The 72,089-nt window shown below is 32.2% G+C and overlaps 3 protein-coding genes, 2 long non-coding RNA genes and 1 other non-coding gene across 8 annotated transcripts in view; all 6 read right to left on the bottom strand.

Moving 5' to 3' along the window:
- LOC149496741 (uncharacterized) overlaps nt 1-569 on the bottom strand; it is a 2,894-nt gene extending 2,325 nt beyond the window's left edge. The window contains exon 1 of the long non-coding RNA XR_016320429.1: nt 257-569. This is a non-coding gene — a long non-coding RNA (uncharacterized LOC149496741). The remainder of the gene's footprint in view (nt 1-256) is intronic.
- An 11,311-nt stretch (nt 570-11,880) lies between these two features.
- Nucleotides 11,881-11,954, bottom strand: TRNAI-UAU (transfer RNA isoleucine (anticodon UAU)). Its single transcript has one exon. It is a non-coding gene; the product is annotated as a tRNA-Ile (tRNA).
- A 5,355-nt stretch (nt 11,955-17,309) lies between these two features.
- LOC149496739 (uncharacterized) lies at nt 17,310-18,171 on the bottom strand. The gene is made up of 2 exons (XM_089719911.1): nt 17,758-18,171; nt 17,310-17,543 (listed from the first exon to the last, which is right to left on the bottom strand). The coding sequence occupies exons 1-2, from the start codon at nt 18,169-18,171 to the stop codon at nt 17,310-17,312; spliced, it is 648 nt and encodes a 215-aa protein (XP_089576037.1).
- Nucleotides 18,172-46,420: 28,249 nt separating this feature from the next.
- Nucleotides 46,421-48,073, bottom strand: LOC105650468 (AAA-ATPase At2g18193). The gene is made up of 2 exons (XM_012237380.4): nt 47,018-48,073; nt 46,421-46,927 (listed from the first exon to the last, which is right to left on the bottom strand). The coding sequence occupies exons 1-2, from the start codon at nt 47,984-47,986 to the stop codon at nt 46,532-46,534; spliced, it is 1,365 nt and encodes a 454-aa protein (XP_012092770.1). The 5' UTR covers nt 47,987-48,073; the 3' UTR covers nt 46,421-46,531.
- Nucleotides 48,074-53,542: 5,469 nt separating this feature from the next.
- Nucleotides 53,543-55,448, bottom strand: LOC105650322 (AAA-ATPase At2g18193). Its single transcript, XM_089720880.1, has 2 exons — nt 54,259-55,448; nt 53,543-54,142 (listed from the first exon to the last, which is right to left on the bottom strand). Exons 1-2 carry the CDS (start codon nt 55,246-55,248, stop codon nt 53,741-53,743), a joined length of 1,392 nt encoding a protein of 463 aa, XP_089577006.1. The 5' UTR covers nt 55,249-55,448; the 3' UTR covers nt 53,543-53,740.
- A 3,142-nt stretch (nt 55,449-58,590) lies between these two features.
- LOC149496738 (uncharacterized) lies at nt 58,591-67,538 on the bottom strand. Of its 3 annotated transcripts, XR_016320501.1 has the most exons (5): nt 67,055-67,538; nt 66,322-66,387; nt 65,548-65,606; nt 59,641-59,706; nt 58,591-58,925 (listed from the first exon to the last, which is right to left on the bottom strand). It is a non-coding gene; the product is annotated as an uncharacterized LOC149496738 (long non-coding RNA). The 3 variants fall into 3 exon arrangements; XR_016320502.1 differs by lacking the exons at nt 65,548-65,606; nt 66,322-66,387; nt 67,055-67,538 and adding an exon at nt 60,374-60,853; XR_016320500.1 differs by lacking the exons at nt 58,591-58,925; nt 59,641-59,706 and having other exon boundaries at nt 65,272-65,606; nt 67,055-67,533.
- Between the last annotated feature and the right edge of the window lie 4,551 nt (nt 67,539-72,089).

Below are 72,089 nucleotides of genomic sequence, written 5' to 3'. Positions count from 1 at the left end.
AAATCCTCAAAAAATAACAAGAAAACTTAAGGCCTTATTCATCAATAGGTTCTGCCACTCTTGGAGGATGAAGAAGAAAGTGTTTTCCTCATCAATTCAACATATAAGCATGCTTAGAAATCTCCCAAGAACACATGTATACCACCAAAATTCAATAATCAAATTATTTCATATAAAATTTCCAATTTTCACAAAATAGTATAAACTTCACAAAATCAAAAATTTAAACAAGGTAAGAGGATTTATGAACACTTACCTTAAACATAAGCTCTAACAAGCTTAAATCAAACTCTTGAAGCCTTGATTTTCCCTTGTCTTTGGTAGGAAGTGCTCCACCCTTTGTCCTCCAAATTACTTGAAATTATTCACCAAATATCATTTCTCAAGCTTTAAACTCTAGGATTGATTCCTTAAATCAAGTTAAATGGGTTGAATTTGATGGATTTGGCTAAGGATGAAGTTGAAGAAAAACAAAGAGAAGAAGAAGAAGAAGGAGATAGCCAACGCCAAAGAGAAGAAGAAGGAGAGAAAGTGGTTGCTCAAATTATTGAGCACAAGGGTATTTTAGTCTTTTCTCAACATTGGATGGCTAGGATTGAGTCATTGTAATCTAATGGCTACAAATATTCTCCAAATTAAATTCTTTCAAAATATTATTTAACACAATAAAATCCACAATAAAATCCTCAAATTTACTCCATAAAAATAATTCATCTAATTTCCTTAATTAATATAATACCATTTCAAATTTACTCCATACACATATTGCCTCTAATTTTCTTAATTAATATCACTCCTTAATTAACTATTCACTAATTTTCTAAATTCTCCAAAAATATTCATTACTTACTTTCTACCCATAAAAATAATGTATACATACTCCAGAAATATTAAAGAAAATATTAAACATACATAGTAATTTTTCCGGACAAAAATAATATTTATTCCCGGACCGATGATACTATTCACAGACCGATAACTTACTATTTCAGACACAGAAAAATGGGGCGTTACACCACTTGACTTGGGTAAAAGGATATCGTTGCCTTCATTTGCAAGTAGATTGTTTCGTCATGCATTTAGGGAGCCTAATGCAGTTGTCGATTGTTTGTCGAACCTAGCGTTGGCTACTCCAATTGGGTTACACATTCAATCATTTTGGACGATGCTAAGAGTATTTATATACATCGTTTTATCCTTGCTTTACCATCCTCCTAAGGTAAAAAATATATATATATTTTTATTATTTAATGGATTATTGTAAATGTTGTTTTTGAATTATTTTCAATGAGAAGCAAATTCCATTACACTAACTAAATCACATTAGGGAAAAAGTTACCTGAACAGGGTCTGTGGGTTTATTTATGGACCAAACCAATGAAATTAAGAATTATGGATCTCGTTATGTATGGCACAACCCCAAGAGCGGGGTGAATTGGGTTTTTAAAAAAAATTAACTTTTAGAACACAAGATCAGAATTTTGTAGCTGCGGAAATAAAAAGGGTTTGTGAGAGTAAGTTATCAAGTTTAGAACTTCCTCACAAGGATTTTGCAAGATTAGAAAGACTCTATGAAAAATAGTTATTATATTTAGAAATGCTTCACAAAGCTTATGCAAGATTAGACAACTGATTAAAACTCTAATTGTGATTTCTACTAAATATAAAAGGACAGATTAGAATTTGGTAAAATAGCAATACAGAAATCCAAAGTTCTAAGGTTACACAAAGATAAAGCTTATTCACGTTTAGAAACAGAAATTCATTAACAACATTGCATTTCTAAAATGGTTAACATAAGTGTAAGTAGAATATAATCAAGCAACACTTCAGAAAATAAAAGAAGATAAACATAGAGATTTATAGTGGTTCAGCAGTAACTCGCCTAAATCCACTTCCCAAGACTCATCTTGAGATTCTCCACTATGTTATCTCTTTTCAAGGGTAAGAGACAAACCAACTTTACAAGGAAATAGATCAACACCTATATCTAACATTTGTCCTACTAGATTTCTGAAGGTTCTAGTCAACCTTTACCCTTTTTATTTTTTGCAAAAAATAAAAAACTTAAATCAAGACATTAGAATCTCACATAAGGAGAATATCGTTTAATAACATTCTACACCATAACTTTTTACCTAAGCTATTACACAATGTTTTTCATTTAAACAACCTTTAGTCTACACTAAATATACAACAATTTATATAGACTAAGAGAAATGCAATTATAAGCATAGGAAGAATAGAAAATAGATTTAAAAACAGAAACTAAGTTCAAAATTGTTCTTCAAAATACTTGTTACAAGATTTTTTTTCTCTTAAAATATTTCTTGAAGAATAGAGATGAAAAGAATTAAAGGGGGTTGAAGAGAGAGCTTTAAGAGATCTAAAACTTTGAACAATGGACTCTTACTCTTACCAACACCATTTTTGAAAGATAAAAAAAATATTTTTATAAGGGGATGAAAATCTAGTTATAAAAGATATTGAGATTTGACTTTTAATGAGCAAAGAATCTTTCTGATATTTAAAAATAAAAGTCAATGCATAGGTAACTTTTACGAAAACTCATTTAATAGTTACCACAAATATTTTTTCAAAATCCTTTCCATTTAGATAAACATGAAAGAAAATGATTTGGGCTTTTCCTTCTAAGGCATTTATTGAGAATATCTAAAAAATGATTTAAGAGAGATAAAAGATATTTTGTGCATTATAAAGGAATTTTCTCTCTATCGTACAATATTTTCTAAAATTTAATAAAATACTAACCACTAAAAAATTTTCAATAATCTTCATGATCTTCAATAAAAAATCTTAGATTGTAGGACCTTGATTTCTTTAAAAACTTTAACGTTAAAATTCTTCATAAAATAACTTTAGTACATATAAGAATATTAAATTTATTTGGTTTTTTTAATCATCAAAATCTTAGGGTAAATTAAACCTTGGGCAAACAAGAATTCTTATTCAAACGAGAATATTTCTGATTATAAACTTAAAAAAAAAGGGTAAAAGGCAGAACCCTTTTTAGAAAAGCATTCGTTTCATTTGTTTGCCTAAAAGTGGGGCTATACATCCGCTCATGGCAAATTTTTTTCATCACATTAATAGGCAATCAATCATTTGCTTGCTGAAAATTATTGAAAAAATTAAAAAATAAATAAATAATTATATTTAATGATTTTAGTTGCAGCAGTTGCAGCCGTTAGCGTAAAACGGACAACAGTAAATCAGTTTTCAAACAAAATTGATCCGAAAGCAACTTAGGTATGCGAAGGGAAACTTTTTGTGCGAGCGTAGCCAATAGCGACCCAGCACCACCAGAAACGAGGCTTAGTTTCACTCGTCATACCTCAACTATATACCCTATTTCATTAGCACTTTAGAATTCAATTTGTTACACAAAAATATATAATTTTAATTTGTTTTACACAAAAGTACTCAGGCCAATTTTACATTGAAACTTGGCCGGAAGCATGACCTGGACAATATAAAAGTCATTTAATTGCAGTCAACTTGCCACATCAACTTGTCCAGTCAGCATTTGACTGACCATTTTTTCTCCCCTCTAATTTTCTCCCTCCTACCCATTATGCCCTAACTGAGCAATTTGAAAAGCTGAGTTTTTGTTTTTTTTAGGTGGTTGCGCTACTGAATCTAAAAGGAAGCAAAACCAGAGCTAATGACACATACTACGACGTCGATTTCGACTTCATCGCCAGACATTTGTACTTAGGTTGGCGTCCTCATCTTCCACTCCACTAGCTGAGACAATGCAAATCAACCAAATTGGAAGCCTCTGTCGGTTCTTCTCTTTCTTCAGTTAACCCAACCCATCCCCTTTGAGATTCGAAATTCGAAGTTCAAAATTTGAAATTACTTCTGGTCCCTTTAGGTCTGTTCTTGAGCCGCAGTAGTGAGTGGGTCCAGTAGTGGAACAGAGTTGTTTTGTTACAATTTGATTCCAACTACCACTCATGATACTGATATTTGGCAATGGATTTTGATTGATAAAAGATTATAGAACCAATGATAAAATTATATACAGAAGCAATTGATGGTTCCTATATAGAGACCAAGGAGAGTGCCTTGGTATGGCATCATCAAGATGCAGATCTAGATTTTGGAACTGTTGGATCATCTTGAAAATGTCCTTGCAAATGCAAATGAGCTAGTAGTTGGTAAGAGGCACATTGTGAAGTAAACCCATAGGTATTGCTACCGATACTCTCTAGTTTGGAAGAATATCAAATGCAGCTTCTAATTTGTCATTCCTTTAGCCCCAGAGACTTTTTTTGCAGTGTTGTCCTAAAGCCAAGCAAAGTTGTGTATTACCTAGATGATACTGTTGATTCAATCCAATGTTTCTTTTTGTTTTATGTGGTATTACTATTAATTTGGCAAAACAAAAAATTTAGGTTTGAAAAAGCTTTGTAATGACTTTGTTTGATAACCATATTAGTAGCAATAGCATAGCCCACCTAAGGCAGAGGTATTGGATATTTGTCTTAGGAGCTGATATGGCTGCGGCTAAGAGGCCGCTGAAGTTTGAAATTTTTGTTAAAACGTGGTTTTTTACTTTGTTGCTGATTTTTTAGGAATACTCAAATATGCTCAATATATGGAGTAATCATATATGCTTAATATGTGGAGTAATCATATATGCTTAATATGTACAGTGATTTGTTATTTTTCTGTTATATCTCTTCCTATAAATATCTGTAATATTTTTTAATAAATGCAAGCCTTCAGCAGTTCAAATATATCCTTGTCCTAGATATTTTTCTTTAATTTTCAGATTCAAAAATATTAACAGAATGGTATCAGAGCCCTCTATCTTGAGGGACCTGTGTGATTGAGTGAACCAAAAAACCACATCCAAACACCAAACTTGTGAGATGTTGGGAGAATTAAAATTTGTGATAAATAGTTAATTTAACATAACATACTCTTTATTGAATATTATCTATGGATGCTTTTTGGTTTAAAATGAGATTTTCATTTGGTTTTCATATTTTCTGTAGATTATGCTAAATTCATTTAGAAAGGAGCTTTGGAGGCCAATTCTCGAAATTTTGAAGAAGTATACCAAGTTGGAGCTGAATTTTAAGAATGCTACTGGAAGTTTACAAATTAAACTTGGACAAGGCTAATAGAGGAGCGTCCAGGGCTGTTGGGGATCAAGGTGTTTTGTCAGCTAAAGTTACTCCGGCTTACTCTAGAAAGTCATTTAAAGCAACAGGACCACTAATTAGGGAATTAGGAAAGATATTCAGATTTAAAATACTCTATTCTTTTAATTAATTGGAGATTGTAATTTCCTAGTTTAGGATTTCTTTCCCTCTGTTATAAATAGAACCTTAAGTCTATTGAGCGAGGGATCCCTTTTTATCTTTTGAAACGGCAACTATTCTAGGGTTTGTTTTTCTTTGTGTTTTCTCCATGGGCATGTAAGGCTAAACATTTATTTTCAGTCAAAGGTTGAATTCGAAGTAGAAGTTCTTATATGATTGTGAGATCTTAATTCATTTAATTTCTTCATTAATTCCATAAGTATTTGTCTATTTTTCTACATATATGAGAAACTCCATCTCCATTTTTATCTTTAAAAAATATTCAATGTGGCCAGTTGTTCAATTTAACAAGATAAATAGCATATAACTAATCAACAAGATTAAATATGTAATTATTTAGTTGAGCTGATTCAAATAGCAAATAGTTTAATCTGATTGTGAACAGGCTTTTGAATTATATTATAAAAGATTCACAATCTAACTTAAATGAACCTTGCTTGTAGAGTTTTTAATTAGGGTAGGGTCTTTCTAATTCTTATAGTTATTAGCAAATTAAATTATATCGCCTGTTTAGGCCGTTTACTAGTTAGAGATTATTCATACCCCTTATTTTGTTTAATCTAATAATACGGAAAGATTGATCGGCAATGCTTGTTTAAAGATTATAATTTGTCTATTACTTGAAATTATCTTAGAATCAATGAAATTTTTAAAATTTTCTATTTTGATGTTTGCATGGAAAACTTAAGTTTCTAAATTAGTCACTTTTGTACGGTTAAGTGCATTTAGCCAGAATTTCTCACTAGAAAATCAAAGTAGCTATTTTACCCGATTACTTTATTTTATTTATTTTTATAGTTTATTAACTATCTTTCTCTCTCTCTCTTTTTATATTGTTTTAGAATTGAAAGAAAATTAGAAAGAATTTTTTGAGATTTTTTTTTATAGAGAGATATAAAACAAAAATCATTTATTAAGTTGATTGCAAAATGGAAAAGGAGAGATGAATTGAATGGATTTCAATGTTTAATATCATTCATTAATTAAAATGGTCTATTTTAATTTTCCGATAAAATAATCCATCTAAATACATTTAATTGCAACTTTTTTAAGTTCAAACGCTCAATTGCAAATTGCAAATTTTTCCTTCAAACACCAAAGTAGAAAAAAAAAAAAAAAAAAAAAAAAAAAAAAAAAACCCTAAAGAGATTGGACACCATACATATAATTATCCTTTATTCTATTAGTTGAAACTCTGTGGCTGGTCTACAAAATGTCAAAGAATTTCTGGTGGTAATGTATAGATACTTATTGTTTAGTTTTGTACCAGCAGACATGCAGAAAGGAATATTTTTTTGTCATGCTTTCTACTTTTCACTTTTTTGGTCAACTTAGAATTTAATTCTGCTTTTGGTGTGAATCAGTGATGCTTTGGTTTGTGGACGGAGCTGGAAATAATATTGAGCTTCTAATTATAAAAAATAGTGGTGTACTAGAGTTTTCAGAAATTCTTTTGTTCTTTTGTTTTGTTCTACCAGCTTGGCCAATATACCAGTTTATTTTAATATCAGGAGAGATTCTTTACTACAGGAAAATGCAACTTGTAAGAAGGGAAAAACTAAGAAAGTAGAAATTCCTTATTCTGTTGCAACTGAATTCGGCTTTAATGGCAAAATAGGAATTTCCATCGAGGTAAGTTAAACTGAGTGCAACAATGTATGATCTGCATTTTTTGTGTTCATAAACTATGTGAATTGTGGCTGATGTATCATGTGGAATAGAAAGTGTGGATGATAATTTGGCTGAACGTCTATTTATAGACAATGAGTTTTAAAAATCTGTTTCCAATGCACTAGTTTTAAATTCTCTTCCATTCTCTTTTTTTCTCTTCTTTTTTGGGTCCACAATTCGATATGCAATCAATTACTAAAAAGTAATAAATTCTCACATTGTCTAAAAGATTCTCTAGAAATAAAAGTTGTAGTAAACAATGTCTATTTATTTTTTAACACCTCAGCTTGACATCTTAAATAGACATTAACATTTAAGAACATTTTTCAAAAGTCTTTTCATTTTTATGATATGGCAATTATATAGGAGCAATCCACATTTGCATTGGAGATGCTTTTACTTGTGAAGGTCTCTCCAACAATCCAACTTCTTTCCCAATGGATTTCTATTGCTTGATGTTGGTCCTCCCCCATGTGCTATTCATCCTTTCATCAACACAAAGATAAAGATGGGCAAAAGTGGGATTATCTGGTTTTATTGTTATGGAAGCGAGTTGCAAAATTTTACGAGTTTTATGAGAGAAAAATACAAGTTGGCATCTGATATTTCCCAACTGCCAATAGCTACTGATACAATTAAATTGAAAGATAAAAATAGTTAATCTAAATTATATTCTATGAATAATTTATATTCTCAAATTTATTTGGTCTTTCATAACCAATTTATTTAGGTCTAGTTTCACTTGTATCAACATTCTATATTTTATAATGTGTTTTAATTTGTTTAGATAATTTTATGAAGCATGTTTTTATCAATCTCATGCAAGCTGTTGTGGTTGGCAAATCAAACACAATAGGGTACAAGTAAAATATAGAAAAAAAGAAAAATGTTTCAACTCAAAACACTGCATCTAGGGAGTGTGCATTAAACGGTTAAATCATAACATCAAATTAAAGTGCATCAAACCATCGATTTTATATGATTTGTATTTATAAATAGTTTGGTTTGGTTTAATATTTAAAACAAACAGAATACTCTCTCTGTTTCAAAATATAAGTCGTTTTTGATTTGTTATTTTGTCTCAAAATATAAGTCTTGTTATGCTTTTTAAGAAGTAATAAATAATATTTCTCCAATGTTGCCAATTTTTATATTAAATACAATAAATACTTCACATCAATTATTAGTTTTGAGGTAAATGATAATTTGGTCAAATTACCCTTGAGTTTGTTATAATCTAGGAGAATTAATTATTTTTTCAATTTTTGTTTAAAAATCTTAAACTACTTATATTTTGGGATAGAGAGAGTAGTAGTTTGATTTTATTATATCTAATTAAACTATTTAAAACTAAATTAAATAGACACACCAAGACATAACCTAGTGTCGATCTGACCACAGTTCTGGTTCCAAAAAATGTAGAATCAGAACCGAACAGAAAATTAACAGTTTTAATTTTGGTTTAGAATCGACTAGTAACGGTTCCAATTTTTTAATGGTTCTAGTTCATATGGTTCTCTGGCAAGTTCTTCGGTCAGTTAGTATAATTTGAAAATCTAATTGCATAATTTCAAATTTTGAAAATTAGAGGATATTTTCGATATAAAATTTAAAATTTAAAATTTAAAAGTTTATGAAATAATTTTCAATTTGGATTTCCTTAAAATCGAATTGGTTGGGAGTGAAGTTAAATATGTTGTTCATATGCATGGATGAGACTGGATTTTGCTTTTCTCCAACCTTGTCCTTGCCTTTTGTTGAACTTGAATTTCCTCCACTTGTCATTATAGAATAATAATATGCAAGTTGAAAAAATTGAGTATAAAAAAATTAGAGAGAATAATTAGAGATTGAAGACATGATTTGGACATTATTAAAGAGAATAATGTAACATCCCTTCCCGGTCCACCCGTGAACCCGAATGAACCGAGCCGAGACGCTACAATCTAATTGAACCTATGTCCTTACAGGCTGATATCCTTATGTATGCTGAATAATATATCTTGCTGTTGCTTTCTACATTAATAAAATATAGATAGGTACTTAATATTTACAAGACATTATACTAGTTTCCAAAATAACATGGGCCCAACTGTGTGCCCTGTACATGCCATGATAAGTATAGACAGAACCAAAATATCAAAATGAGTAGCTACCCTGAAGACTGGGTCTTCCAAAGATGAACTGCAGCAGTTGTAAGATGACTATGTATGGTCCAGTCCCAAAACCTACGAGTTAAACAGGTAACTCGCTGAGTAAATAAAACTCAGTGGATATCTCATCGTATAAAGAAATAGATAAGCACACACCTATGTATAAATAAACATGTAAGCACACATATGTATACAGAAACTGTATGACTTCTGCAATTTGTAGTCAATAAAACTGTATGGCTCCATAAGGTTATAGTGAAACTGAAGTGATAAGAACAACTGTATGAAACTGGATGAATACTGTATGCCTGGGCTGCTATGACCCGTATATAAATCATATCTACTCAACGGCCTGTAGCCTGAGTACCAAACTGTATGGGACGCAGATCTGCTATCCTATGTCGCGACATAGCCTTATTTATGTGGTTTCTACCTAACATCAGTGGAGCATATTATCAGTATTATTCATAAAATGCATAAATCATACTATTACCTGTATGCTGTCTCATTCTATACGTCGCTAACCTATTTCATGCTTTAACAGGATTTCATAGATGACTACAAGTAATATCAAATGAATAATAATGCAAACAAAAGGAAATTTTTTATTTTAATTTAAGTACTAATTTTAACAGCATGGCAGCCTGTACATGTTTCACAAATTCTAGCATAACTCTTTCTTCTTAAGTCCAATTTAGGTCATTCTAAATTCTATGGTTAGCTAACACATTAGGGTACAAATATGTCTTCCACCAGTTCTTTAAAATATTTTGGTAAAGTAGTCAAATATTGAAGTAAAGTAGCAACTTCCAGTCTGCCCAGCTGTTGGTTTCCAGCCTGCACAGTTTGTACCATTTTGGTCTTATCTCTCAATTTATAAGGCCAATTTAGGTGATTCTAAATTCTATGGTTAGCTAACACATTAGGGTACAAATATTTCTTCTATGACACCTCTGAAATATGTTGGTAAAGTAGTCAACTATTGAGCTAAAGTAGCACCTTCCGGTCCGCCCAGATTTTGATTTTCAGCTTGCATAGTTTGTACTATTTTGGGCATATCTTTCAATTTATAAGTCCAATTTAGGTGATTCCAAAGCTCATAGACAGATAAAACATAAAGGAACAATTAACTCTTCTATACAACTTCCTAATTCCATCGGTAAATAGGTTCAAATTCAGGTTGAAGTTACTAGTCAGTTTTTCAACAAACCTGTTTCAGCATGAAATCAATATCCAATTCATTTATTCAATGCATCCCATGCTTAATCAACATTCTCAAACCTAATACTCGACATTCAACAACATATCTTATCACTATCATCACATTACACATATTCTCATGCAAGAAAATTTGTTAAACTAAAAGAGATATCAAACCTTCAACCAAAAAGCTTTACACCTTCTTTTTAGCTTCCTTTTTCTTCTCACTTTGAGCTCACCTCTCCTCTACATAATAACATCTTATGAATCATCTAAAATATCACTCAATGACTAAATTATGAAATTCAAGAAATTCTACTTACTTGGATAGAATAGAAGTTGAATTTAATGCTTGAATACCATTAAAATTGATGGAGATAAAAGATGAAGAAGATGGAGAAAAGAAGGTGAGTAAAGCAGATGAAGGAGATGGAGATAAAGATGAAGAAGGGAAAGTAAAATGGAAATCTCAGATAGGCTCCAAAATATCATTGATTTTATGTGTAAAATTTCCAAATGGTACCTCAATTGTCAATAGGTTACAACTTAATACCTAAGTTTTATATTTTAGTGCAAGTAAGTCCTAATCCTTATACTTTTATTTCAATTGAGTCTACATCTTTCAATTAAGTCCAAGTCTTTGATTTATTTAATTTTTATGGCTCGAACCGGGTTCTGGTTCGTTCCAACTAGACTCGACTCGATTCAATAGGATGTCACAAATAATTACATATTTGATAGATTATTTGAGAATTATTTGGATAATGATTATAAATTGAAGAACTTAGAAAGATTGAAGAGTATGATGTGATGATGATTGAAAATAACAGGGTATTGATAGTAAATTCAAAAAATCTAACTTCTATAAATATCCTTAACAATAGTCGTTTATAGTCATTGGGGGGTTAATTTGGAGTTTCAACAAAGTCTTTTTTAAAAAAATTTGTTGGAACCAGTGGAAACCCTCGATTCTAATTTTCATCAAAGTATTGTTAATAAATTTTAATCTTCCCATCAAATCGTCGGTTCTTTAAATTACCAGTTCATGATTTCAAAAATGTTGGAACTATAATCAGACTACGTCCTTTCAGTATCTTTTCCAGTTTAGATTTCATTGGTTCCAAGGACTAGAAAATAATCATGTCTAGCTTAGTGGTAAGTGCACGTACAATTTGACAATAAATCAAAATCCAAATCTCCTTTCCCAATATTAAAAAATAAACTAACATATTAACCTATAAACTTAACTGTTTTTTTTTTTTAATACCAAAAAATACTTTATGGGAAGATTAAAATTTATTAACAATTCTTTACAAATTACTCAACTACTATATCGATTACAAAAAGTTTCAGTCCTATACTTTACAAGTTACTAAATTATTATATCAATTTACAAAAAATACATCTAATAGTATTGCAGGTTTAGAAATTAATCCATCGAAGTATTTTTAATTGCGTTGTAAGTTTAATTGATTTTAGGTTTTGTTTTAAAAAAAAAATGGTCCCGGCGGGGCTCGAACCCGCGACCTTCGGCTCATAAGACCAACGCTCTAACCAACTGAGCTACGGGACCAGATATTTACTTCATGATTTATGATAATACAATATTAATTTACATGTGAAGTCATTGCTAGTACGAGATAAGTTGAGAAATCGATAGAATTAAAACCAAATTATAATTCAACATAATCACCTTGGTTTAATTTTTAACAATTTGAACGGATTTAAACTTGTTTGTTAGACTTGACTTAAACTGAACTCAATTAAAACATTCGACAAAAATTATTATAAAATCTTCAATTTTTACTTTGACTCATTAAATATTTTAACTTATAAAGTTGTATCTATTCAACACTTCAATTAAAAAAATTACTTATAAAACATTCCAGCTTATAAGATTAGATGGATTAAACGCTTATTAGACAACTGAAAGTATGAAAATTAAAAATTGTACTAACCAAACATCAAATTAAAGTTTTTATATAAAAGTTGAAAATCGTAAAACTGTTTTAGTGAAAAAGTATGTAATATTACTAAAATTCGTAAAACTGTTTTAGTCAAAAAAAAGTATGTAATATTACTCAAATTCGTAACTTTAGGTGTACAAAAAATTGCTTACAGAATTTAAAGTGGTTCTCAAGAGTTTTCATAGAAGAAAAAAAAGTTAAAGTGGAAATTTATGTATTTAATTAGCTGTTTTAAGACAGCAACTCAGTAAGTCTAATGTTGCCAACATACAAGACTAGGCAATTTAGGAAAAAAAATATAATTTTGAAATAATTCCTGAAAAATACATAACAAATATGATAGTTTGTTAATTTAAAAAATAAATATGATAATTTTTATGAGTAATGTTAAACGGCATGAATTGTACATAATGTTCTTAATATATTTAATTATTTTTTTAGTGGAGAGAAGTGAACTTTCTTTGATCAAATTAAATTATCAAATAAAAATGAACTGCTGCCTTGTCGCTATCACTGTCGTCGGACCGATGCTGGTCACCGTGCCTGGTGATCGAAAAATTGAATCAACCTAGAAGCTTGCAAACTATATATCAAAATGATGAGAATTTCATGAGCACCTCAATTGTACTGTCAATTTATATGAATTTTATCGATTTTATCAAAAGCCCCAACCTCAAAATCAAATTTTAACTCATATAATCCTTCACAAACTCCTTAAGTCAACACAAAATTAAGTTTACTTTATAGAGAATTATGAATTCAAGGTTATCTCAACAAGAATTATAACGAGTTTACAAAACCAACAGAAAATTCAAAAACAATAAAAATTGAATTTTGTATTCGGCAAAAATGAGAACTTGGTCAACCAAACGATGATAAAAAATATACTTATTGTAACCAGAGGAGTATTTTGCAAACTTATTCTCGTTATGCGATGGCCAAAGTTCGATTAGAGAATGAATGACGGTAAACCTCTTTCGCTTGACATAAATAAAAGAGGAGAGAAAGAAGAAAATGAGATTTTCTCTCTCCTCTTAAACTATTTATAGTCTAGTTTGGTCCGATTAGAGTTTGATTCGGTCTGAATCACAAAAATCTTGATTTCTTTAGTTGTCTAGCGGTTTAGCTTTTAGTATTGTAATTAGATTTTACATGCTTTCCTTTAATCACTAGAAGACTTTATATATCCACTAAAATGATGAGAATCTAAAAATAAGGCCATAAGTTTAGGAATTGAGATTCAATACCTTAATTTGAATATGTAATTAATCAATATCAAGATATTTCAAGTCACTGAAGTATAATTATAGCTTTTCTAATTACTAGCTACTATAATAATAATAATAATAATAATAATAATAATAATAATAACCATTTTACCATCAAAACAACGTAGTTTTGATTTAGTAAGTTTAAATCAATCCTTAACTAAAACTATGTAATGTTAACTATGCTAATTACACTACAAAAAAATTGGTAAATTACGAACAACAATCGGTCGCTAAATATAAGAAATCAGTCGCTAAATGGATGTAGCGACTGATTTGAGACAGAAATGAATGGTCGTAAAAGTGCTCGTCGCAAATAATTTTGCGACCGATTGTCTAAGTGGTCGCAAATTAACGACCGACTAATCGGTCACAAACTTATAAATATCGGTCGCTAATTAGCAATCGACTAATCAATCTCAAATTGGTCGCAAAAAGTGTCGGTTGCAATTATCAAACATGGTTGCAAATCGATCGCAAATGCTGAAATTGATTGATTGGTGATCTGTCGCAAATTTAAATTTAACGATTATAATTTCATTGCAGTTCGGTCGCTAGTTGGTCGCAAAATATAATTAGAGGCAAAAAAATATTTTAATGATATTAAAAACCATATTTTTTTCCGTTTGTCAAAAATCGACATATACATACATATCTCAAGCATCATCTGAAAAATTGACTGAATTCATCTTATAGAATAAGAAGATGGAGAGAACAACAAATACAAGAGAGGAACAAAAACAGAGGAATATTACAATACTGAAAAGAAGAGAAGAAGATTCTATAAAAAACTAACTACACCAGATGCTTTATACAGTTATTTTTGCACCTTTTACGGATACCAATGACACATCAATTTTAACTTTTAAAATCTATTACAACTCAACTTTCTCTCTCTTTATTTTCTGTAACAAATTTGGAACTCCTCAACTGTTTTTGTTATCAGCAAGAAGAAGGTATACTGCATGGGTTTTGTCACCTGCGTTCATTAACTGTGCGACACCGTTTTTCTTCTTTTGATCTCTTTCTTTCTTTTATAATGAAACGGTGTCGTTGGCTAATACTAGCCGTTACTAACAACGACTTCCTTCTTCAAACCATCAACATCTTCAAACCTCTGTTACCCCCCCCCCCCGTGAAGCTGGGCCATGGATGTCAGACATGCCCAGTTTGGACATGAGAAACTTAAAGTGAGAAGGGGAAAGGGATTTGGTATACAAGTCAGCAAGCTGCAGCTCTGTAGAAATAGGCATAAGATAAACAAGGCCAGAATTAACTTTTTCTCGAATAAAATGGCAATCTATCTCTATATGCTTCGATCGCTCATGAAAGGCAGGGTTAGCTGTGAGATAAATTGCTGATTGATTATCACAAAAGAGACTGATGGGTGCAGATAAATTATGACCAAGATCTGACAATATATAGCTCAACCATTGAAGCTCACAAGTTGTAACAGCAAGAGCTCGATACTCTACTTCTGAAGAGGATCTGGACACAGTCACCTGCTTCTTCGATCTCCAGTTGATCAAGGAATCTCCTAGGTAAATTGCATAACTTGTTATAGATCGCCTTGTATCAGGACAACCAGCCTAATCAGAGTCGCTAAAGGCAGTGAGTTTTGGTGTTGAACTAGCTTTATAGAATAAACCATTACCAGGACTAGATTTAACATATCTGAGAACCTTGAGCAAGGCCTGATAATGAGATGTTCTTGGTGCAGATAGAAATTGGCTTAAGGTATTGACAGCATAAGTGATGTTTGGCCTTGTGGTAGTGAGATATAAGAGCTGCCCCACTAGTTTTCTATAACCGGTTACATCACTCAACAAGTCACCATCATCTTTGGACAGTTTGACATTATAATCCATAGAAGAGGAGGAAGGCTTAACACCTAAAACTCCATACTCAGTCAGGAGCTCTAGTGCATACTTTCTCTGACATATATGCAATCCTGCTTTGACCTAGCAATTTCCAATCCAAGAAAGTACTGTAGCTTACCAAGATCTTTTATCTTGAATTTGGCATCCAGAGAAGCTTTGACAAAGTTAATCTCTGAAGAATCATTGCCTGCTAGAACAATATCATCAACATAAATCAATAAGGTAGTAAATTGTTCCCCTTTTGATTTAGTGAATAGAGAGTGATCTGATTGTGATTGTTGATAGCCAATAGCAACAAGAAAATCCGTTAACTTGTGAAACCATTGTCTACTAGCTTGTTTCAAGCCATATAAACTCTTCTGCAACTTACAAACTGAACCAACAGGAACCTGCAACCCTGAAGGAGCCTCCATATAAATTTCTTCATGTAAATCCCCATGAAGAAAAGCATTGTTTACATCAAGCTGCTCCAAAAACCACTCCTTCATTGTAGCTAAAGGTAAGAGAAGTCTGATAGTTGTAACTTTAGCTACAGGAGAAAAAGTATCAAAGAAGTCCTGGCCCTCACCCTATGTGTAACCCTTGGCAACAAGTCTTGCCTTGTGCCTCTCTACAAAACCATTTGACTTCAATTTTATTTTATACACCCATTTACAACCAATAGGCACCCTGTTTGGTGGAAGAGGAACCACAATCCATGTATTATTTAAAGCCAATATACGAAAGAACTATAAATGTAATTGACGCAGAACGGTTACGTGAATGGGATAAACTATTATACTCCGTCAAGAGTTTTGATCAATAACGTATGATCGGACGAAATAAATCGAGAAATAGATTCTCAAAGGAGTTTATTGACATGAATAATGATCAAAAGATAATGAATGAATTCATGATACAAAATAACCTATTTATAGGTTTAGGCTTAAGCAATTTAAAACCCTCAAAATAACACAAAGGAGTATAACTAGCAAAGCCCGAATAAGGGCGGTGACACGGGCGTGCTAGGGGTGGCACGGGCGTGCTGTGACTTCCAGAGGCTAGCACGGGGTGTGCTTGTCATGGCACGGGCGTGCCGCAAGTCGAATCGTAACTGGAACCATCAGCACATGCGTGCTTTTCATAGCACAGGCATGCTAGGATATTTCCAAAGGCTAGCACGGTCAGATCCTCTTGGCACGGGTGTGGGCGTGTTTTCAGCCTTGGGCGTGTTTTGAACTCCTAGAGTCTCGCACGGGCGTGCTAGGAGTGGCACGGCCGTGCATTTTTTTCTTTGATTTGCATCTATCCGAGTCTTCCAAATATTGAAATGCAAGTTGCTCTGCATCAATCCCCCCCCCCACTTTAAAAGAACTCAACCTCGAGTGATTATCGGGATAGAACGGAAATAAATCATCAACATTGAAAGTCCTAGAAATCTTCTTGTCTTTGGGCAAGTCAAGGACATAGGCATTATCATTAATCTTCTTAAGTATCTGAAATGGGCCAATCTTTTTTGAGTCAAGCTTCTTTTGTCCTCCGCCACGCTCCTTGTGAAGATATACCATGACCCAATCACCCACTGTAAAAGATTTATATCGCCGGTGTTTATCAGCTGCAGCCTTATATTTGTCATTGGCAGCAGTGATGAATTGCTGCACTTGTTTGAATACATCCACATGCTCAGAAGCTAAGTGATTAGCTGCAACGCTCTTTTCGATGCCTGCTGGAAGGGAAAGAAGATCAAGAGTATGTGTTGGTACCTTCCGATAGACAACTGCAAAAGGGGACATTTAGTGGAGCTATGGATGACACTGTTGTAAGCAAATTTTTCTTAGGCAAGAGCGAGATCCCACATCTTCTTCTTCTCGCTGCAAATACACCTCAGAAGATTTCCAAGAGTCCGATTCACTACCTCAGTTTGTCCGTCAGTTTGGGGATGAGCGGTGCTGCTGTAGTGAAGTTGAGTGTTGAACCTCTTCCACAAAGTTGTCCAGAAGTGAGCTAGAAACTTCGTGTCTCGATCAGATATGATTGTTTTGGAAATGCCCTGTAAACGCACAATCTCCTGGAAAAATAACTTCGCTATGTGTGATGCATCATTAGTTTGCTTTCAAGGAAAAAAGTGTGTCATCTTGGAGAATCTATCTACAACAACAAAGATAGAGTCAGCTCCGCATTGAGTTCGTGGGTTTAGGTTGTTCCGCTACAGTCAAAGGACTGAAAAGACCGGTGTTTTGAGAATAGCCCTTTTGTGTCTGGCAAACGGAACACCTTCGTACTAGCTTTCCTACTTCCTTCTTCAGCTGTGACCAATAGAATCGAGACTCCAAACCTGCAATATTTTTATCTCGTCCCAAGTGTCCACTCAATCCTCCACCATGGACTTCTCTGATTAACTTTTCTTGAAAGGAAGACCGAGGGATGCATAGTCTATTTTCTTTGAATAGGTACCCATCATGAATCAAGAAACCGTCAGTAGGCTGTTTAGCATCAATTTTTTCCCAAGTGTCAATAAAATCTTCATCCGAGGCATAAAGATCTTTAAGAAAGTCGAACCCAACAATCTCTTGCTTGATTGTGATCAATAAAGTTGCTCTCCTGCTTAAAGCATCTGCTACTGTGTTGCGTGCACCTGACTTGTGCTTGATGACATAATGGAAAGCACCAAAATAAGTTGCCCAACGTGCATGCATCTTGCTCACTTTCTTTTGAGTTTAAAAATGAGTCAGAGCATGATGATCAGTGTAAACAATGAACTCATGTCCCAACAAATAATGTTCCCATGTCTTGAAAGCTCGCAAAACTGAATACAATTCATGTTCATAAGTGGACCATTTCTGCCTAGTTTCATTCAACTTCTCGCTAAAAAATGCAATAGGCTTTCTAGATTGAGACAAAACACTACCAATTCCAACCCCACAAGCATCACAATCTACTTCAAACAGTTTGTCAAAGTCAGGTAGAGCAAGAATAGGGGCGGAAGTAAGCTTATCTTTGATTTCTTCGAAGCTCTTATTTGCAACTTCAGTCCATACAAACTGTCGAACGCTCTCCTTCTTCAAACAATCTGTAATGGGGGCTATGATGCTACTAAAGTTCCTGATAAACCGCCTATAAAAAGTGGCAAGACCATGAAAGCTGCGAACTTCATTGATGTTCTTAGGAATAGGCCAATTTCGAATGGTCTTAATTTTTCTGTCATCAACATGAATTCCTTCCGAGCTAACAACATACCCAAGAAATAGAATCCGCTCCGTCATAAAGCTACACTTCTTGAGATTGATATACAATTCGTTTTTCTGCAAAGCTTCCAACACCCTTCAAAGGTGTTGAATGTGTTCTTCCTTGTTGCGACTGAAAATCAGAATATCATCAAAATAAACAACCACAAATTCGCACAGGAAAGGGCGTAAAACCTGAGTCATAAGTCGCATGAATGTGCTTGGTTCATTAGTCAATCCAAATGGCATAACCAACGACTCATATAGCCCTTCCTTGGTCTTGAATGCAGTCTTCCATTCATCTCCCTCCTTGATTCTGATTTGATGGTACCCGCTGCGAAGATCTATTTCGGAGAATACTATAAATCCTGACTGCTGGTCTAGCATATCCTCCAGACGAGGAATAGGAAATCGATACTGCACTGTGATTTTGTTTACTGCTTGACTATCCACAGACATCCTCCAAGTCCCATCCTTTTTTGGTACTAATAAAGCAGGAACCCCACAAGGACTAATACTCTCCCGGATATGACCCTTCTTCAATAATTCTTCCACTTGTTCTTGAAGGATCTGAATTTCCTTTGGGTTCATCTTATGGTGGGGCAAGTTTGGTATCTTCGATCCAGGGATGAAATCTATTTGATGTTGAATGTCACGCAAAGGTGGGAGTGTCGAGGGTTCTTCTATGTCAATGTGAAATTCATCAAACAGCTCTTTGATTGGTGGTGGTATTAGTGCCTCTTCATTAAGGTCTGCCTCTGGTTTGATCAATAATGGCAATGCACCTCCAGACTTCTCAATTGCACCTGATAACTCATGTACACTAGAAGAAAAAGTTACCATGGATTTCCCCTCCACTTTAGAAGCTTTGGAAGAAGATCCGGAAGGTAAGACAATGATCTTCTTATTCTTCCAAGTAAAAAAGTATGAATTCTCTCTTCCCTTTTGCAATGCATCCACGTCAAACTGCCATGGACGTCCCAATAGTACTTCGCAGGCATCCATGTCCACAACATCACAATTGACACAGTCTGAGTAAGATTTTCCCATTGAGATGAGAACCTTGCAAACCCAGTTTACTTCCAATAATCTTTAATCCACCCTACCTTGTATGGTGAAGGGTGTGGTTCAGTCGGTAAACTGAGCTTTTCAACTAACGGCTTTGCTATCAAATTCTCACAACTGCAACTGTCAATGATAAGTCAACACACTGCTTCGTCGATTCTACATTTAGCTTGAAAGATTTTTCTCCGTTGAGTGTCACTTTCTTCTTTCGGAGAGTAAAAATTATTTTGATCACATATGTTACTTCACTGTCTTTTGAACCTTCCAATGACCCATCTTCTTCATCTTCCACTTCTTCAACCTCAGTTACCTCATCGACTACATTAACTTGTCGACGCCCATCAGTAGCACCCCTACGCTCTGGACAAACATTAGAGGTATGCCCTTGCTTTCTACATCGGTAACAATAGTCTCTGGTTGGTTTCTGGTACGGGTTAAGTTTGTTATTTCTGTCTACTATAGGAGCTTTATCCTGGGAGTCTTTCTTTTCCTCGGTTAAGGTTGGTTGTGAATTGTAGTTATTATAGGGGCTGTTGCTCTTGAATTCTGTACTCTGGGATTTTTATTAAACAGTTGATTTCCGGATGAGTATGGTTCTCTGAAATTCTGGGTACAACTAGACGGTTGTCTAGGCTGCTAATTAATTTGATCCTCTGCATGTTTGGCCATCTCAATTGCATCTACCAATGTGAAAATCACAGCTACACCCATCATACACATGATATCATGGTTCAATCCCCTCTGGTAATGAGCTACTTGCTGGGATTCGGTTTCACAATTGTCACACGAGCCTGTAGTCTCAAAAACTCTTCTGTATGCTCATCAACTTTTTGGTTTCCCTGAAAACAATCATGGTACCTGTTGTACAGAATTTGAGAGTGATCACTGGGGAGGAAACGTTGCTCAATCATCTGTTTCATTAAAATCTAATCCCGCACAGGTTCAATCCTTCGATGATGGCATTCATATTGAACGAAATGCCACCATGCTGCTCCACCTCCTTTTAATTTATAAGCTATGATGGAAACCTTGCATTCATCCTCAACGTTCATGACCTCAAAGAATCGTTCAACCTCCACTAGCCAATCAAGGGTGCTTTCAATATCTAACGATCCTTAGAAAGGTTGAAGATATACCATTATCTTGTATCCTTCATGAAAGTTGTCACCATTGCCTCAGTAATCTCGGCCTCCAGCATAACAATTTTGGCATCTTGTAAAGTCTGGTTGCTACTGATTCGGTCCTGCTGCTGCAGCTGCATGTTGATGGTTGCCCTATTGAATCAAGAGAGTCAACTGTCTAATCTGTTCAGTTAACTCGTCGAATTTTGCCTCTATGGCTGTGAGTCGTGCTTCATGATTTTCGACTATAGAGATACTTTGCCTTTCGGCTCTGATACCAACTGACGCAGAATGGTTACGTGAATGGGATAAACTATTATACTCCGTCAGGAGTTTTGATCAATAACGTATGATCGAAAGAAATAAATAGAGAAATAGATTCTCAAAGGAGTTTATGTGGGTCCCGTATATGTATGGCACAACCCAAGAAGAGGGGTGAATTGGGTTTTCTAAAATAATTTTAGATTTAAAAAAATAAAGAATTTTAAGTGCAGCGGAAAAATAGAAAACTTGTGAGAATAAATTATGGATTAGAACTTCCTCACAATGTTCTATAGACAGACTATGCAAAGAGCAGCTATTAATTACAACTGCTTCACAATGTCTTATTCAATATTAAAACTTCATTATGACGGAAAGCTATTGTATTTAGAACTTCCTCATAAAGTTTAGAAAATCATATAAAACTGTGTGAGAGACAGTTATTGAAATTAGAACTGCTTCACAGAGCTTTAATCAAGTTTAGAAAACTGATTAGAAACCCAAGTAGTGAAATATACTGAAATAGAAGAACAGTTTAGAACTTGGTACATTCACTTATCAGAATTCCAGAGTTTTAATATTCAGAGAAGATAAGACTTATTCCAGTTTTAGAACATCAGAACCATTAACAACTTTTAGCATTTCTAAAATATAAACAGAAGTGTAAGTAAAATAGTATCAAACAAAACTTCAGAAATTAAAAAGATCAACACAATGATTTATATTGGTTCGGCACTAACTTGCCTACATCCACTCCCCAAAACTCATCTTGAGATCCTCAACTATGTTATCTCTTTTTAAGGGTAAGAGACAAACCAACAGTACAAGGCAATAGATCAACACCTAGATCTACCCTTTATCCCACTAGATTTTCCAAAGGTTCTAGTTACCCTCAACCCTTTCTGTTTTTGGCAGAGTACAAAAACTCAATTCAAGACATTAGAATCTCTCTCACGGAGAAGGTTGCTTGATAACCTCTTTCACAATAGCTTCTAACCTAAGCTATTACACAATTGTCTATCAAATAAAAACCTATCTACTAAAGATTACAGAATCTAAATAGACAGACAGAAATGCAAGTATAAGCACAGGAAAAACAGTTTTTTAGATTAGAAAATCGTTTAGAACACAGAACTGTTTTTCAAAAGTAGTGATTATAGAAATTCTTTTCTCTTTTAAAGATAACAACGTAAAGTATAAAGATGAAGAGAAAAACGGGGGTAGAGAGTCAGTTTGAGAGATAAAAGATGTGATCAATAGGTGAATACTCTTAAAACGAAAACTCTTTCTTCCACTTAGTTCAAAGAGTGAAAAATCCTTTTTATAGAGAGATTTGTGACTCTCATTTTTAGAAAGTGGATATTTCATTTTGAAATCAGAATATTTTCTTTCCATATTTAGAAGATACGAGAATCTTAGTTACCAAAAATTTGTTTTATCCTTTTGGTAAGAAAATAAGAGACGATCTTCCTTTCCTTAAACATAAAGATTTTTCGAAAGCAATTTATTTGAGAAATATTTTTCTAAAAGATTCTACTTACTAAAACGAAAAGAATAAGATCTTCCTTCGTTTTAGGTAAGAGAATAAATTAAAATTCTTTAGATCTTCAAAGAGTATTTCCGAAAAAGAAAGCATACGATTTATTACCAAAATCGTTAGAGACATAATCTCTTTTAATTTTAGGTAATTAAATCATTTTGATTTCTTTTAAAGGAATTTCGAAAACAACTATGAAGAAAAGATTTATTTTGAAGAATCTAATTTTCAAAAAATATTTTTGATGAGAGAAAGATTAGTTTTTGTGCTTATAGATGATTTTTCTCTCTATCCTCCAATGTATCCTAGATGCCTAACCACTAGGGTCTTCAGATATCTTCACATACTATGGATTTTTGTAGGACTTGCCTTGTTCATTTTCTTTCCATAAGAATTCTGCATAGAATAATATTAGCACAAATAATATAATTTAAATTATTTGTTTTGTTTTAATCATCAAAATTCCGAGATTAGAATTTGACCCTTGAGCCAACAATCTCCCCCTTTTTTATGATGACAAAACCAATAAATTTAGCAAACATAAAAACATGTGCTCCCCCTAAATTTTATGCATATAAGTTCTAAGCATGCCAAAAGATCTTAATATGAAGCGAAATTAGAACATGTATTTTGCTCCCCTGAATAAATGCAATAAAACTATTTGTGAAACTTAAAACTAGGGAGACATTTTAGAAACTGATTTTAGAACTAGCAAAGATAGACAAGATACTCTAAGTTCTAATAATCACAGCATGTGATATTCTAAGTTCTAATAATCAGAGCATAAGATACTCTAAATTCTAATAATCAGAGCATATGATCAGAACAATAGAATAGAAACTAATATTAGGAATAGAACAAAATAGAACATATACCAAGATTAGAAAATAATAAACACTAAGATATAAGTACTCTGGTCACCACATAGGAGTACGTACCAAAATATCCAAAACATCCTGCATTCTCCCCCTTTTTGTCATCATACAAAAGGGTTAGAAAAGATCAGAGCATAATAAAAAGAAAATTAAATAGAGTTTAAACAATATATCCTATAGAAAATATTCATAACACAGAAATCAGAGAGGCTTAAGATCAGTTCTAAGTCTTTTAGAACTTCTTAGATTCTGAGCAGGAGCGGTTTCAGAAGAGCTTTCTAGCCGTTTAAAAGAAGGGTGCAATGGAGGCTTTCTTCCATGAGTCCTATGTTTACCCGTAGTATGCTTAACTTTCTTTGGTTTCTCTGAGGTGGGAGTGTAAGGTGTTCCTTTAACTTTCAAAGTAGCTAGCTTTCTTTCACTGACATCTTTCATTCTTTCCAATGACTCAATGAGAGACTGATTCTGTTCAATCACAGTCTTGCAATGTTTTATTGCCTCATCAAGTTCCTTATTATGCTCTTCTATAAGCTCTCTTTCCATCCTTCCTAGCATAGCTTCCTTACGCCTTTGAGCTGATAAGTACTTAGATTCTTTTTCTGTTTTGACCTCAGTTGACTTTTCTTCATCACTTAATTCCAGCTTTTCTATCTCAGCATCACTGACTTCTTCTACTTTCTTTCCTTTTTCAACCTTTCAGACTCCTTTTTCTCTTCTGTTTCCTCCTCTTTTTTTGATTCTTCTTCCTTCTCAACTGTTTTCTCTTCTTCTGTCTCTTCCTTCTTTTCTTCTCCTCTTGTTTCCTCTATCTTTTCTTCCTTCTCTATTTCTCCCACTTTAGCTTTTCCTTTCTCTTCTTTCTTCTTCTCAGCCTCTTCTTTTCCTTTCTTTTCTTTCTCAACTTCTTCTTTTTCTATCTTTTCTTTTCCAGCTTCTTCTTTTCCTTTTTCTTCTTTCTCAGTTCCTTCTTTTCTTTTCTATTCTTTCTCTTTTTCTTCTTCACCTTCTTCATCTTTCATTTTTAACGACCCACTGTCTAGCTTTGAGACATTATACCCATCACTCTCCTTTAAATTAACATTCAGAAATTCAAACACTGGTGTAAGTACCATTCCATAGGGCAGTTTCTTAGGGTTATTCAGCATTTTGTCAAAGATAGTATGACATAAGTTGAGAGGTTTATTCTCAACTATGTGCCACATAATGCATAACTCAACCTGATTCACATATGTAAGTGAAGTACTTTTGGGATAAATGTAATACACAATCAGTTTGTATAGCCATTTCATGCTATCTGTCAAGTTTGAGCATTCAATAGTGCCCAGTTTGTCTGCAAAACCCCTTTTGACAAATTTCTTCACAAATTCTTCCTTTTTGTACTCACTAACCCTAGAAATATCCTTAATCTTTGTCACCCTAGACCCAGTATTTGGCGAATCAAAAATCTTGCTCAATTCAGCGTAAGACAACGCTTTGATCGCACCCTTAAGCTTTACAGAAATCGACTCTGTTCCACTAACCTTAAGAGAACCGTAGAACTCTTTGACTAAACTTTCATAACACAGTCTATTTAACGATAGAAAACTCATCCAACCTTGAAACTCAAAGAGTTCCTTGAAATCAAACTCATTACTACCAAAAAATTTCAAATCAATGACATACGAACGCATGAGAGGATATGGTGAGAGGACAGATTTACCTTTGTCGCGTGCCCTAGCTACTTGTTTCTTTGAAGTAGCAGTTTCTGTTTTTCCTTCCTTTGGTTCCTAATCTGGCTTTTTCTGTTTTGACTCCTTTTGCTCATATTTCTTTGAAAGCCTTTTTAGGAGTTGAAGTTCTTGCTTAGTTAAGGAATCGGATAAGGAGGTGGAACTTGATTTGGCCATTGTTAAGAACAGCTTAGGGTTTTGTTAGCAAGAGAGCGACAGAAAAAATATGAAGTAGTTAATAGAGAGACAAGAACACTTAAGTGGAGGAAGAAATCGAAAATAAAGAACAGTTTTTAAAAAAATTGAAAACGATAAATAGAATAAAAGAAATAAAATAATAAAAATAATAAAATAATAAACTGCCAAAGCACTAAGGATACGAAACATAATAAAACAAACACACACAATAAATTAACTGTTTTTGGATTTGGTCTAAAGCAAGATTCTGATAGTGATATTAGAAAGTCATATCAGAGCAATATGTGTTTCTTCTTTAGACAAAAACGTATTTCATAAAAAAGTTAGAACATAGCAGGTCCTTTATTTTCGAATATAGAAAGCAGTTTAGAACATACTTACGGAGTTCTAAAGTTATGAGTTTAGAACTAACATACCAAGTTCTCTTCTATTTGAGCAGAATTGACTTTCATTCAAGGGTTTAGTAAAGATATCTGCCAATTGCTTTTCCGTAGGAATGAACTCAATTATTATGTCACCTTTTTGTACATGATCACATATGAAGTGATGTCTGAGTTCTATGTGCTTGGTTCTAGAATGCTGAACTAGATTTTTAGATAAATTGATGGTGCTCATGTTGTCACATTTGATTGGCACTGTTTCTAATTTTAGTCCATAGTCCGCCAACTATTGTTTGATCCATAGAACTTGTGCAACACAACTTCCAGCAGCAACATATTCCGTTTCTATAGTAGAAAGAGCAACGATGTCTGTTTCTTGCTAAACCATGATATAAAGGCACTACCTAGAAATTGAATAGTCCCAGACGTGCTTTTTCTATCTATTCTGCTTCCTGCAAAATCAAAATCACTATACCCAACAAGATCAAATGTATCACCTTTAGAATACCACAGACCCAGATTAGAAGTTTCACAAAGATATCTTAATATTCTTTTTACAGCAATTAAATGAGATTCTTTGGGACACGATTGAAATCTAGCACATAGACAAACACTAAAATGTATGTGTGGTCTGCTTGCCGTTAGATATAGTAAAGAACCAATCATACTTCTAAACAATTTGATATCCACATCCTTACCGTTTTCATCTTTTTCTAATTTTGAGGATGGACTTATTGGTGTACTACATACCTTGGCATTTTCCATTTTCAATCGTTTCAACAATTCTCTAGTATATTTTTCTTGATTAATGAAAATTCCATTCTCACATTGTTTGATTTGAAGTCCAAGGAAGAAGTTTAATTCTCCCATCATACTCATTTCGAACTCACCCTGCATAATCTTAGAAAATTCCTTACATAGAAGATCATTAGTAAACCCAAAGATTATGTCATCAACATAAATTTGTACAACTAGAATGTCATGTGCTTTATTTTTGATAAATAGTGTTGTATCAACCTTTCCTTTTGAAAAATCATTTTCTAATAGAAACTTACTCAATCTTTCATACCAAGCTCTAGGAGCTTGCTTCAAACCATAAAGAGCTTTAGTAAGTTTGTAAACATGATTAGGTTTATCAAAAATTTTAAAACTAGGAGGTTGTTCTACATACACTTCTTCATTTAGAAAACCATTTAGAAAAGCACTCTTCACATCCATTTGATATAACATGAAGTTTCTAAAACATGCAAATGCACAAAGCATTCTAATGACCTCAAGTCTAGCAACCGGGGCAAAGGTCTCATCAAAATCGATGCCTTCCTCTTGGTTGTACCCTTGAGCCACTAATCTTGTTTTATTTCTCACAACGTTACCTTATTCATCAAGCTTATTTCTAAACACCCATTTTGTTCCAATAACAGAATGGTTTTTAGGTCTAGAAACAAGTTTCCAAACTTGGTTTATCTCAAATTGATTTAGCTCTTCTTGCATGGCAAGAATCCAACCTTCATCATTTTGAGCATCTTTTAAATTTTTAGGTTCTAATTGAGAAACGAAAGCAACATTACCAAAATATCTTTTAAGTTGAGCTCTAGTCATCATCCTTTCTGAGGGATTATCCATAATGTCTTCTTGGGGATGATACTTATGAAATCGCCATTCTTTTGGTAATTGAGAATCTTCATTTTCTCTTTCTGGCGTTTGACTTTCAACTATATTCTGATCTTCATGTTCAACTTCTGGTTCAGCCTGATTATCAGTGTTCTACTCACTTTCTGGCTGTTCTAGTTGTTCTGATTGTTCATTCTACTTTTCATGATTAGAATCTACAACATCATCACTTTCTAATGTTCTAGATGCAGAGTCAGATTCATCAAACACAACATGAATAGATTCTTCTACAACTAGAGTCTTTTTATTAAATACTCTATATGCTTTACTATTACTAGAATATCCTAGAAAAATACATTCATAAGATTTAACATCAAATTTAGCAAGATAATTTTTCTTGTTATCTAGAATAAAGCATTTGCACCCAAAAATGTGAAAATAACCTATATTTGGTTTTCTACATTTGTATAGCTCATATGGAGTCTTTTTAAGTTTAGATCTTACCAAAGCCCTATTTAGAATGTAACAGGCAATGTTAACTGCTTCTGCCAAGAAATACTTTGGTAGTTTAGAATCACTTAGCATGGTTCTGGCCATTTCTTGAAGTGTTCTATTCTTGCGTTCCACTACTCCATTTTGTTGAGGTGTTCTAGGTGCTGAGAAGTTATGGAAGATTCCTGACTCATTGCAAAAAGCATTGAATTTCTAATTTGCAAATTCTCCTCCATGATCACTTCTAATTGCTGAGATGTTGTATCCTTTCTTATTTTGTATTCTCTTGCAAAGATGAAGAAACATGTCATATGACTCATCCTTATTTCTAAGGAAGAGTGTCTAGGTGAATCTAGAGTAATCATCTACAATAACAAGAGCATAGAATTTTCCTCCAAGACTAGAAGGAGTAATTGGACCGAATAGATCAAGGTGTAGCAATTCTAAAGGTCTAGAAGTAGCAACCATGCCCTTGGATTTAAAAGATGTTCTGGTTTGTTTGCCCATTTGACAAGCATCACAAATGTTATCTTTTTCGAATTTCAACTTTAGCAAACCTCGAACCAAATCTTTCTTAGACAGTTTAGAAATAAGATGCATGCATGCATGTCCAAGTCTTCTATGCCATAACCAACTAGAATTATCAACAGAAACTAAACTTATATCCTGGTTATGCATATCAGAGAGATCTACTAGGTATATATTTCCAAACCTTTCAGATTAGAAAATCGTTTATAACACAGAACTGTTTTTCAAAAGTAGTGATTATAGAAATTCTTTTCTCTTTTAAAGATAACAACGTACAGTATAAAGATGAATAGAAAAATGGGGGTAGAGAGTCAGTTTTGAGAGATAAAAGATGTGATCAATAGGTGAATACTCTTAAAATGAAAACTCTTTCTTCCACTTAGTTCAAAGAGTGAAAACTCCTTTTTATAGAGAGATTTGTGACTCTCGTTTTTAGAAAGTGGATATTTCATTTTGAAATCAGAATATTTGCTTTCCTTATTTAGAAGATATGAGAATCTTAGTTACCAAAAATTTGTTTTATCCTTTTGGTAAGAAAATAGGAGACGATCTTCCTTTCTTTAAACATAAAGATTTTCCAAAAGCAATTTATTTGAGAAACATTTTTCTAAAAGATTCTACTTACTAAAACGAAAAGAATAAGATCTTCCTTCGTTTTAGGTAAGAGAATAAATTAAAATTCTTTAGATCTTCAAAGAGGATTTCTGAAAAAGAAAGCATACGATTTATTACCAAAATCGTTAGAGACATAATCTCTTTTAATTTTAGGTAATTGAATCATTTTGATTTCTTTTAAAGGAATTTCGAAAAGAACTATGACGAAAAGATTTATTTTGAAGAATCTAATTTTCGAAAAATATTTTTGATGAGAGAAATGTTAGTTTTTGTGCTTATAGATGAATTTTCTCTCTATCCTACAATGTATCCTAGATACCTAACCACTAGAGTCTTTGGATATCTTCACATACTATGGATTTTGGTAGGACTTGGCTTGTTCGTTTTCTTTCCATAAGAATTCTGCATAAAATAATATTAGCACAAATAATATAATTTAAATTTATTTTTTTTTGTTTTAATCATCAAAATTCCGAGATTAGAATTTGACCCTTGAGCCAACAGTTTATTGATATGAATAATGATCAACAGATAATGAATGAATTCATGATACAAAATAACCTATTTATAGGTTTAGGCTTAAGCAATTTAAAACCCTAAAATAACACAAAGGAGTATAACTAGGCAAAGCCCGAATAAGGGCGGCGGCACGGGAATGCTAGGGGTGGCACGGGCGTGTTGGGACTTCCAGAGGCTAGCACGGGATGTGCTTGCCATGGCACGGGCTTGCCGCAAGTCAAATCGTAACTGGAACCATCAGCACGGGCGTGCTTTTCATGGCACGGGCGTGCTACGACATTTCTAGAGGCTAGCACGGTCAGATCCCCGGTGGCACGGGCATGGGCGTGTTTTGAGCCTTGGGCATGTTCTGAACTCCCAGAGTCTCACACGGGCATGCTAGGAATGGCACGGCCGTGCGTCTTTTTTCTTTGATTTGCATCTGTCCAAGTCTTTCAAATATTGAAGTGCAAGTTGCTCCGCATCAGTAATGTACTATACAAAATATGAAAAAAATCAACGACAATCTAAGAAGCATCATCCTCTTCCATGTGTACTGCGTCCTCGACTACGACCTCTACGCGAACCACTGCTGGACAAGTCTAAATCAACCGACCTGCCTCTAGCCATTTGTACTACAGATAACAGAACCTACATATGTATATATACAATTATATAAATTGTAGAACATGTGATAAATATGTATAGAGGTAACAATATATATATAAACTTACTAAGGTTATTTCTAACTAAGGTTAACTATATATATGCAAACTTACTACAATATCAATAAGTGTACGATTCCTCATTTTCAGTTTTCAAAAAAATTTCGGCAGCACTTTCGGCATAACATAATCAAATCTCAAGTCAAAACACACTCACATAAACATTTCTATATAATTCCAACATATTTCCAAAGTCAAAATGGCTATTACTAGGCCTCCAACTCAAATGCATCATTCATGTGATTTCCACTCAAATGACAAGAGCTTATCAATATAAAGTAATTTCAAAAATATAAATTTCAATACATCATCGCAAATTAGATTTTATAAAATATTTCAATTGACTATGTAGCTTGATTATCTTATTTTCTTTCATTTTCTTTTAGACTACAATTGATTCAATACAATAATCAAATTTTAATTTATATTCGATACTACTTAATTTGATTAGTATTTCATTAGTTTGATTAGTATAAAATATTTCAATGCTACTTAGTTTGATTAGTCAAAAATATTTCAATACTACTTAATTAGTTTGATTAGTATAAAATATTTCAATACTTAGTTTGATTAGTAAAAATTTTGATTAGTATTTAATTACACTCATTATTTTTTTTTTACAAATTATAATTATTTCAATACTATAACGTATTTCTTGCACCAAATACTATAACTTTTGTTATAAATTACACTCATTAATTTTTTTTCTTATAAAATACAACAAAATCAACATAAAATAAAATACATAAAGAACAAAACTTAAAAACTTAATCAAATTTTCCAACAAATCCTATTTACAATAAAAAATATATCATCCATTTAAAATTACAACAAAAAATCTACAATCCAAAATAAACAAATTTGAGGAAAAAAAAGTACCTCAGGTGAGTTTCAAATGAAATTGCCACAACAACCAGCTATAAAGCAATAGCATAGCCTGTAGGGAACTACAAAAAAAATATATTTCCTCAAGTTTATTAAACAACTAAAACTTACAAATTAATTCATATATTATTCTAATCTTGCTTAGTTAGCTTCCCTTGATAAAAGTAGCTTTAGGAATGAGTAAATAACATTTACACTTTAGTTTGGATATCCTTTGCTTCAAACAAGTAAATTACATGCAAAATGAAGTGTAATTTCAAAACTGACTCACTAGAGTAATAATAATATTGAAAGAAGAATCAGCAATCAAAGATCATCAGATACAAGGTTAAAAGGAGGAAAGAATCTGATAGAGATATAATTTTCAATCTATTTTATTCTCTCTTTATATAATTTCTTTTTTTTAAAATAAAAATCCAAATTATTAATGCACTTTCGGTCGCAAAATTCGGTTTCAAAACCACAAAATTCGATCGCAAATTCAGTTTTTTAAAAAATTTCAGCAGCATTTCGACATAAAATAATCAAAACTCAAGTCAAAACACACTCACATAAACACTTCTATATAATCCCAACATTTTCCAAAGTTAAAATGGCCACTATTAAGCCTCCAACTAAAAGTTATCATTCATGTGATTTTCACTCAAATAAAAACACAAATCAACATAAAGCAATTTCAAAAAAATAAATTTCAATACACCCATTAATTTGATTACTATAAAATTTTATTAGTATTAGATTACACTCATTAATTTTTTTTTTACAAATTACAATTATTTTTAATAATTGTGCATTATTTTTTACAATTTAGATTTAAGGTCATTTTTCTATTATCCATTCATTAATACAATTTTACAACAAAAAATATTATCCATTCATACAAAATTACAACCAACAAAAATTATATAAAAAAAGCAAATACATAAAGAACAAAACTTAAAAACTTCATCAAATTTTCCAACAAATCTTGTTTACAACAAAAAAAATATTATCCATTAATAATTACAACAAAAAAATCCACCAACATTCACACAAAATAAAAAATAATTTACAAAAACAAATAGCAAATAACAAAATCAACATAAATAAAATAAAATTTCAGTTACTTTGCAACATAAAAAAAAAAACACAAAATAAAAGGATAAGAGCACCTACCTGACCAGGCGACCGATATGTCTTCTCCAGCGACAATGGCAACGTCTGGTGACAGCAACAGCAAATGGCGACCGGATAAAATGGTGGAAGGGGGAACTATCTGCTGGAAACAGAGAGAAAACAGGAGACCAAGGTGCGTTGCGCTCGTGACCAAGGCAACCCAGGGGCTATAAAACCCTAATTTTTTGCGACTGACCAAATCATTCAAAAATTGATCGCAATTTTTAATCCTGCGATGTTGTTTTGTAATCAAACAAATTGCAATCAATTTGCGACCAATACAGTCGGTCGGAAAAATATTGGTCACTAATCCCTTGCAAACCAGAAACCAAATTTGGCGCTAAACTATAGCGTGCAATTTTGCAATGGACTGTGAAACGGTCGCAAATTCGATCACTGATTCATCGCAATGAGGCCGCAAAGTAGAAACCAAACTGGCAAGAGTTATTACCACTAGAATTAGCAACATATATTCATGCGGTCGCAATTCCATTGCTAAATTTGTCGCAGTTTGGTCGCAAATCCGTCGGTGACTGTTAAATCTCTGTTACTTCAACATTCATCGCAATTGGTCGCAATATTGTGACCGACCTCCATCGATCACAAAAATTGGTGGCAAAAGCGCATTTTTTATTTTTTGTAGTGTTATCATTCCCATTCTAATTGTATCACAATTATAGACATTCTAATTGTAACTAACATTATAACCAAACTTAATATTAACTTCTATTATATGATTATAACTATTATGGCTAACAATAGTATAATTATAAAGTTTTATAATTATTACTAATTTATAATCAAACTTATTCATATTCTAATAATAATATTATATACTATAGTACAATTATAACTATTATTATAATTATAGTATTATAATGAAACTTAATACTAGCTTTTATTATATGATTATGACCATTATAATTATTATTATCATTATAATAGTACTATAATTATAGAATTTTAATTATTACTAATTTATAATCAAACTTATTCATATTCTAACAATATTGTATACTAGTATAATTATTAATTATTAATTATAATTGTAATCATAGTCAAACAAACCAAATTAAAATGGTTCTCTTTGATAGTATTAGGCATTATATCTACTAGGTATTATAATGCTAAGTGTAATTACAATACTAAGAGGACTTATAATCTTTTGAAAAATGAATAATACTAATAACACTAATACACAAAATTGTTAGAATATAATAGATTTTACTATAAACAATTAATAATTAGAAATTTTAAAATTATGGCATTAATAGAATGATAGTGGTAATTATAATAGTTAGGGAAAATAATTATTTCGTCCTTGAGATTTATCATAATTATCTAGACAGTCCCTGACTTTTATACAAATATTTATAACGTCCCTTAGGTTTGCTTCTGTCATACGTAGTAGTTCTTTACATAAAAACACACTTTTTGCCATTAATTTTTTATAGAAGACCAAAATACTCTAAATTATCTAACTGGCACAGTTTCTCCAATCTTACTTTCTTTATTTCCAGCATTCACAAAAATGTAAACATAAATAATACCCATATATAAAAAAGCTCAAAATTAAAGAAAGAGATAAGTAGTATCTTAATTGAAGATCAATTCCCAACTAATGAAGTTGGATCCATAATAACCTAGCAAGAAATAAAACTGGTGAATGAAAAATAAAGATTACAAATATTTGAAAAAAAATGGACTTTTTTAGATAATTAAAAAATTAAACCCAAAAAAAAAAAGCAAAAAGAAAGATGCAATTGAGATTCAAAGCTAAGAGCAAGTAAAAAAAAATTGTTTTGGACCCTTGCATAGATATCTAATCCTTTTTGGTTTCAATCACATCTCACACTATATATTTTTTTTTTATCAAAATACATATTTGCTACTGTAATCCACTATAATTGTAGATCAAATGTATTTGTTGCTATAAAACCTTTAGAAATTAAAAGAGAGTAAGAAAGGAAAGTGACATTTTTACTGAGGAAAAAATCAATATAAACAAAGAAATTACTATAATATGAAAAAAAAATACACAAATATAAGTAAAGAAATCACAAAAACAAATCAATTTAGCTACACTCAAATGATTAAATATGAAAAATCAAACTCAAATATTAGAGGTAGTGAGGAACAGAGAAGTTGTCTAACATGCAACTTGTTCGACTCTAAGGCGACAAGTGCTTCTATGGCAGAGGATGAGAAAGGGAGGTGGTGATCAATACGGCGATTTCAAAGAGGTGAGAGTAAAGGCAAGAATGGAGGAAGGATAAAGTGACTAGATCGGGAGGATGGATAAAGCGATTGAATCAGATTTGGATATTGGATTTTAGCTCCGGATGATGGAGACGGAGTTTGATGGCGACATGGTGATGTCTATGGCGGCAAAGAGCAACATTTGGCTGAAGGAGGTGGAGAGAATTTGAATTTTTAGAGAGAAGAGAGATCGACATGGCCAAGAAGTTTATAATGGTTAAATTTGTCTTTTTATCTTAAAATTAACGGAAAATGTGTATTTTTTTTAACAGAAAGACTAAATAGCATGAGGGAGGCAAATCTCAATGGCATTTTAAATATTTTTACAAAAGACTGAACTACTTAGATAATTATGGTAAACCTTAGAGATGAAATAATTATTTTCCCTAATAGTTATAATGGTATAATAGAAGTTATTATAGTATTAAGTTTGTGTTATAAAATAATTGAAAAATAGGGAGAAAAGTAAAGAGAGAATATGGAGAATAGAGAGAGAATAAGAGTGTGTATTTATTATTGATGAGAAGTCACATACATATCGTTATATAAGAGAAACCCTAACAGAGTCCTACACAAATTAGGAAGCTAGAATTCACAATAATTAAGAATATAGACTTCTAGCCCATATAGGACATCCACTTATTTCATAATACTCCCCCTTGGATGTTCATTCTTCAAAGAATATGTCTCGTTAAAACCTTACTAAGAAAAAACTCTATGGGAAAAAAAATCTTAGTGAAGAAAAAAGAGTACATTATTCTTTTCTTAAATACGCGTTGAAATACTATTTCATTAAAAACCTTTACCAGAAAAACCCAATAAGAAAAAACCTTGGTGAAAGGGAAAAAGAGTACAATATCTATTTACTCCCCCTCATGAAGATAAATCTTGAGATTTTTGAGTTTATACATTTCAATTTGTGCATCAATCCTTCAAAGCTTGCAACAGAAAGCTTATAGTAGGAAACTTGTAGTAAAAAGTGATAATAAATCAACAATATTGTCATTTGCATGATTGAACTTCAATGTTACTATTCTTTTGTAGATCATGAGCAAAAGAGAATTTTTGTAATAGATGTTCTTCTTGTTTTCTTTAATATATCATTTTTTTCAACAAAGATGAATGTCTGAAATATTATCTCCAAATATTATAAGAATTTCTATCTAGATAAGTAGACTACACGTATTTCGAACAAACACACTTCTGTCTTTCTTCATGAGTTGCTAAAATTTCTGCATGGCTAAAAGAAATAGTAGTAATACTTCATTTCTTGAATGCCATGAAATAATTGTATCTCCACATATAAATGAATGACTTGTTTATAATCTAAAATAATATGGATTAAACAAGTAACCTGCATTTTTATAGCCAATCAAAACTGAGTTTGAGATGTTAGTTATAATATAACTCATATATATCGTGTCATGGAGATGTTAAAATATACGTTTAGCTCCATTTAATTTCTTAATATCCAGGAAGAACTAAATCTTACTAATAAAATTTATAAAAATCAAGTCAAGTATGAGTAGCAATATACATTAATGCCTTTATTGCACTAAGATATGGTACTTCAAGACCAAGAGTTCTTTATAATTTTTCTTAAAGTGAAAAAAGGTCATCTTCCCATCAAGTGACCTCACCATTATCCACATAAAATCATTTGAATAACTTAGTCATCTATGTGGATTCACGGGCAAAATTTCATTTATGAAATGTTCAATCTTCAGGCCGAGACAAAACTTTATATTTCAAATATCTTTCATCTCAAACTCTTCCCTTAAGGAATTTATAATTTTTGGAAGCTTTCAAGAGTTCCAATAATGTCCATAAACCAAATAATGACAAATTCATATTCAAATATATCTATAAAAATTCATGAACATATAACAATATTATCAAAATATCCTTTCAATAGATATTCACTAATTAAGAGATCACCTTACTCATGATAGTATATAAAGTAAATATCAAAAGTATGCTTTCAATAATAAAATATTATAAAAAGAATATAATTATAAAATAATATCATCTTTTCTTAGCCATAAATATCATTAAGACAATTATACCATGTATTGAGATTTCTTTAATCTGTATAGAAATCTTGAATATATTTCTTGGGGTCTCGATTTGCTTGCTTCAAACCTTTTTTTGAGTATTTCATGGATATCATTATCTAATAATCTATATAGCACTCTATATAGTTGATTGAATAAATTTCTCGAGAATTTAACTTTATGCTTCAAGCAATTAAAATCCTTCAGGGATTTTCATATAAATATCTACATCAAGTTAGCATTTAAATAGGTAGCCCTTAATTCATTAGACGCAATAAGAATTTTCATAAATTGCCAAGCTAATCAAATATCAAATTATAATTATATCCACTACATGAGGATATTTATTCTTATAATCAATGTCAGTTCTTTACAAACAAACATATGCAACAAGTTTGCTTCATATCTGATGACCCCATTTTAATTTCACACGAATACATATTTGTATTCTACTGGCTTGACATTTTTTTATGCCCATATTAAATTTCAAATTTTACTTTTCAAGTAAATTTAAATGCCACATGTGTCGTTCTATTTTGGCCAATCATTATGTCTATATTATCAGTAGACTATATGCTCAAGATACTCATTATTTTTCACAATTTCAAGACCTATTTTTACCTTCGACGTTTATTTTATATCGATTCTATACTTGTCCGGACATGACATAATTTATAGAGATCTCATCATTTTCAATAATTTCAGATACCTGAGTTTCTTCTGGAAACTTATTAGTCATATCTAAAAACTTCTTCCACAATTTGATCTTCTAAAGCTTCATCATTTTGAATATTTGCTCCTTTCCTTTTCTAGGACTATTATCCTTGGAACTAGGGATGGCAACGGGTTAGATACCGGCGTAAAATGCACTATCTAAACCCGAACCTGATTACAAATCTGGTACCTAAATCCATCCCAAACCCATTTAGAAATTCATATTTACTATCCGACCCGTTCCAAACCCGATTATAATTATCCGTTTAAAAACCCAAACTCGTTTAACATTAAAGACATTTTTTAAAAATTTTTTAGAATAAAAATCAAGTAAAAATTATAAAGTTATTTATTTTGACTTAATAAATATAAATATTAAATAATTACAGCATTAATTATAATTAAAAAGTGCGTATATATAATTTTTATTTAAAAAATAATTATTTTAAATATTTTTTAAATATTTATTAAACAGGTAACGGATAGTGGGTACCCGGGTCCTTGAACCCAAACCCTCTGTGGGTAGTAAAAATACTACCCAAACCCATTCCAAACCCGTTTGTTCACTACCCAAACCTGCTAAAATTGAATCAAATCGAATCGGGTACCCACAGGGTCGGGTTAAATTGCCATCCCTACTTAGAACCGATTAGTCTACCATGCTTCAGGCGTGTCTTGGACTCATTAGCATAGGCAATTTGTCCTTTAGGGACTTTCATTCTAATAGAAGCATTTGCAGCTAGTATGTGAGATTTAATTATCTCCCTTTTATATCAGAAATATATTTAGCAACTAATTTGCTATATTTTGCAAATGAATTATCTTTTAAACTTTTAAATTCACACTGCCTTGTATGAGGATCATTAATAATGATAATTTTTTTCCATTCAATTATTCTTCTAGCTACTTATTTTCTCCCTATGATGTCGGGATCTATAACAATTAGCAAATTTGACACATATAAATGTCACAACCCGATTCCACGGGCCAAACTGGCACTAGGATCCAAAAAAGCATAAGGCCCCCGAGGCCCGTAGTAAGCCTGAACTACTAAAATTCAACCTTTCTCAAAATAAATTCCAAACGACTAGCCCATAATACCATGCACAGTGAACCTCATATTTACATTGTATCTTGGCCCCGAATTTAACATCTTAAATAATTCATGGATCAGGCCCAATTTATAATATATTACGATTATAATATGGGCTCATAAAATTATTACACAACTAAAGGTACATAAGTTCTACAACTGTGGAGTTCACTAACAAATAAATATAAATAAATTTTGTACCGTTATCTATTTAATGAATTAATACTAAAATTAGAGAATTCCTTTCTAGCTCTGCGGTGAAGGAAGCAGAGCTTTACTGGGTGAAGGAAAATCTATTTCCTGAAAAGGTTAATCAAAGAGACGTGAGTTTAATAATCAATAATAATTATTGCACGCCACATGGATTCACACAAATATGTAAATATAGCAATCTAGTCATCCGACTAGTTATATGCTCACGCAGCCAGTCACACAAATAGCATAGCAACATCACTCACAATTATTAACATATTCACATAATCACATCACGTGAAAATTGGTCTGTGGCATCACCGAAACCCTGGATGAGCCGTCCTCCCACATGGCCCATCCTTACATGACGTGTGCACTAGGGAGCCAATCCCCCATACCTAGCCGACCAGTCTAATTCTCACTTGACTAGCCCTCTCATTGTTTTTCCATTCTCTCTTTTCTTTTCCATACCAACAGGAGACCGCCCTGTGGTTTTCCATTCATCTGTATCATAATATCAGGTGCACATGGGGGCGTCGATCTCCCCATACTTGGCTGACCATATTTTCATCATTTCAAATCCCATATTTTCATCATTTCCAGAACCGTCCTCACAAAACCATGGTGACTCACTTCATCCCAACTCCACACATACAAAGCATAGCATTATCACAACATAATTAATCAAGTATTGCAATTAAATGCAAGCATAGCAAACAATTAATTAACAAGATGCAAATGCACAATTAGACATTCATATTTAATTATAATTAAATAAAGAAATAGTAATTAATAATATATTATTATAATAATTGATCCATCCAAAATAAATAATTAAATAAATAAATAAATAAATAAATAAATAAATAAATAAATAATGATAATAATAAAATTGTTAAAGAACTTTATTTATTATGTATCAAGTTAAAGAATTAATCTAATAAACCTATTAACTCATTTATTAACTATGACTAACCTAGATTCTATCGAAATTTTGGCGGAACCTCCTTTAAAATTTAGCTAAACCACAATTCAATACTAAATTTTCAAAGCCCATCCATCGGGTAATTCACAATATTAACCCCGTCCACCATAACCATATTCATTCATCTAATCATTTATTCAAATTACACAGCTCATCCATTGGGCACTCAATCAACTCTAAAATCCAATCATTACTATTGCTATAATATATCATTTTAGATCTACATAAACATCTAAGTATAATACACATGTTTCGGTTTCTAATCACAACTAATACATATTCACTATCCATATAAGATTATTTATTAAATCATAAGCTTATCAGAATTATGCACCTAACCTTTGTTAATTGACTAAGCACTCATTTTACTTTTCTTATGCACAGCCAACTAGTTATAGGCTAACGGTTATTTAATTAGCTAACTAACTAATTCCAATTTATGTTTCACGTTTCGATTACTAACGATTATTCTAAAGGACTTAAATTCTAAATTTTCAAAATTAGTATTAAGGCGAATAGTGATTTTAATTACATACTCAAAATTTAATATAATCACAACTTCTAATAATTGTATCCTAGGTTCAAATTCTCCTAAAAACCTTTCAATTAATTCACAACTTCAACCTAATATTTCGAAACCCTTCAATTAGCTATTTATTCAAAATCAACTAACTTATCTAATAAATTTAAATTTGGAATTTATATCAAAAAATAGGAACGGGGTCTTAGAGCGTACCAATTGAAATTTGAGCGACAATTCCACGATCCTCGCGAAGAGGACGAACTATGCTGGCACGCCCGCCCCAAGAAGAGAAGAAGAAGAAGAAGAGAAAAGGAAGGGTTCCAGAATTTTTTTGGGCCATTCTGGTTCGATTTGAATCGGTTTGGCTCAAATCAATGGTTTGGGCTGATTTTGCTTGGTTTTTTTAGTTTTTCACTTGGTTTTCAGAAATCAAAATGGGTTTATAGGTCCTTTTAATTTATTTTAATTGATTTAATATTTAATGCCCAAAATAATTCTTGGGGAATTTGAAAAATTCTCGGTTAGGGGTTGTGATACTATTCATTGGACTTAGGCCCAATTCATGAATTTGGGCGTGAACTAAAATTACACAACACTTGCAGCCCACGCTATCAAATTTTTGATTTTTTATTTAATAAAAATTCAAAATTTTTGAAAATAAAATTACGGGGTGTTTCAGTAAATTTCTTATTTTATTGCATTGTAGTGGAGCAATTAGAACATTTACTGCACATTTAAAAATTCTTCAAATGGGTAATTCCTAATCCAAAAATTCTATAAATAGGAGAACTTATAATGACTTATTAGCTTAATGCGAGTAATTGTAATTAAATTTAATAGCATGTCCCTCTAAAAAGTAGCGAGATTCGTTCTCATAATAATTGTTTTGCAATTAATTGCAATCATTTATAAATGATTCTACTAAATTATTTTTGAGCATAAATAAAAGCAACAACAGGTTGCCCTAAATTATTTTAATTAACACATGTCATAATCATTAAAGGCTGATGTGTAATTCACTATCATTCTCAAGACAAATTGTATTAATAGCATAATCTGGAAATTATATTCTTAATCAAATTATTTGCGTAAATAATCATACGATCTTCAGGTTGCATGTTAACAATAATCTTTGCAAACTTCAAGTTGTAAATTAATAATAATCATATAACTATCTTTTGGATGCATTCATAATATATCCAAATAAATTGATCAATAAGTTTTCCGTTATATATTCCAGAAAAGACAAGCAATTCAATTTGGATTCTTGGGGATCACTTAAAAATTAATTTGCTTTGAGAACAAACTAAGCATGAAAAATTCATTAGATTTGAAGAAACTTCTGGTTTTTCAATAAATATTCATGTAAGAATTAAATTTTCCTTTTTCGCATCATTATTGACATCATTATTGATCGAGATAATCCAACCGATCATGCCAAATAATAAAGTACTTATATTTATAAATTTCTAGTTTACAACCATATAATATCCATTTTAATGAATATCTTTGCAATAATTTATGCATATAATTCATTCCTCTAGGTAGTAATACTTACTCTTTTAGAGCTTTTAAATATTTTTTTACTACCAAAGTCGAATTTATCTTTCAATAGTTTGGTCTACAACAAGCACATAATCAACATACATATATGCCACTTTATTTGTAGCATTTCAGGTGGTAAATTTTATTCTTAATTATGTGGTCACCATAATTGTTAAGATCATTACTTCAATTGTGATCATATTGATATTCTCAATGACAATTATATTTTTTTCATTGTTCATGTCCACACCCCAATATCATATATTATTGCATTAACTTTAGAGAAGGATTTCACTACACCCATGTCCTGTATTATGTGTAATTTCATTCACTTCAGGAATATTCAGAGAATAGAGAAAATCTAATTGGACAAGCTTCATAATATTAATTGGTGTTTAATATTTTGCTCAAAAATAAAAGGACATGAATAAATTTAGAGTTTATTGTAAAACTTTTTCTCTCGATATTTACTACTTTAGGAGCATATTCGAAGTATAAATATAATTGACAATTCTAGCTCAAAGGCTAATATAGCTCCAAATATAATAACGATGATATCTTAATTATATTTAAAAATAAATCAATCAATTCTTAAAATTGGTAGCACATTAATAATATATGCCAATATATAATAATAATTATAATAATAAAATAATAATCTTAACATTGCTAAATCAAAATAACTTACAGTTTTATGATAGCTTTTGGTTGTTATATCTTTTTTTCAAACCATTCCAAAGAACAAACATATGTTTAATTATCAAATAGTCAATAAAAAGAAAATTATTGCCTTATTTTGATATGATTCTTGATTTCTATTATCAATTGTGTTTTTAAGACTTATAGGATATAAATGTATTTCAGATTTAGCCTTCATGATAAATAATTATTTCACATAATATTAAGGGCCACAAATTGAAGTTTGTATAACACGTTGTATAAGATTTGATAGAATAAAATAATTATGGTGGATAACAAAATCACAAAAAAAAAATAAAAATAAAAATAATTATAACAGTATTGAGTTAACTATGTCCCCTAACCTAACGTTAAGATAAATTGAGTAAAGAAAAAGAAAAAGAAAAGCATAAGCCACCATCACTCTAATACATGTCCTTGAAAACTAAAACAACCCCAGTAAGAAACCTGTAAGCACTTCCAAAATATTAAATTATTTAAATCATCATATAATTAAAAGAAAAAAGAATCTCAGCGTGCCATAATAATCCTACAAGCAGTCAATAACATATATAAATGACAAATATGACAAGTCATTAATATTCTATATCAAAATATTAAATTGATGAGCAACCCTGTATAGCTTATTTGTAATATTAAATGATCAGCTAACAAACGAGTCAAGAGAACATGCAATTTGATATCCCTCGACCCTTTTATGATCTAAGTAAAGGCCATGGCTTGGGTGACGTTATTATTATTATAATTGGCATTTACGTATTATATACTATGGTAAAATAACATCATCATTTTTTTTAGTCATCAACTATATATGATCAAAATAATTAATCAATATTAATACATTTCTAAAAAGAACAAATAAAAAAAATTACCTTTTAAATGGAAACAAATCGAAATACACCAACCTTAATTTTAGTTGTCGCAAACACCAACCTTAATTTTAGTTGTTGCGAACAATAAATTATTCTTTGCAAACACCAACCTTAATTTTAGTTGTTGCGAACCATAAATTATTCTTTTCAAAGCAGTAGAACGAAATTGTAGTGATAGAACGAATCGTGTTGATAACGTGTTATAAAATAATAATAAAATAGAGAAAGAAGTAAAGAGAGAATAGGGAGAATAAGGAGAGTATATGAGAGTATATTTATTATTGATGAGAAGCCACATATATATATAGTTAGATAAGTGGAACCTCAACAGAGTTCTACACAGATGAGAAAGATAGAGTTCACAATAATTAAGAATACAGACTTCTGGCCCATATATGAGATCCACTTATTTCATATCAGTTTGACTACATTATGATACAACTAGAATTTGAATGATAATTAGCATGAGTAACATAGTTTTGCTCATAGGTTAATTTAAACTTTTTACAATTACGTCGCTTTGATGGTAAAAATGGTTATTCTTATTATTATTATTATTATTATTATTATTATTATTATTATTATTATTATTATTATTATTATTATTATTATTATTATATAATACTTTTTTAATTAAAAAGACTATTATTATATTTCAATGATTTGAAATATCTTGATTTTGATTAATTACATATACTCATTTAAATGGATATAGAAATGTTTGAGCAAAATGAAATGCTGCTCATTATGGCTAATGATTGATTTATAATAGAGATGTTTTAAAAGGCTCACAGCTAAATGCATGACATGGTTATTACATGATATCACTTAATTTGTTGAAATTGATATAATGATATGGTTATTGTCATGCCGATATCACTTCATTAGTTGAAGTTGATATTGTAATTGATATAAAATTCTCCCTCCATGTTGAGATTGTAGATTGCTCCCTCTTCTATTGAAATCATATCACAGATTGAGGTTGTAGATAGCAGGTCTAGATGTGCACATTAGACACTAATAGCCCTTCAGATTGAGTCTGCATAAACTGTGCAAACAAGTCTATTGATTGACGATTGTATCATTATGCCATAATATCTCCATATAAGTTCATTATTTCTAGTAAGCAAATAAATGTGATTTAATTGAGATGACTACTTGTTATTTTTATCTAACTAATTTGTTTTTCAGTAAGCAAATGATAAGCATCGACCTTGAAAGAGGTAATGTTGAAAATTTTTTTCACACTTAAGTCTTAAATATCTAATGGTGAATTATTATTTATATTATGTAATTTATATAGTGCACTACTAGACCTTATGCTTAGCATAGTTGTTCTCTGTACTATCGCAGGAAAAAAGGAAAGGAGAAGTAGGAGAGTAAGTCCGACGGAGTTGTGAGTTCTTTCTATAGCTTTCGAAGGGTGAGCTACTGATGTAGTCGTTGCCTTATGAATAATTTTATTGGAATTTGTATGATGTATAAAGTAGAGACTGGTCACTAATATATATATATATATATATATATTTTGAGCATACTAATGCAACTGAAGTTTTATGAATTTACAGTTACTGATATAAATTATATAGCACTTGAATGGTTCAGTTACCTTTAAAACTATTTTGTTGTCTTAGTAACGACTTTAAATGAATAATCTAGCATGTAATCCTTTTTCTAATGGGCTTATGGGTAATGGTTTCACTAATGTATTTAAATATGTAAATATGTATTTATATGGACTTTTAGTTAAAATTTTTAAATAGTGGAATGTTTACATCTTTTATAAAAAGGGAATTTATTAAGTTCGAGATTTTATAAAAGTGAGTCTTAAGATATCTAAAATGTTTCAAATAGCATTTGAAATTAATACCAAACATGCATTTTGAATATGAAAAGTTAAGTCATTGTAGTATGTTTTTTGAGTTCTTATATAAATTAAGTGCTTGATAAACATATTACGGGCAACATGTCATGTCTTACAATGGGGTAAGGTGTAATAGAAACGATGACATTGTGATTCGCGGATGAGTTTGGGGTTGTGTCCCTTATCTTCCCTTATGTAGCGGGGTCCCTAAAAACCCTATAAATTTTTTGTTCAAATCACAAAATTCAGATATAGAAAGAAAAATGGAGGGATTTCAGAAGTTAGAGAGCATATAGAAACAATAAAAAAAAGGAAAAACTAAAAAAAAAAGAAAAAAAAAAAAAGAAGCAAAGAGCAGTCAAGAGTACCTGCAATTTCAGTTAGAGGAAGAGATCGATGGAGGTATAATGGATATCGACAGTCAGATAACTCTGTAACTCATCAACATTAGATAACGGAAATGGAGGTATAATTATAATTGATAGAGAATGGCTGAGTTTAGGCTCTACCTACATCGCAGCTATTGGAAACCAGAGAAGATGGAGAAAAGAAAAAAGAAGAAAGAATATGTTAGGCTGCTCAAATCCTTAATTTTAGTAGCAAATATTATAAAGTGAAAATCAATCGGTAATATTTGTTATTTATGTCAGTATTTCATTAAATTAACTCGGTTGGAATCGGCCCAATTTTTCTTACGTAATACCTACCGAATATTTTTAGTCGCGGATTACCTACTAAATACCTACTAATTTTAGTCGTTATTTTTTTAATTTAATCTCTATTTTTGATTAGTAAAATTTCGTTGCTAACTTTCAGTCAGTAAATTTTGTTGGTAATTCATTATTTCTTTGTAGTGGAAATTCAATTTTATCTCTGCATTTTAAGATTCCGCCGTAATCCCTATTGAGCTAAGCTTGAATTTATAGGTTTCTAAGGATATAATGGAAGGATTTTATGAATTGAAATTTGAATTTAAGTGTAGCAAATCTGCGGCTTTTAATGAAATCAATAAAATTTCTAGAAATTTTGATAGCACACTGAATGCCTCACAAAATTTTGCTTTTGGTTATATTAAATTTTTGTTGGACCATATTAATTAATAAAATTAAAAATGTTTATTTGCCAATAAAAAAAAAATGAAACAAACATAACTATAATTACTTGAGCCGTATTTTAGTATAAATAACTTATACAATTTATTGATTCGAAAAGTAAATTAAATTTTATAAAATCCAAAGTTGACTAAAATTTTATTTATATAAATAAAGTATGTGTACTTTAAATTTATTTAAATCAGTTAAATCAAAAAAAAAAAAAAAAGGAGATAAAACCTAACACGAGCATATCAAGGAAAGATAGATACAACGAGATTGTTAATTAACAGAGATCAGCTTCCTTTTCTTCTTCAATTTTATCTTTATCTTTCTTCTTTAGCTTAAGGAAATTGAGCACTCCTTCAAGAGCAGTATCAGCATCGTCACTTTTCATTAATTCCTCAGCTATGGAGGCAGGAGTAACATCCATATTCTGAATCAAGCCATCAATTTCTTCAAATAGATGGTGGTCCTTTATGTCAAGATAATTGGACGCCAAGATTCTGAATCCTTGACTGGTACAATAAGACATGTGAATGTGCATATCCATTCTTCCTGGACGAAGCAATGCAGGATCCAAAACTTGTCTGTGATTAGTTGTGAAAACTACTATTCTCTCCTCCGCACAACTCGACCACAACCCATCAACACAATTGAGCAGTGATGAGAGTGTGAAATTCTTCCCAAAAAAAAAAAAAAAAAAATCAATTAGAATGCAATTTCAGAAAAAATTTATGAGCCATTAAATTGATAAGTTCATTATACTAACCGAGGCATAAGCGTTGGAGTCATCAGAGTTAGAGTCATCGGAATTTGATCGATCATGAACCTTTGAATTACAATCTAGATCTTCGATCACAATTATAGATTTTCTATCTACATTTAGCATTGCTTGTCTCAAATCCGAATCAGAGCGGATACTTGCAAGCTCCAAATCATAAATATCATAATGCAAGTAGTTAGCCATTGCAGCAATTAAACTTGATTTCCCAGTTCCAGGAGGACCATATAATAAGTAACCACGTTTCCAAGCTTTACCAATTCTCCTGTAATAGTCTCTCCTACCCAAAAACCTGTCTAAATCATCCATAATAGCTTTCTTCAACTCATAATCCATAGCTAATGAATCAAATGTAGCTGCATGTTCAAAATCAATACTTTCCCAATGTCTACCAGTCCTTGAATATAGTTTCAAAATCTTTTCTTCTTCTGTCATTGCTTTATGCGTATTTATAACATGATTCAAATATTCATAATAAACCTTCTGTCTATACTTGTCCTCAAACGATATTTCAAAAAACTCACCACCACCATTTTCCATCTCACGATCACCAAAGAACCATGAAACCTCTACACCTTCAAAAACATCAACGATCCTCTCTCCTTTGACTAACCCAGCCGTGAAGCTTTTTTCCCCTCTAAACTTCCCAATTCTTATTATTTTGTTTTTCGGGCCAATTCGGCTGGAAAGGTAAAATCTTGCTATGTCAAGAAGCTTATTACGAGAGAGACCTTCCCAAGAATTATCGATGATAAAAGTGTCATAAGAAGGCTGATTTTTGTTGCGAGAGAAGTAATTCTTGATTTTTGTGCTAACAAAAGATTCAAGCTTTTGTGGAATGAATTCATGGTAGGCGTTTCGCAGTAGCATTAAGGAGGTAGATAATGAGGCGTACAGAGATAGCAGAGAAGATGTTGAAGGAACTAAACGAAGAATTTCAAGGACGAAGGAAGCCATTTTTGAAGATTAGAGAGAGAGGAAACAGCAAAATTTAGGGTTTTGGTTGCTGACGTACTGTAGTCTCTTTATATATATACATAGGAATTGGACTGGATCGCTCTAGCTATAGGGCTATAGCTTATTGAGATTTAAGGAAAATAACCCTAACCCAATATCTTATATATGTTGACTGATGCGGGCCTAAACTTATGAAGCTTATTCAATCCTCCATTATTTTCGCTCTAATTGAGTTCGTGATCGACTTTTAACATAGTGAAACTATTACCTCTATTATTAATATTATTGGGTGTAGTATTTATACTAATGTTTTGGGATTTGAGGGAAAGAATTATAACACGTTACTCGGTCTCGGTCTCATTCGGTAACAATTTTTAGACTAGCTTTTAATACTTTTAGAATAGCTTTTAGAATTTGAGGAAATTTTTTATGAAACTTTAAATGTTATTTTTGTGTTTGAACGAAAAATGAAAAATCGTATCGATTGAGTACATGAACATTTAAATTTTAAATTTTATAATTAAGTGCCTTTGATTGAGTTTGCTAACTAGGAAACATGATTATACATTCGTGGGACTCAATTTTTAAATATGTGGTAGCTAACATAGAAAAAAAAGAGTTTCAAATGCCACACAAGCCAAATCTGACGTGGAATTTGATGAAATTGACCTTTTTAACCTTTGTTGCCTAATAATTTCTTTCTCAATCTACCCTTTCGATCAACTGTATAGGTAGGCATGGCCACCGGTTGAATTGGAATCAAACCAGAATCGAACCGTACTGTAGACGAACTGAAACCGTCGGTTCAAAATTTTGAACTAGAACCTGTAATTCAAGAGGTAGTTAAAGTTCATGTAAATATTAAATTCTAAACTTGAACTAGCACTGAACCGGTAGTTCCGGTTTGAACCGAAAATTTTTTTTATTTTTAAAATTATAATCGATTAGCCTATTTTATAAAATTTAGTATATAATTGTATTGTTTAATGCAAATGGGAGTTTAGCATTTTTTTTCCTTTTAAATATTTTACTTAGTTCAAAATGACATTGTTTGAAGCATTTTTAGAATTTTTCTAATAATTTAATAACATTAGATAAAATAAAATGATAATTTATATTTGATTGTTTTGTAAAATTAATTTACTAATATTTTTAAAATTCACATTAATTTTCTTAAAATAAAGATGCCTTAGAATTGAATTTTTATTTTTTTTAAAAAAATTAATACACATATAGCCGAAAACCGTGATCAGAACCGTCGGTTCATCGAAATCCCACCGAAATCAGCTAGAACTGGAATCGGTAATTCAAAAACCGGTTTAGAGTCAATATTTTAAAAATCGAACCGCAGGTTTCATGAACCGAAACTGACAGTTCAATGAACCGACCATGCCAGGTATAGGTGGTTGCAACTTCATCAAAGAAAGCAACCACATATCTTAACTCGGCATTGAAGAAGGGGTGACCAAGCTGGTCAAACATGTGGCTCAGGAATACTAAACCTTTAAAACACATGGTCTTTGCAATGCAACTCTGGTCTATCTCCGATGCTTATACTCCCACCAAAGATTCCAAAACCAAAACCTAAACCTAATTCCCAATTTCTCCAAAATCGATCGTACACTTCTTTTAAGTGATGAGATTCTCCTTGAAATCCTCTACAAATTACTCGATTCACAGAGAAAGTGGTGGCTTAATCTCTAAGGCCACCTCTTATGGTCCTTGAAGGTGTTAGATTAGGTGTTTATTAAATCTGGTTGATTAATTCCCTTAATCATTCGTTACTGCATTGCCTATTGCGTTAAAACACCCAGCTCCATGGCTCATCCAATTTGACGACCTTAATCCAATATATGCTCATCTCTTTCGTTGAACACTGATGGTACACTTCTCTTTTCCTCTTTCTAATATATATATATATTTTTTAATTTCTTCATGAAAGTAAGACAAAAAAAAAAAAAAGGCTTCGGTTTGGAAAATTATCAGTATAAGTTTGTGGGTTTTGTTTTATTAGGATTCAATTTTCATGTATTAGATGAATTTGAGTTCAAGGAATTCTAGATGTGGAAGATTCTTTTTCTTTTTTTTTTTTTCATAATCTTGATTTATTCTACAGTTACATATATTAGATGAATTTGTTTTTTTTTTTTTTTCCGTGACTTTCTTTGTTGTTTTTCTTTTTGCTTTTGCAACGACTTCCATGGTGTTAGAGAGGATTTGAGAGGATGTGAGTAGATCTGAGGTTGCAGAGGAATTGATTTGAAATGAAAAGATGTGAACAGAGGAATGAGAGACTTAGGTATTCTTAAGGACAAAATAGAAAATTCATATTTATGTCCACATAGAATCTACTCATGCCGCTGAATTGCAATTTTGGAGCTCTTTGTCTCCACGTCAGTTGCCATGTGTTAAAAGAATAAGGTCTACAATTATATAATCATGTTTTTTTGTTAGCCAGTTCAACTTGATACACGTAATTGTAAATTTTTAAAAATTTAAGTACTCAATTGATAACATTTTCCTTTAGACACCAAAATGAAAAAAAATGAAAAATTTAGATAATAAAGATATAATTATCTCTAATGTTTAGCTTTTAGTTTAGTTTTTAATTTTTTGTTTTTTGAAAATCATACCATTATTTTTTTTTCTTTGAATTTCGCTAGCTAATTTCATTATAAGTTAAACAATTATTTTTATCCTCTCAAAATAAAAAACAATTATTTTTATCTTTTTTTATTGAATATTTCTAATTTAAACCGCTAAATAAACAGCTAACTGCAAAATAGCTAATAGTTCTAACAGCTATTACAATAATTAATATTGTCGAACAGATTCTAAAAGAGCTTATAATTTCTGTGTAGCTATTGAAATAGCCAATTTTATCCAAAGAGTGCCTTAGTCAGATTGAAAATGAATGAACTCGTGAGGAAAATGCTGTAAATTTTTCTTTCTAACTAAAATTTTCCCTACAGTTTCCAAATAATTTCAACCAATGCCTCTTAACTACACATTCAAGTACACCATTTCAAATTAAACTCACTTCCTAATTATTCAAAACTCTATAAATTTCATACACTTGAAATTACATTTTTAGTCTTGTAGTTTTTTTAATGAATAGGCCCTTCTCCTTCCTTACCGTTATGAAAGTGTCTCAACTCTTCAAGAACAATTAACAAATAGTCGAAACATGTTTCGATTTAAACCGTCTTTTCTTTTGACATAATTTGATCAGAATAACTATTTTTATAGGAGCAAATGTGAAAAGATTTTCATTTTTTTCTTTATTTTAAGGAACATGCATATTAATTAGGACAACATCCAGGAATTAAATAATAATTTATCCAAATAAATTACTAGAGACAAGATAAATTTTTTTTTTCGTACACAAGAAAATAGTAAGCCTTTAAGAAATAACACGAGACCAAATTGCCCTAATCTGATCCGCATTAAAAAATAGACCCGCCTTCCCCAAACCCCAAGAACCATCCACCGTTTTAGATATTTTTACTAAACTTTATTTGTATTATTCAATTACTCTTATTTTTTCTAAAATTGGTGATTTAATATTTTTTTTAATTTTTGTAAAATCTCAAAACGTATGAAAAAAATGAATAGAATGGAAGTAATATTCTAAATCTTTATTTATGTAACTACTTTATTAAAATGACACTTTAAAAACCATATATTTAGGGAAGGAAACTTTTTAATGTATAGTTTATTTGTTGAAATTGGGCCCTATAAATAAATTCACTCTGAATTATTTTAATCTCGTGGCATCATCAACTTTTACTTTCACCAATTAAACATTTCAATTTATAAATTATATTTATTAAATAAATAAAAATTTTAATTATTTTATTTAACACTTCAACTTGTAAAATTATATCAACTAAACATATATTAAAAAGTTGAAATTTATGAAAATTATTGTTCCAAATAGTCATGCTAGCTATATATAAAATTGATATTTTGTAGATAAAAATCAAAAAAATTTAAAAATTGTGAATATTGTGTCGAAATGTGTCTAGTATTATTAAAATTTATAAGTTTAAATGCCGACAGATCGTTTGTAAAGTTCAAGATACTACAAAATTAAAATTAGAAAATAGATTAAATTATGTATTCAGCCATCAAAATTGGCTAGCAAGTTTACAATGGGCACTCGTTATCTTCTTGATCATGAATTTTACATGATTTGGTGGGTGTTTCTTGTAATTCTTAAAGCATAGCTCTCTCTCTTTTTTTTTTTTTTTTTTTATTGAAAAAATGGGTGAATTGGGTCATTGACCAGTGGTATAATTTCTGAACCACTTTCACAGTGGCCAGTCCATCAGGTCTCATGTAACTCTGGTACAAAAAAAAAAAAAAATCATTTTCTTTGATTTATTGTAACATTTTCCAAAAAGGTGGTTGCTACCTTTTCAAAATTGAGTTCTATCTTATACTTTAGCAAATGGGAATCTTCGAAGAACTTAGCAGTACACGTCAATTTGCAAATGACAACAACCAAACTTTGTTTCTCTTTTATGACTTTTTGGTCATTTTCAATAATGATATCAGAAAACATAAATAACTTTACTTTTTCAATAATTCAGGTACACAATATTTCAGGCAACACTCTCAATTCAGCATTTGAAATTTATATATGACAAGGGGCAGGATTATTATTAAAATGAACAATTTCAAAAATATAATAGGTCTCTGTAAAATTAAGGGTGTCATAAAATTAAACACGTAAAATTCGGGTGAAAATTTATGCATAAAGCACGTACAATTCCTATTATATTACCATAACAAACATTCATTGTCTATCATGCCTTCAAGTATACTTTCCTTCAATTTTGAGGACACACGAGGACATAGCACTGGGGAATGTAGACTTAATAGCCATAAAAGAAAATTATTTTTAAATATTGTATTGTAAGGCTGTGTTTCCTGTCAGCTTTTTAATGCAATTATTATTTTTTTTCTTTTTGCCATTAAACAGTAAAAGAAAAAATTTATAAGGCTCGTAATTTTGTTTTTATATAAATATTTTTGGATATTAGTAAAAATTTTAATTTTGAATATACAATTGACAAATTAAAACTTTCATGAATCCACACAATTTTCCAGGAAATATGTATTTGGATTATTATATTTTCTTTTTTTCTGAATTTTAAATAAATAATTAAAAATATGTAGCATTCCAAATTGTATGTTAGTAAAATTGAAAAAAGAAATGTGCAAATATAGTAAAAAAAAAATTAAATAATTTGTATCTGTCAGAAAAATTGATAATATGAGATATCTACTATAGTTAGGGACAAACTACAGTGCAGTACAGAATGTTAATAATTCTGCATCCTGGTGAATAATTAATAACCATTAGATTTTATTGTTTAAAACTTAGCTATTGGATGCTAGAATGCAAGAGAAACCAACTATACAATAATAGGTAAAAAAATTCTTATTTAGTTTAAAAACAAAATGATTGCTTAATTACTATTAAATAATTTTTTTAATTCATTAAAGATTTTTATGTGACGAAATAATACTATAGGCCATGCAAAACTCTTTACAAAATTACAAGATAATAAAAAATCTAGTAAAAGTGAAAATTACAAGATAATTTGTAAGTTCTCATCAAAATACTTAATAATAAACCTCCAACTGTAGAGAATCCAAGTAGTCATTGGAGAAAGGCTGGACATTTCTTTCCTAATAAAAACTTAATAACTACGCTAAAAAAAGGGAAAGACAAAATTAGATTCACTAAACAGAGCTTACCTTTTCTTCTACAATTTTATCTTCATTATCCTTTTTAATTCTCTGCTGCTTAAGAAAATTGAGTACTTCTCCAAGAGCAACATCAGGATCATCACTCTTCAATAATTCCTCAGCCAAAGAAGCAGGAGTGGCCTCTGCACTTTGTATCAACCCATCAATTTCTTCAAGCAGTTTATGCTCTTTAATTCCAAGGTAATTGTACACCAAAACTCTAAATCCTTCACTGGTACAATATGACATGTGAATGTGCATATCCATTCTGCCAGGACGAAGCAATGCTGGGTCCAAAACTTCCTTGTGATTTGTCGTAAACACTATTATCCTTTCTTCTCCACAGCTTGACCACAATCCATCAATACAATTTAGCAGACCAGAGAGCGAAAATTGCTGTTTGATCCAAATTAAGAGAAACAAAAACTAGTTTTAACCAATCCCATTTCTAAAATAAAAGTATCAACAAAACAGAGCATGAGAGAGTAGACTAAAACAGAACAGATAATAACCTTGACATAAAAGGATTCATCATCAGAATCATCAGATTTTGATCTTGATCGATTATGCACAGTAGAATTGCAATCTATGTCTTCAATCACAGTTATGGACTTCCTATCAATATCCAGCATAGCTTTTCTCAAATCAGCATCACAAGTAATATTGGCCAGCTCCAAATCAAACACATCAAACTTGAGGTAATTAGCCATAGCTGCAATTAAGCTTGATTTTCCAGTGCCAGGAGGACCATAGAGTAAGTATCCTCTTTTCCAAGCCTTTCCAATTCTCTTATAGTAGTCTTTCCTTGCCAAGAACCTATCTATATCATCTATAATAGACTTCTTTAGATTGTGATCCATCGCTAGCGCATCAAATGTCGATGGATGTCGAAAATCAATGGAATCCCAACCACCGCGAGACCTTGTATAAAGCTTTAAAACCTTTTCGCCTTTTGTCATGGCCTTGGAAGTATCCACAATGTGGTTTAAGTAATCATTAAAGATTTTTTCTCTATATTGATCTTCAAATGTTAGTTCAAAATAACCTTTGTTATAGAATTTATCATTCTTGGATCGATCGTCGTTTTCTTGCTTTGCAAATTGCCATGTAATTTCTATCCCTTCATAGACATCAACAACTTTCTCACCTTCTACTAAGGCAGCTGTCACATTCTTTTGCCCTCTAAACTTACCAATTCTGATAATTTTGTTTTTAGGGCCGATCTTGGAGGACAAGTAGAATCTTGCTGAGTCTATGAGTTTGTTGCGATCAAGACCGTCCCACGAATCATCAATTATGAAGGTATCATAAGAAGGAGATGATTTTCTACGAGAGAAGAAGATCAAGAATTTTGAGACAAGAAAAGTCTCGAGCTTTTTGGGTACTAATTCGTGGTAAACATTACGCAAGAGCATTAAGGAAGTGGAAAATGAAGCGTACAAGGACAATAAGGAGGATGTTGAAGGGTAAAATCTCGTATTCTCTACAAAAGAATAAGCCATGGTTGGGTGTTTTTGGACAAGATCTAGCAGTAAGAACTATTTCGAGTGTTTTTGGACAAAATGAAGAAATTTTTCGGACAAGATCAATATCAAGAAGCAATATTGATGAGAAGGGAATGAGGGAGTTGTACTCTGCTTATAAATAAGTGAAACTGGGAAAGCAAGCACTGGAAATTGAAGAGAAGGTTCCTATTATTGCTTGGTGGGTGTGGCGCGTGCGAATGGAGTTCCTGCTTTTTTTTATTACTTAAGGAGTATTCTTCAACTGGGCTGTCGGTCATATTATCAATTAATATTAGCGTAAAAATTATTATCAAAATTTATAAAATTACATGCATAATAGGTCATTCACATGATTCAGAATATCACAAAAATAAAATTACAAAGTATAAAAGTGAATTTATATACACGGCAAAAAAAAAAAATATAATATGTTTTTTTATGTATATTGAGATTAGTAAACTTATTTCACATTAAGTAATTGCACACTCAAAATTTGTATATGTGTTTTATACTAATAAAAAGTTAATAATTATTTTTTTATTCACAAAAAATTTATAAATGCATAACTATTTTAATTATACTTTTTTTATAAAATAAGCCAAACTATAGTGCATTCATAGATTTAAATATTTTTATTCAGTCATTTAATATACAACCTAGAACATACCAAGGCTTCTCACATTTTATTTCTCATTTCTCATTTCTCACATTTTAAATATTTTTATCAACCACCATTACTGCTGTAATTATGTACATGTCTGGCTCTGAAACTAATTAAGAAGAATAAAAAACATAATCCATTCTTCGAAATTTCTGAAGAATTGGTGGGCAAGTTTTGAATAGAAAAGAATTAACACTTAGGGAGGTAAAGTTTACCGGTATGCTGATGTCATGCATGATGATATGAGGATGACGTCTGATAATAGCACTGAACTGAATCAGATGAGTTCACGTGTTGGCAGACTCTCAAGACAAGGGATTTGTATTTTGTCCTGCAACTTGTTTTCTCTCTTAAACAATAAATTATCTTTTATTATATATTCCTAAGTAAAAAGACTTAAAAGACATCTTGATTTTCTATTCATTTCATATTGAAACTTCAACTTTAAAATTTTTTATTATTAAGAACCTTTTAAACTATGTTTGGAAAGGAAAATAAAGTAATGAAATTTTGAAAAAACACAATTCGCTAAGTTTAAATTATCAGTTCAAAGTTGCAATCTCTATTGTCATGTTTGGGAAAAAGAGAAAGAAAATAAAGAAGGAAGGAAAATAAGAGAGAAAAATATTAAAAGATTGCATTATTTATTTTCTTTCCTTATTTTCTATTTTATATTTGCATTGAAAGAAAAATCTAAGGGAGGATTTTATTTTCTTTCGTTTGGAAAGCCTAAAATTATGGAGGAAAGAAAATGATATTATTATAAATTTTACATTTTTACCCTTTGTAAACATTATTTGAGCATCTTGCAATTAAATTGTAATTTATTACTTACTTGGTTAATTATAATGAATTAATGATTTTTCAGTATGTAAGTAAAAAGATGGAAAAATATAAAAGATTAATATTTGTTAGCAATACTTAGTTGTTCTATAAATAAAATTTTAATATAATTGAACAAAATATAATTTTGAATAAGTGTTTGCATGTTGAAATTAGGCATGACCAGTTCATTAAACCGCCGGTTCAAAATTTTTAAAATATTGAACCTTAACCAGCCCTTAAACCATCGGTTCCAGAGCGGTTCCGATCACAATTTTCTGGCAATATATGTTTTTTTTTAAAAAAAATCGGTTCTAACGTTACATCTTTCTTTTGAAAATATTAATATGAATTTAAAAAATCTTGGTAAATTTTATTTTAAATAAATTTTAGAGTGCTCATACTTATATAAGAATAAAATTAATTAATTTTACAAAATAATCAAATAAATTATCACTTTATTTTGTTTAAATGTTATTAATTAAATAAATTATAAGAAAATTTTGAAAAATGCTTCAAAAGAATGTAATTTTAAACTTAGTAAATAATTTTAAAGGGTAAAAAAAAGTTAAAAAAAATATAAGTTTAGACTAATTATTTCTCTCTTTTTTTACCATTTTACTTTTTAGATTTTTAACTTTTAAAGTAAACTATATTTTTTTTAAAGTAATCTTAAAGAAATTATATCATGCAGTAAAATATTATTGAGACTTTTACAGATGTATAAAATAGGCTAAGTGATTATCATTTTGAAAATAAAAATAGAAAATTTTTGGTTCGAACTGGACTGGAATTGCCGGTTAACCGTCGGTTCATGCCAGTTCAGGTTCAGATTTTAACATTTACATGAACCTTAACCGGCCCTTGAACTGCCGGTTCCGGTTCAAAACTTTAAACGACAGTTCCGATCTGATTTCAATTTATCTACAATACAGTTCGATTCCGGTTCAAAATGAACCGTGGCTATGCCTAGTGAAATAGTTTAGTGCTTAGAATCAGAAATACATTCCAAAATATGGCGTCAATACAAAAGCAAAGATAAGGAGGGTGTTTTAGTAATTTAAAAATAAACAGCAGCATTTTTCACTACAAATGTCTCTAGAATTATAGGATTCATGTAAAATGGAGAGATTAAAAAACGCAAAGTCTAAGCACATTTCTATATTTTTCTGCATATTTCAAAAATGAATTTTAAATATAATATTCTTGGTTTTTGAAATATTAGAGGGAAAATGAAAATGTTAAAAATGTTTGTTTCATATTTAAGTTTATTCTGACTCCTTTCTTTGTAAGCAAAAAAAATCCATGATTGAGACTATAAAAGAATCGCTCAACAAAATTGCAAATCAAGAAAAAGGGGCGGTTACAATTTGGAAGCGAGACGCGGACCATGTTCATATGTCTTCTTCCTTGTTTAATCTTTACTACTGCAAAATCTACTCGTAATGCACCTAAAAAGACTGCACAGGAAAACCAGTCCACCTAACGTAGCCATATACATTACTGCATCTATTTGCGTTAGCTTTTTATTTAGTTTATAGCATCTAATTACCTAACCCTAAAGTTTCCTTTCCCTTCTCTATTGGCATTTTCAGTTTGTTTTAACTTATTTGGAATTGGCAGGACGGTGTTCTATGGGCAATACAAGTGCACAAGGCCAGGAGCTAGATTTGCAGGGAGAGTGTCATGGTCAAGAGAACTTACTGATGAGGAAGCTAAGTGTCACGACCCATTTCCGTGGGCCGGACCGGCACTAGGGCCCAGGTAAGCTTAAGGCCCCCGAGGCCCGTAGTAAGCCTAAATTATTCAATCTGTCTACATGATTCTCCTAATTTCAACAAAACAGTAAGCCCATATGACTTAAGATATAAGTTTTATAAAATTTTCAAACATCTGGCCCAATATCAAATAACACATAAAATTTAACCAGGGCCTATTCACAATAACTCATAATTACAATAAGGGCTTACTAGTTTACCTACAGTTAATTACACAATAATTAATTTATAGCGTAGTGCTAACAATAAGGCCCAATTTAAATACACAGCCCTATAACTGCGGAGTCCAAAAAAAAATCTGATAAAAGAATAATTTATACATTCAAAATTAAATATCAAGAATATAAAGTTTACATTTATAACTCTGCGGAGAAGATTGCAGAGCTTCAGTCGGATCAACTGCTTCCTAGTACCTGGGAGGTTTGGAGAGAAGGGGGTGAGTTTTGCAACTCAGTGAATAATAATAAATAATACACACCACATACAGTCAAGCAAAATGCACCCTACTATACTGAATGAACACACAACAGTCAACCATATGACATTACATCAGCACCCACAAACAATATCACCTTCAAATAATCACATCACGTGGAAATTAGTCAGTGGCGTCACCTAAACCCCCGACGAGCCGTCCTCTCAAACAGCCCATCCTCTCAAACATGTGCACCCGGGGAGCCAATCCCCCATATCTGGCCGACCGGTCTAATCCTCACTTGACCAGTCCTCTCAATATTTTATTTTACATTCTCTCTTTTCTTTTCCATATCATCAACATCATTTCATCAATTCATCAGGTGCACACGGGGGCGCCGATCTCCCATTTACCCGGCCGACGGTCCAATTTCATCAGTTCATCAGGATCCATATTTATCGACCGTCCTCACAAACCCAGGGTGACCCACTTCATCCCAACTCCACACAAACAGAGCACAGTATATACACAACACAAATAATCAAACAATTCATTTATCATAATACACCAATTTCATCCAAATGCACAATTATGCATAAGTATAATTATAGTGATCATAACATAATATTTTTGAGAAAATACAATATGTAAATATATAAAAATGTAATGTTATGCAAATGCAGTGTTGACACGCATTATTTATTATTACTCACAGTGATGGAGAGCGAAGTTCTAGCTTTGATTCTGTCCTGGAGGAGCACTAGATGGACCCGGGCGATCTAAGAAATTTAAGAATGACACAAAACAAAAGTAACTACATCAGATAAAGCATTTCTTTACCACTCTTAGAATTTTATTTTAAATTCTTAATTTTTTCTACGTAATCTAATCTCGATATTAATTTCTTTTCTATAATAAATTTTATTTCTCTACCGAACTCTATTTTATTTATTTCTTCTGAAATCTATTTTATTTTCTTTTATTTTCTACTCTCTATAAATAATTAAATTTCTATAATGAATTTTATTTGCTACCGAAATTCATTTTATTTCTACCGAAATTTCGGCAGCATCTCCCCTAAAAATTGGATTTTCCACCTGTTAAAATATCAACAATTTATCTAATAACTCCAAATCACACAGCCCATCCATCGGGCAATCAATCAATCAATTCAATTTTCTCATCCTCCATCCGAAAATCCATATCAACATTACCTTTAATTCTCAATTCTTCATTTCATTCCATTCATGATATTATCATCAAAATTCCTCAATAAATTAATCAAAGGATTTTAAGTGAATCAACATTTATATTATAAATCAATACTGAAAATTAAATTAACTTAATTTAACTACTCACAATTACTAAATTAAATTAACTAAATTAATTAACTACAATAATAAAATTAATTTAAGTAACTAAAATTAGTAGCATTAATTTTATTACCCCAAAATATAATCTTTTGTCGAATTTCGCTAGATCGGGGATTTTCACGCGTGCCGGATCGGAGAGCAGTGGCTGTCGGTGGTCGGAGGCACGCTGGAGCGGCGGCAGAGGCGCGATCTGTTGTGGCGGAGCAGCAGGGCACGGTGGTGGCGCGACAAGGTGGAGACTGTGCTGCTGTTGTGCGCTGCGCAATCTGGCAGAGGGCGGAGCTACTGGCAGTGGCGCGCGAAGGAGCAGTGAGGCGGTGCGACTGGCGGCGTGGAGTGGCGGCGAGGTGGCCCGCGAGGGCTGGGTGGCGCGCGATAGATCTGCTGTCTCTCGCCAGTCACACGCAGACAGACGCAGGGAAGAAGAAAGAAAAGAAAAGAAAGAAAGAAAGAAAGAAAGAAAGAAAGAAGAAGAAGAAGAAGAAGAAGGGAGGAGGAGGCGCAGTGGCTGTGTCGGTGGAGTGGAGTTGAGGCGCTGGTGAGGGTGACGAGTAGAGGTGCAGCGCTGGAGATAAAAAAAAAATGGAATTTTCTAGATGGTTTGGGTCGAACCGGTTCGATTCGGTTCGATTCGACCCATATCTTTGGTTTTCATTTGGTTTTCGGCTTTTTCAGTCGGTTTTCGGTTCGGTTTCTCACAGTGTTCGCATTAAAATATTGAAATAAATTTCCAGGCTGTCGGTTTATTAAATTTAATTGGAAAATCTTTGAAAATAAAAAATTCGGGTTGTTTCAGTCTTCCCCCCTTATAAAAATTCGTCCTCGAATTTTGAAAATAATAAGAAACTAGGATGCAACAGTTGTTTACTACATTGGTGGTTGTGCTTCTCACATAATGATGCAACTGTTAAAAGTTATCACCATAGTTAATTTAAACTTGAGTTGTACTATATCTACAAGTCAAGTCGAGTAAAACATTCATAACCCAAGGCACAGATTCGACTCTAGTATTCACTGTTAAGCGTAAGAATTTAAGTTCCTCATAACCTCTGCTCAAGTAAGGGTTATAACTCTCATTAGCTATATATCATGTGACCTATATTGATGTATCGCCTCATTTATCTCTCACTAGCTATTATAGGCAACGATCATTTCTCAATAAGATACTCATACACAAACCAAGCATTAAATCTTCTGATACTCGCATCCACATATCCAAATTTACTACTATTCCAATTTAGGATCCTTATTATTATTATTATCAAGTTCTACCATTAAGTACCATTCGATCCTTTCCAATTAAAGAGAACAAATTCATTGCACTACCACAAGCTTATTTCGACAGAATCATGACATTTCTCTAACTAATTGCTATCAACTGATAGGAGATCCTGACTTCTATCCCAATCTCATCACATATTTATCAACTTAACCATTTTCCAACGAAGATAGATATACAATCTCATTTCAAATCCTACTAATGAGAATTCATACTATACCATTTCTTAACTAATTATGACAAGAACTTATGCAACTAGTCAAGTTAGCTGTTGACATGCCAAATATTCTTAATGTATTTTCTAAAATATGCACACACCATTCTATTACACTCAACTCCATAAAGAAGTCTAGCCAACATTTTTTTTTTTATCTTGCTCAAGATGTAAAATTCTCCAAACCGTATTTTATATCCAATTTACCTAGGTCTACGTATCCAGATATCCTAAACAAGTAGTGCCTTTTGCTCTAGCTAAGTATGAGATTAAGGATATTAAACCTATAATCCAACTCCTGATTAAACTATGTCCTTTGTTTTATGTTTCTTCTTACCCATGAATACCTAAGAATATTCAGATAATAATATCATTGGGTTATTCTTTCTCTCCAAGTTTGTCTATCACCTCCAAATTCGTAAAATTTATACCTAATACAATCTAGGAATATCCTCAACCATAATTATGTTCTCTCTATATTCTTTACTCCAAACAAGGTTAATTCCTCATTGAATCCTTCAACATCAGAGTTGCAATGTACCATTCCTCGAATGGACCTAACTAATTAAGTATTCTCTTAAACCATAAGATCTGTCACAAACTGCCATTTATAACACAATTCTATTCATTCAATCATAATTTCCACCAATTGCTAAGAAATTCAGAATAGCTTTACATCGACTCCAAATCATATATGAATGACTCTCATCCTAATTGATATCTCAATCATTCCATGAGCAAATTTTAAATTAATAAATTACCATATTAACACACTTAAGTTGGTCTTCAAGTATAGTGAAGATGTAATCTTAGACCATCTTGTTAACACATCCGATAATCTTATAATTCATGTTTTCAGTTTTTGAATACTTGTGTGTATTCTTCTCCCTAAAATTATCCCAAATTTACTTGTTTATTCTTACACAAATCTCAATATTCCAAATGAACAGTAAATTAAAACCCAGTTAGTTCATTGATATATAAAATACTGCAGATACCCTTCTGTTCCCTAGAGGCGTAATTATATCTCCCTTTCTCCATCCAATAAACTAAGTAACTTACAAAAATGCACTAAGTAATAGGAATTTCTTATTCTAACTACTTTGCATCAAGACATTACATTTATTCATATTCATCGTCATCTCAAGCTGAATCTCATGATTCTTCATCAACTCTTATTTCAAGTTATTAGTATTAATAACACTTATCACTTGTACATAATACATTTATAAGCTCAATATATGGATTCAATTAATATAACTCATAAAACTATTTTCTAACTACATATTCTAAACTAATTATTCTAAAGCATCTTTTAATTTTCTAAATTTTCATAAATCTTAAATTTATTTACCGCATCAAATTACTATTCATGATCATTTAAATTCTTAATATCCACCTTATCTCTATTCTCCATGAGATATAACAAGAAACTTTTCAATTATACAAATATTATTCTCCTCTATTCTTTATATTCAAATTATGTTCAAATTATATTCAACCTATAATTTTCCTAATATAATTATCACCCCAATATAATAGCGTTTTAATCCCAAAACCACTAATTGCCTTTGTTATCTTTTACTTTTATTTTATTATACTTGGTCCATAGACTTAGTCTGACTTATTAAACATCCTACATGTACTAGGATCTAAATTATATCCTGTCTAATACACTCACTACATACTAAACTTTCACTGTATTAATTCCTAGATTATACTAACTATCCTTTAATTATATATACCACCCTCGTAATTCTATAAACGATCAACCTCATCGCCCCACTTATCATTTTTCTACCAGACATTCCTTTATATTCCTGAATGTCCTTAAGATTAGGTCCATAACTCTTTCATTACTTGTAAATACTCCTATTAACTATTAGTCAATCTTTTTATCAATTCTTGATCAATTTGTCTTAAAATTTATTCTCGTATAAGCATAGTGAGATCAACGCGAACCACAATTTTTCCTACACTCGTGAAATCCCAAAATATAAAAATCTTTATCTTAGATCCTCTGATGTATCATTATTCCTATTTGCATCAAATTTTCTAACAATTATCCTTAATTTGTCAAACCTCTAATTACTAGCTATCCTCATTTAAATCACATTAATTCATATTCCTCACCTTTATGTATTTGATTCTTTTCTTAATATTCATTCAGTAACAGGACTAGATCCATTCTTACTTATCTACTTCATTGGTATAACATCAATTCAATAATTGGATAATTACCTCTCCAGGTCTGATGTCATTCATCAATACACTTAATCATCATGCCCCACTATTTACATAACATAATTACCTTGATTCCCTTATAGAATTGTTCCTCGGATCATAGAATCCCCCATTGAATAAAATTCATTGTTTGTACTTTACATACCATCGAGTGTGCAACAATTATTTTAAACATCAAATTTTAAACATCAAAAGACTAAATACCATTAGATAAACCATAAGATTCCACAAGCCACACAATATCCACCACTAAGTACATAAAGATTAGAGTAATTTATCTCTTACTGAAAATCGCGATTTACTTTTCTTTTAACCACAATAATTTATATTATTCCCTATATTCACACCCTAAAAAAAATAGTTGATGAATACAACAATACACTTTGCTCTACCAAGCAGGGATTATTCATAAATAAAACTTACTTCATATAATAATTCCACCAATATTATTCTTTATGAAAAATACTCATCACCATTATCATATCAAATCACACCAAATCCTTCAATATTCAGACCTTATAAAAATCATGTATATCCATTCCATCCAGAAAAATATTTATCTCAATAATTATAATAAATTCCACCAACCAACATCATGTAAATATCACCAAATACATATATTAATTCAAGGCACCACTTAAATAGATTCTAATGTCCTTAAATCCGAACCATTTAGTTCTCTTAATAAATAATTAGCAACTCATTCTCAATTCCACAGGCACACATATACACACATTCCTGCATTTTTATATATGTATTCCATATTCAACACGTATTAAATAAAAATAGCACACTTTCATCATCTAACTTCAACTTATTAATCCTATATAACTTATCTTCTTACCTACTTAAATTATATATGAATATTATTTATTCCATAGAAGGATTCTAGTTTACGTTTAAACCATCCCCTTAGCATCATTAGCTAAATCACATCTCTAGAGGACAAGGATACAAATTTTAATTATTAAACAACTTGACTTTAACCTGACTGCGAACAACGCTGAAGAGGAAAGCAAGAAAGACTATGTCAAGACATGACAGGAATTACTCCGCAGTTACATCTAGACTTATGAACTTTTGCTCTGATACCACCTTTGTCACGACCCATTTCCGTGGGCCGGACCGGCACTAGGGCCCAGGTAAGCTTAAGGCCCCCGAGGCCCGTAGTAAGCCTAAATTATTCAATCTGTCTACATGATTCTCCTAATTTCAACAAAACAGTAAGCCCATATGACTTAAGATATAAGTTTTATAAAATTTTCAAACATCTGGCCCAATATCAAATAACACATAAAATTTAACCAGGGCCTATTCACAATAACTCATAATTACAATAAGGGCTTACTAGTTTACCTACAGTTAATTACACAATAATTAATTTATAGCGTAGTGCTAACAATAAGGCCCAATTTAAATACACAGCCCTATAACTGCGGAGTCCAAAAAAAAATCTGATAAAAGAATAATTTATACATTCAAAATTAAATATCAAGAATATAAAGTTTACATTTATAACTCTGCGGAGAAGATTGCAGAGCTTCAGTCGGATCAACTGCTTCCTAGTACCTGGGAGGTTTGGAGAGAAGGGGGTGAGTTTTGCAACTCAGTGAATAATAATAAATAATACACACCACATACAGTCAAGCAAAATGCACCCTACTATACTGAATGAACACACAACAGTCAACCATATGACATTACATCAGCACCCACAAACAATATCACCTTCAAATAATCACATCACGTGGAAATTAGTCAGTGGCGTCACCTAAACCCCCGACGAGCCGTCCTCTCAAACAGCCCATCCTCTCAAACATGTGCACCCGGGGAGCCAATCCCCCATATCTGGCCGACCGGTCTAATCCTCACTTGACCAGTCCTCTCAATATTTTATTTTACATTCTCTCTTTTCTTTTCCATATCATCAACATCATTTCATCAATTCATCAGGTGCACACGGGGGCGCCGATCTCCCATTTACCCGGCCGACGGTCCAATTTCATCAGTTCATCAGGATCCATATTTATCGACCGTCCTCACAAACCCAGGGTGACCCACTTCATCCCAACTCCACACAAACAGAGCACAGTATATACACAACACAAATAATCAAACAATTCATTTATCATAATACACCAATTTCATCCAAATGCACAATTATGCATAAGTATAATTATAGTGATCATAACATAATATTTTTGAGAAAATACAATATGTAAATATATAAAAATGTAATGTTATGCAAATGCAGTGTTGACATGCATTATTTATTATTACTCACAGTGATGGAGAGCGAAGTTCTAGCTTTGATTCTGTCCTGGAGGAGCACTAGATGGACCCGGGCGATCTAAGAAATTTAAGAATGACACAAAACAAAAGTAACTACATCAGATAAAGCATTTCTTTACCACTCTTAGAATTTTATTTTAAATTCTTAATTTTTTCTACGTAATCTAATCTCGATATTAATTTCTTTTCTATAATAAATTTTATTTCTCTACCGAACTCTATTTTATTTATTTCTTCTGAAATCTATTTTATTTTCTTTTATTTTCTACTCTCTATAAATAATTAAATTTCTATAATGAATTTTATTTGCTACCGAAATTCATTTTATTTCTACCGAAATTTCGGCAGCATCTCCCCTAAAAATTGGATTTTCCACCTGTTAAAATATCAACAATTTATCTAATAACTCCAAATCACACAGCCCATCCATCGGGCAATCAATCAATCAATTCAATTTTCTCATCCTCCATCCGAAAATCCATATCAACATTACCTTTAATTCTCAATTCTTCATTTCATTCCATTCATGATATTATCATCAAAATTCCTCAATAAATTAATCAAAGGATTTTAAGTGAATCAACATTTATATTATAAATCAATACTGAAAATTAAATTAACTTAATTTAACTACTCACAATTACTAAATTAAATTAACTAAATTAATTAACTACAATAATAAAATTAATTTAAGTAACTAAAATTAGTAGCATTAATTTTATTACCCCAAAATATAATCTTTTGTCGAATTTCGCTAGATCGGGGATTTTCACGCGTGCCGGATCGGAGAGCAGTGGCTGTCGGTGGTCGGAGGCACGCTGGAGCGGCGGCAGAGGCGCGATCTGTTGTGGCGGAGCAGCAGGGCACGGTGGTGGCGCGACAAGGTGGAGACTGTGCTGCTGTTGTGCGCTGCGCAATCTGGCAGAGGGCGGAGCTACTGGCAGTGGCGCGCGAAGGAGCAGTGAGGCGGTGCGACTGGCGGCGTGGAGTGGCGGCGAGGTGGCCCGCGAGGGCTGGGTGGCGCGCGATAGATCTGCTGTCTCTCGCCAGTCACACGCAGACAGACGCAGGGAAGAAGAAAGAAAAGAAAAGAAAGAAAGAAAGAAAGAAAGAAAGAAAGAAGAAGAAGAAGAAGAAGAAGGGAGGAGGAGGCGCAGTGGCTGTGTCGGTGGAGTGGAGTTGAGGCGCTGGTGAGGGTGACGAGTAGAGGTGCAGCGCTGGAGATAAAAAAAAAATGGAATTTTCTAGATGGTTTGGGTCGAACCGGTTCGATTCGGTTCGATTCGACCCATATCTTTGGTTTTCATTTGGTTTTCGGCTTTTTCAGTCGGTTTTCGGTTCGGTTTCTCACAGTGTTCGCATTAAAATATTGAAATAAATTTCCAGGCTGTCGGTTTATTAAATTTAATTGGAAAATCTTTGAAAATAAAAAATTCGGGTTGTTTCACTAAGCCTTTTATTTCTTTTAGCTTCACTGATGGATCTGAATGGATCAAAATATAAACTCCTATATGTCCTTGTTATGTTAATTACATCTCATCTCATCTGTAAAAAAGTAAGACTAAAAACCATCTAAGTGTGAGAATTTTGGTGCCGTCCAAACGCCCACTAAAGCCTAGCTTAATTTTATTAAAAAAAAAAAGGCTTGAGCTTAATTATTTTTTTAAATGAAAAAGGGTATTTATAGTAAATCTAAAAAATTAACTGTAACACCCACTGCCCAGTCTCGAGAGACCCGACAGTGGATGCCACATTCGGTGCCGCAGGCACCGTCCTAACCTACATATAATCATATTATGAATTAGAAGTGACTTAGTATTCACAAGTTTAACAAGTAATATAGTAATTTTTTTGGACCAAAAAATAATACCGACTCCCGGACCTGTAGTACTATTCACAGACCGGTAAACTACTATTCCAAATACAGAAAAATAGGGCATTACAGCTCTCCCCCCTTAAAGAATTTCGTCCTCGAAATTCACCTGAATTAAACAACTGAGGATGCTGTTGTCTCATAATATCTTCACTTTCCCACGTAGCTTCCTCGGTCTTATGGTTTCTCCAAAGAACCTTTACCAAAGGAATTCTCTTATTCCTTAGTTGCTTGATTTTCCTAGCAAGTATCCTCACTGGTTCTTCCTCATAAGTTAAATCTGGCTCGATAGTAACAGATTCCACTGATATCACATGTGATGGGTTGGACCGATACCTCCTCAATATAGATACGAGGAAAACATTATGTATCCTATCCAAGTCTGGTGGTAAAGCTAGTCTATAGGCCAATGGACCCACACGCTCAATGATCTCGTATGGACCAACGAACCTAGGACTAAGCTTACCCTTTCTTCCAAATCTCAATATCTTTTTCCACTGAGATACCTTAAGGAAAACCTTATCTCCCACTACATACTCTATATCTCTCCTCTTCAAATCTGTATAAGATTTCTGATGATCTGAAGCTGCTTTCAATCTATCTCTGATAATTCTAACCTTTTCCTCTGTATCTCGAATCAAATCCAGACCTACCATCTTGCCCTCACTCAATTCTGACCAACATAGTGGAGTCCTACATCTCCTACCATATAGTGCTTTAAAAGGAGCCATCTGAATGCTCGATTAATAACTATTATTGTAGGCAAATTCTGCAAGTCGAATGTACTTCTCCCAACTGTCCTCAAACTCAATAGCAGAAGCTCTCAACATATCCTCCAAAATCTGAATAACCCGCTCTGACTGACCATCTGTCTGAAGATGAAAAGTTGTGCTGAAATTCAACTTAGTACCCAGGGCTTCATGTAGCTTCTTCCAAAATCTAGAAGTAAATCTTGGATCTCTATTTGAAATGATGAAAGAAGGAACCCCATGTAATCTCACTATCTCATCTATATAAAGCTCTACATACTGCTCCATGGCGAAATCGGTCCTAATAGGAAGAAAGTGTGCTGACTTAGTTAATCGGTCAACTATTACCCATACAACATCTTTCTTTTTAGGAGTTAAGGGTAACCCAGTCACAAAATCCGTAGTAACCTTATCCCATTTCCACTCTGGAATAGAAGTAGGGTGTAGCAAACCAGAAGGAAACTGATGCTGTGCTTTAACTTGCTGGCACGTCAAACATCTCGACACATAATCTGTGATATCCCTCTTCATCGCCTGCCACCAATACTGTGATTTCAAATCTTGATACATCTTATTACTACCAGGATGCATAGAATAAGGACTACTATGAGCTTCCTTTAAGATACTCTTTCTCAGCTCTGAAATTTTAGGCATACAAATCCCGTCCCCAAAGTACAAGCAGTCATCATCTCTAATCACAAATCTCGATTTCTTTCCATCTTTGACTAGGTCTTTCCACAAGGCAATCGTCTCATCATCCCTCTGTGCATCTCGAATCTGCTGAAGTAGGCTCGGTCTAACCATAAGCTCTGCCATAAGTGCACCATTATTAGCTACAGATAATCGAGTATTCATAGCACGTAAAGCAACCAAGGACTTCCTACTAAGTGCATCTGCTACCACATTAGCTTTACCAGGATGGTAATCAATGGTGAAGTCGTAGTCTTTAAGTAGTTCTAACCATCTACACTGTCTTAATCATTAAGCTCCTTTTGAGTAAGCAGATACTTCAGACTCTTATGATCTGTATACAGATGACATTTCTCACCATACAAATAATGCCTCCAAATCTTCAAAGCAAAAACTCTAGCTGCAAACTCCAAATCGTGAGTAGGGTAGTTCTTCTCATGTGGTTTAAGCTATCTAGAAGCATAAGCAACTACCTTACCCTCCTGCATAAGCACACAACCCAAACCATTATGTGAAGCATCACTATACACGTCATACGATCTACCCAAAACTGGCTGTTTCAACACTGGAGCCTTAGTAAGCATCGCCTTAAGCTTCTCAAAACTATTTTGACATTTATCAGTCCACTCAAATCTGACATCTTTTCGAAGAATTCTAGTCAAAGGAGCCGCAATGAGAGAAAATTCCTTGATAAATCTTCTATAATAACCAGCAAATCCTAAGAAACTCCGAATCTCTATAACATTCTTAGGTGGCTTCCATTCAAGCACTGCCTCTATCTTCTTCGAATCAACTCTAATACCCTCAGTAGAAATAATGTGACCCAAGAAAGCAATCTTAGACAACTAGAATTCACACTTACTCAACTTAGCATACAACTGTCTCTCTTTCAATATCTGAAGTACAAGTCTCAAATGGTGATCATGATCCTCTCTAGTCCGAGAATATACCAAGATGTCATCAATGAATACCACCACAAATTGATCCAAGTAGGGATGGAAGATCCGGTTCATCAAATCCATGAAAACTGCAAGAGCATTCGTCAACCCAAACGGCATCACCAAGAATTCATAGTGAGCACAACGTGTCTTGAAAGCAGTCTTAGGTACATCTGATGACTTAACTCCCAATTGATAGTAACCCGATCTCAGATCTATCTTCGAGAACACACTAGCTCCTCTCAACTGATCAAATAAATCATCTATCTGGGGCAATGGATACCGATTCTTCACAGTAACTTTGTTAAGTTGTCTGTAATCAATACACAATCTCAGTGATCCATCCTTCTTCTTTACAATCAATATTGGAGCACCCCATGGAGATACACTAGGATGAATGAAACCCTTATCAAGCAACTCCTGAATCTGTATCTTCAACTCTTTCAACTCAGTAGTCGCCATCCGATATGGAGCAATGGATATCGGTGCAGTACCAGGCATAACTTCAACACTAAACTCAACCTCTCTATCAGGAGGTGAACCAGGCAACTCTTCTGGAAATACATCCGGAAAATCACATATTGTGGGTATATCATGCACACAAGGAGATTCTAACTTTGGAGCAAGTACACAGGCTAAGTATGCCTCATAACCATGCTGGATCAATCTTCTAGCAGTAGAAGCAAAAATAACATTAGAGAGGTAATCTGACCTCTCACCCTCAACTACAATCTCCTCACCAGATGAAGTCAGGAGGGTTATCCTCTTAAGTCTACAATCAATCATAACTCTATGTCTAGATAATCAATCCATACCCAATATCACATTGAACTCACGACACGAAAAGGCAACTCTATCAGATCTCCTAAAAATACATGGCCATATATTACCAATGGACAATCCCTATACACCTAATTAACTACCACACTATGACCCAATGGATTAGTAACTTCAATATTATGCTCTAACATATCAGCATGCATATTACCCAATCTACCCACATGTATGCATAAATATGAATGCGTAGAACCAGGATCAATCAAAGCATGTACAAAAATATCAAGGATAGAGAATGTACCAACTATAACATCTGGGGCATCCTACTCCTCCCTAGTCCTGATAGCATATGCTCTGGCAGGTGCTCTGGACTCAAGTTTGTCCATTGTCTCTGAAACTGGCCTCTGACTTCCAGTGCCTCCTGTATCACCATGGCCTCTACCTCTGCCTCTCGGAACAAAGGGAGCTGGCCTCCTTACCTATGGAGCTGAACTAGCTAAAGTCATAGGGCAGTCTTGAAGCATATGCTCTGTAGACCCACAACGAAAGCATGCCCAGAAAATCTCATATAAGCCCCGGGATGCCTCTAACCACACTGGGCAAATGTCGGAATATTAATCCATGCAGTACCTCCACCACTAGCAACAGATGTGGTCTATGGAGCTGCTCTACCAAAAGTACCCTGTCCATGTCTCTGTCCCGGTCTAGACCAAGTCTTTGGTGCACCTCTATG

This window comes from Jatropha curcas, chromosome 4 (genome assembly GCF_041381405.1).
Source record: "Jatropha curcas cultivar XTBG-Jc1 chromosome 4, XTBG_Jcur_1.0, whole genome shotgun sequence".
Lineage (NCBI taxonomy): Eukaryota > Viridiplantae > Streptophyta > Magnoliopsida > Malpighiales > Euphorbiaceae > Jatropha > Jatropha curcas.
The sequence above is the reverse complement of the archived record's forward strand: the minus strand, read 5'-3'. Positions and strand labels throughout refer to the sequence as shown.

Excerpts from the sequence above, each read along its gene's own strand:
- LOC149496739 (XM_089719911.1), bottom strand. The coding sequence starts at position 18,171 with ATGCATGCACGTTGGGCAACTTATTTTGGTGCTTTCCATTATGTCATC. Across the intron at positions 17,544-17,757 it reads AGAAGGAAGTAGGAAAGCTA|GAGATTGTGCGTTTACAGGG; the intron begins GTACGAAGGTGT and ends TTATTTTTCCAG.
- LOC105650468 (XM_012237380.4), bottom strand. The coding sequence starts at position 47,986 with ATGGCTTCCTTCGTCCTTGAAATTCTTCGTTTAGTTCCTTCAACATCT. Across the intron at positions 46,928-47,017 it reads ACTCCAACGCTTATGCCTCG|AATTTCACACTCTCATCACT; the intron begins GTTAGTATAATG and ends TTTTTTGGGAAG.
- LOC105650322 (XM_089720880.1), bottom strand. The coding sequence starts at position 55,248 with ATGGCTTATTCTTTTGTAGAGAATACGAGATTTTACCCTTCAACATCC. Across the intron at positions 54,143-54,258 it reads ATGAATCCTTTTATGTCAAG|CAATTTTCGCTCTCTGGTCT; the intron begins GTTATTATCTGT and ends TGGATCAAACAG.